Here is a 60,948-nt window from a genome sequence, read left to right on the forward strand (position 1 = left end):
TTCCAAGGCCATCAGATATATAAGCATTGACGTATGTACTGCTAAATGTATGTGATGCAAAAGTAAAAAGAAACTGGGTTTAACAGTTGTGAAAGATGTGACTCCTCGCTGTGCATTTTCACTTTAAAAAGGTTAGTTGCCTCTTTAAAAACTTGACCCAGAAACGTAACTTGCAGGTTAAGCACAAACACGCACATTTATTTACAGAGAACAAAAAAATGAAACAAAACAAAACAAAAACCTAACTCCTACTTGGAGTGCTTACTACACACTTTATCTCTTTCCAAACCTCACTAACACGCTGGACAGCTACACTGTTTACCAGCACAAAACACACTTTTACTTATACAAACATAAACACAGTACCACACTACGGTCTTCCCTTCCAGGCTTTTCACTCTGTAGCCCTGTGTACCGGGTTTCCCCTGCTTTTGTACAGGGCTTGAACTAAAAACCCCGGTCCCTTGGCCTTCTGGGAAACATAGTCCTCTAGCTCCCCAGGACTATGTTCTGTCATTTCTCTCTTACACATCCTGCCCCTTGTGTGCAACACATCCGGCCATCTCCCCTCCACCCTCAAAGGACCACCCGCCCTAATTTCTTTGGTCTTCGACCTTTTCCATGGGCGGGCTTCCGGTGCTGGTGCAGGCACAGGCAGCTCCGGTTCTGGCTCAGATACCTCTGGTTGTGGTGCAGGCGACTCCTCCCACCTGCGGTAGGCCTCCTAAGGCCGGCGAATGGCTTCACCCTCCTCGCCATCGCTCTATCCACCGCTCTCCGGGACTCTTCCAACTTCCTATCCAGCTTGTTTTTTTCTCAGTCAGTTGGGGCACTCGCTTCCGCTGCCACCATACGTGAAAGATGTGACTCCTCGCTGTCCAATTTCACTTTTAAAAGGCTCATTGCCCCTTTAAGAAATGGACCCAGAAATGTAACTTGCAGGTTACGTGCAAACACACACATTTATTTCAAGAGATCAAACAGAATTCAGAAAGCAAATCAATGTATGTATTAGATTACCAAATAGAGTTTTATAGACTGTGGCAAGAGAATCACTTCCTGCGTTACAGGTAATAAAATTACTATGTGCACTATAGAGCTTGTGTATAGCTCAATTTGTATTTATGTACATGTAACACAGGAAGCAGTGTGGTAGGAAAAAATCCTGCAAATGTTTCATAGTGAAATAAATGAAACAAAAAAAAACAGCAGCAGAACAACAATAGGCCTATTAATGTCACTGATTATAACAACAACTTCCTAAACCAATATTCTGCAGTATTACAAGACCAGCATGGAGAAAATGATTGTGAATGACTATTGGTCCTGGACAAATAAACCTTATCTCCCCATGATTTCAGAATCCCAAGTCTCAATATGGGTCATGCATTACACATTTTTTTTTTTTTTTTTTTTGTATGTACACAACACCTACCCTTTTCCCTATCAGATACAGTTTATGTAGCGCACCACCAACTACAAATGGAGAATACACCTCCCAGAGCTTAGCCCACTTGAGCTAGAATGACCCATGAATACAGTAACCCTGCAGTAACACACTTGAATCAGCAGAGCCACTGTTAGCCAATGTATCCCTTCTATACCATAATGGTAACAGCAGACAATATAATCCAACCAAATCAAAGCCACAATGAAAACCACATTGTTTCTGTAAACTAAACAGCATGTTACTGTAACTTTCTGTAGCTGGAGGGCTTGTCATTCCCAGGATCTACTGAAGCAAAAGGAAAATAAATGGATCCCCTACTTTCAAAACTGTATTTTTCACACTAATACCTTTATCGCTAATTAATAAACCTTGTATTTTTTAACATGGGTTTTAAAGCTACAGTATATGATGTTTGAATGCATAATGGGATGTGTTTTATATCCTACTAACTAGGAAGGTATATCCTACTAACTAGGAAGGTGGGGCTCCCCCCCCCCCCCAGCTTATCCAGGTCTGGAGTTCAATTCTTCTTTACTAGCTCCTCCCTTTATGCATTGGTTTGAGGAAGCTGCATCTGCCAAGGGACTTTCCTCACAATGCTCCACCTTGTTTTCCTTTTCTTCCACTTCTGCAATTTTGTTTAAAGATTGCCCTGGCATGCACACCTGGCCTTACAAACATTTTTTAGCAGGGTATCTTTTTTCCTAAATTTAAAATTGGCATTTTAAAAGCAGTAACAATTTCCAAAGGATTGTTTAAACAATAAAATAGGTATATTTGATTGTAAATATTTCCAAAACCCAAGTTTTTTTTCTTCTTAAATTGTTAATTTGTAGATACTCCCTTGACGGCACCTCCAAAAATATAGCGTGGCTGATGTTTCTTGACCAATTACAGCCCAAGTTATAGTTTAGTGAATTATCTTAAATGTATCATAGCAGCTGTACACAGTCTACAGTCACATACAATTAGTTTGTGTTAGTATCATATTTTATGTAAATCAATCATATTATGCCACCACAGTTGGAAATGTATTTTCTTCTGTGACCCTTCTATATAAGAAAATTATGTTTTAATGTAAAAGCTGTCTCATGAGTCCAGAGTCCCTCTCTGGAGTACTTTTACTTTTACTTTAGTCTGTAATTCCTATTTTTTGCAATTCAATACTGAAGATTCCAGCAGCTCTTGGGGAGCTGTTGACCATCTAACAGTTGGGAATTAGTAAAATATGTATTGGCCTCTTACTGGACACTCAGCAGGGATATACAATCCCAACCAAGGGTTATAGCAAATAGATTAATTTAGGAGTGTAGACCACAAAAAACGCTGACTTTACAGTAAAGGGAATTTTAATAGATGTTTAACCAGTATTTCTGGTCTACACCAGTGCTGGTCATTGCTGGAATTTCCCTGTGGGATGGTCTGCGGTAAGTAATATCTTAGTTACTAGTGAGGAATAGTTTAAATTATGAGACAAAAAAATATGCTGTACTTTAAATATGCAAACAAAGGCAATGAGCTTTTATTACTATCGCATGTTTTCTTAGTAGCTGATTTAATCTCATTTAATGTTAGAAATATATTTTATGATCAGGTGAAGACTGGTAGGTTAGTGGTACTAGTGTAGTGTTATTTTGCAGTACGTGTTAAAAACGTGGTAGGCCGTATATTGCGCTTGCCCGGGTATGCAAATGATATTACCTCCGATAACAAGGAAACCCGTCTGAACGAGTTTGGCCCTTAAAGTTTTTTTAAATATCATTTTTTTCACAGTTTAGCAAATTTATGTGACTTTAACTGATGAGCAACAAATTGGGTTATCTAAAATTTGAAAAATATACAATTTTGTGAGTGAACTACAGTTTGTCTTGTTCATAGTGATTTGTGTAGTCGTCAGCCACAGCACTTACAAATCAATGTGCCCTTAATTTTAAAAGGTGTCAATATAACTTTTTAAAATGATTATCATAAGAGGTGTGTATTGTAAGTGCAATAGGCTTTAAAGGTAAGGGGTTATACTAAGATCATAACAATAACTCTGAGCAATATTTTTGTTTATTTGTTTCTGCCGATTGCTTACTGTGTTAGATACTTAAGAAATGCCTTGCATGCCATTTTTCTTCACTGTTCCCATCGCCTTGCAAGGATGGTATCAATAAAGGTGTTTATTTTGACCTTTTATCTATTCGTGGCATGCTGTTTTTATTCCGGTGAGGAGTCTCCCTAAGCCTAAGCATGTAGTAGCGTAGCCCCCAGCAATTCTCCAAGTGGAGTCCGCACAGGTTATTTTTTGTTTGTTTTCTTATCATAGGGATACAGCACTGTATACTGTAGTTGTGCAAACATTTTAATATTCTGCTTAATTTCCTTTTTTGTTACGCATCATTGCATGCATAAAAATTAGTACTATACTCTTAAATACAATTACAATAATTTTCACAACTGACACCATCTTTGGCTTTATGGTGTTTATTATGAATGTGTAATGGAAATATCATATAGGTGTTTTTGTAGTGTTTTGGTATTTTGGACTGCAGTGAATCATTGAGTGGTCAGCATGACTAGGCTTCATAAAGTGAGGAATCCTGAAAAAGTCAAGAAGAAGAGTAATTTGATTTTGTGTCAAATTTCAATGACTCCCTCAGTCATATTTTTGACATCCTCTCATGTGAGGGGAGTCAGGAAATATACCTACTAGACTCATCTGATGAAAAATAAATTGAACTTCGTTGTACTAAATGACCCTCTTGTACCATTACAGGGGTCAACTGTACATATTAACTTTGCTCACATCTACATGGTAACATTCCTATATAGTGTGAATAGGTATACTACAAACACTATTTGCTCTTCAAACTTTATTGTACAGCTATTGCCAACATAACATATGTTGAGTACTTGGTATACAGTACACACAGGTAGCATGCACATACACCTCATTTAATACAATTACAGACAGTCCTGTCAATTCTCCTGTATTGTGGACCCTTCTCCCATACAGATTTTCTCCCAATTGCACTGTTAAATATGTCAGCAAACCTTTAATGTCACCTTTAATGTGATTACTGCAATGTATGTCTGTACTTAGCATGGTTTAGGACCCAGGGGAGTCCTGTGACAGGAATGCATTCAGTGCACGAGGCAAATTCACATACTTAGCCACACACCTGCACTCACCACCCCCACCCCCACCCCTACAGCTCTACAAGAGAAACAGTAAACAACGTATCAAGGATTACAGAGTCCCGTCGTCCCCCCCGTCTGTCCCCCGTCTCCCGTCCCTCGTCCCCCGCCCCTCTCGATTTTGTATTTTCAGAAGTTGACAGGTATGCAATTATTATATAGTCTATCCAGCTGGGCAAATGAAGCAACACCATCACATGTAAAAATATGAAAATAATGTAGATTCCACAGGCTTAAATTTGAATATTTTTAATACAATGTTAAGGTCTGTAGCAACAAATGGTTCTGAAATAAAGCAAGCATATATCAGTAGCCTAAATACTTAACCACTTTCTTGCTTCATATTGTACTGTAGGATATCCGCTATCAGTGAGTATATTTTGAAGAAAAAAAAATGTCTAAAGACATTTAAACCCTTAAAGGTAACCATTTAAAAAATACTGCAGCTGTAGTAACCAAACAGCTTCCTGTATGAATGACACCAGAGTAGCTCTCTGGAGTACTTCTCAGTAGTTTACTCTACTCTGTAAAAATTACAAATCAATCCATTTAAAAATGATGCATTTTATAACTAGAATTCTATCATTTTTCTGCTGTTATGATCATTATTTTCTAAACTACACTTGCTATTTTCAGAAAACAAGAAGTTCGACCCATTCTGCACAATTTTATAATTGGTTAGTTAAATCTAAACTATCATTGAATGGGCTGAATTGGTACATTATTATTATTATTATTATTATTATTATTATTATTATTATTATTATTATTATTATTATTTTACGGTAAAAACAGTTTATTTCCATACTCCGGAAATTATCCTTATGGTGAAGACCAATTCTTCTTACGCAAATATGTACGTAAATTATTAAAAAAAAAAAAAAAAAAAAAAAAAAAAAAAAAACCTAAAAAACCTACGTGTCTCCATCTTCGTTGATTGAAGTTAAGATCTCTATTTCTTGTTGGGTAAGTCCTTCAGTTTCTGGCCTTTTTGAGTATTTTTCTTCTGTAATTTTGCAACTTTGTAAAAATTCCGACAGGTTTTCTGATGAAATGGATGAAGACCCATAGGAAGAATCCAGCCTGTCCTCTGCAACACTGTCAAGTTTATCGCCATCATCGGCCTCCTTTGGTGATTCTTTTTTAATATTACGGTGATATTCTTGGTTTATCGATCTGAAGGAATCTGAAACTGAATCAAATCCTGAATCGCAGATCTCTTCAGAAGGATCGTCTGCCTCTTTTTTTCTGTCTCCCCTATTATCCATGGTTGTGTAATTTAACTTTAAAGTCCAACGTTATTTCCCTCACAGGGCTGTGCTTCAGCTGAGATTAGATCCTTGTAAATTTGACCACAAGTCAGATCTAAACTGTCCGTTCTTTTTTGTAGCACAACGAATGAAGTGTGTCGTTTCATGCCACCGAAGACTTCTCTATTTTCAGTGCTTTATAAAATAAGAAAGAGCAACATGAAAATAAAATAAATACAGACTTTTAAAGTTAATCTTTAGCGTTTACATACGAAAGGGAAAAAGCGAAAGTTACTACAAAATGTTTCTGCAAAACTTCGTCTAGTACTACAGTAGCCGTGCGTGTGTTAAAGTTCTAGCCAAGCCGAACCAGTCAGATCTGATGAGACCCTGAATGTACTCTCTTCAAGGGGAATACCCTGTGTTAAAATAGCATACGTCCGCTAATGAATTATGGGTTGGGTGCGACGTTTTTGTTCAATCACAACTTGTTTCACTCGGGGAATCCCCAAAGGGAGTGGTTATGGGTTTTTTCTTTCTTTCAAAAACCGGTAAGTAAAGGGTAACTTTTTGCTTCAAGTTTCCGTGGTTCCGATGGTTTGTTGAGTTATCTTTGCTCAGGCAAGTACGGTACTTGTTTATAAGCCTTAAATTAGTTACTGGAGTAGGTGAAACATGCATACACAAACTATCAACAAACTTCCTGAAACCCGTCACCTGGCAAACATGTTTTTTAAAAAAAGAAATGTAATTAATTTGACTACTACGTTATTCCATTGTTTACCTTTCAGTTCACTTTGTTTGCATTACAACTAATGGAATACCAAATGATGTATTTAAGATTTGCATATTTCGCTGAGCAAACGTGTAAATACAATGGGAATGCAACGATGGTTGTGTAAATAGCACAATAAATACGGTACTAGAGAAAGAAGGGCTCCGGCGCAGGACCTAATTGGGCCACGACCTTTATATAATACTATATAAGCAAGTTTAATTACCAGTCCTTCCAGGATTCCGCAGAAATACAGGCATGTTAATTTGCTGTCGTTTATTTTGGTACCCAGCACTGCAGCACTCGTTATAACAGCATCCGCCTAAACTAGGATGAATCGTGCACGCAGAATGTAAGCAAAAAAACTGCTGCACAGTACCACCAAAACTTCCATGAAGACAGTAAGCGGTTTTTTGATATTCAGAGACCACTAGGCTGGTGTAACTGAACAAAAGGCTAATTTTGCTCAACCTTTGCACACTTTTTTGTTTTCTGAATAGATGCATAAAACTCAACTCAATTCTAATAAGATTATGTTTTGTAAATGTTTCAGCAAACAATGCTAAGTGCACACACTCACAGTGTAGGTCAATTTTAGTTCATGGTGCCACCTGGTGGTCATGCGTTTCAGTTTTGCTCATGCTGCTAAGTGGAACAGCAAGTTTGTCAAGCTCAGGGGCCTGTTTCCATATACACATACAAATGCGTATCTGGCAGATACGATATCGTCAGCTGCAACTACGAAAAAAAGTTGCGTTTCCATATACCAACACACACACCACTCTCATCTTGTTTTCTCGCGTTTCTTGCGTATGCTAAACAAATTGTTGTTAGTAGTAGTTATGCTACTGCGTGTCTGTAATTGGGGGTGGAGTGGGGAGGGGACTACCTACATGTGGAGATAAAGAAAAAAGGCTCATGTATAGTATTTTGGTAATGTGTGTGCAAAATAAATTACTCAAAAAAACAAAACAACAAAACAAAACTTATTGTGCAGGCTGCTTTAATTATCACAAGCCTTTACACATTAATAATAGTATATTCTCACTATCTTACTCATTCATTTTCACGTACATGAGCGAGGTAAGCGAGGCTACCTTTCGTATTTCAATTCGAAAGCTAATTCGATTCGTATGGAATATAGAGACGCGTGATAAGTGTTCATACTTGGAGGTGATAACGTGTCGTGGGACCTTTCGTATTCGGGATGTAGAAACAAGCCCAGGTCTTTGATGTGACATGGGTGTGGGTGGTCTCAGTTAGCCCCTAGTGGTCTTTAGTCTACATCACAAAACCACCTCACAATTCAGCACAATGCTCTCTGCTTGAGAGACTGGTGATCTATTCAGTGAGGTCACAAATATTTTAAGAAATCACACAAAGTTGCAAATTAAAAATGAATGTAGAAAAAGCAGTCATGTTTCACCGCTATAATATAAACAAAGAGAGAGAGAGAGAGAGAGAGAGAGAGAGAGAGAGAGAGAGCGCACAACCATTGAGTTAAATAGAGGATGCTGGTGCATTTCCACTTACCAGGACCAGGTGTGTTTAACTTGTTAGTTACAAGACATCATTAAAGCTAATACATACAATAAAACATCGGCATTGATAGTATTTATTAACACTTTATTGTTGCTTAATAGATTATGTAAAAATGTGGTTTATAGCAATTACAGAACACGTAATAAACCGTAATAACTAATTCAGAAAACCTAAAAGCAAGGAGTCAATTTTTACATTATTCCTACTTTTGGTGAGGTCACAGTTGACTGTTGGTCACAAATCCTTTTGGACCTTACAACCACGCAATAATAATAAAAAAAAAAACGTGGGTCAAAATAATATTAAATTAACAAAGGTAAACTATATTGATGTGAATGAATGAATAAAGAAAAAATATACTGACCACAAGAGGGCAGTAAAACAAGAATATACTATATCGTACATTTATTTTCCTAGCTCGGGCTGAGTAACACTATGCTAGTCTACCATTTTGTTATGATTGGGATAAAGGCACAACTGTCATTTTTATTTATTTATTTATTTATTTTGGAAAAAAAAAAACTTCTAGGTCAACACTTTGTTATTGCAGAACACAATATATTGAATATATTTGATTTAAACTCCCACTGGATTATTAATATGTAGTATATGAGTGTAACACATGTACATACTGGTGAATATTGAACTGTCACTATGGAAACAGAAACACCAGGTGGACATGTAGGTAAAATAAAATAAACAACTGTCAAGGAAGCTTCTGTTTTGAATGCATGCTTTTGTGCATGTCTGACACCTTTGCTTCGCCTCTCAAAAGTCCAAGGCAGATGGCATTTAGAGTACTATGGGATCAAGTATGGTAGGTGCAGCAGCACATTTACTAACCTAAAACCTCATTAGTCCGATGTGTCAGACATGTCAGATGTCCTTAGCTTTCAAGTGAAATGAATTTGGTGGTCGCAAATAAGCCGGTTGTCACAGTCAACATCTAAAAAGCACCACACAATTCGACACAATAGGCAGTCTCTGCATGAGGGAGACCTGGAAGGCAGGGAATGTTCAGGTCAGGACTAAGGTGTGCTTGCAGAGCTATAAGGGAAAACAGCAACCAGCTGCCCCTCACTTTCCTTGAGCACTAAATCTACACCAATATAATTTTTTTTAAAAAGAGAGGAAAAAAGAATACTTCTTTCTCTGTGTAAATATACAATAATGAAGTATCCACTTATATTTAAACACAGACATTTCTGGAGAATTTAGAATGCATTTGCTATGTAAACATAGTAATCTTTTTTTTTTTTTTTTTTTGACAAAGGCAAATGCTAATTATTATAGTTTCAGGGACACTTATTGTATCCATGGGGTAGTTTTCCATGTTCAGGTGACTTTTCTAGGTAGGAGGTTATCTTAGGATAACTTTCACTTTGGGGAGAAACCACCAATCCAGTTAAACACAAAAAGATAAATCAAATATTGTTAGTACTGTATGCTTGATTCCAACTGGTTAATTCATGTTGTTTATTCATTCATTTAATTTTTAAGAGTTTACTGGGAGTCATTCAAATTGGAAGCAGTGGATGCATTACATGCATAATAATTTCCATTACATGAGAGTAGATGTTAAAACTTCATGCTGATTTGAACTCAGCTCTCGCCAAGATAAGCGCCAACTAAGACGTAGCTTTATAGTAAACTAATGTGATCCATCTTCATCTCCATCCATTTGCATTGCTTTCCATCTGATGATGTAGATATCCTTCTGTCTGGTGTTGATGGCTGAAGTGTAATGCTGGCTCCAGGGATCAGCTTATTTTGCCTCCCCAGTGCATGAGCACACACAAAGGCTGCGATGCTGGCTCTGGGGATCAACCACAGTGCGGTCTCTCCAGCACATCAGCATGACAACCGTCTGGATTGAGCTAAGTAGGGTACATCTCTGGGGTCTTCAAGTGGGCACCTTCCGTCCTCTGTGTTTTGTCGACTAGCTCATGACACCTCAAGAGGGCTCGACAGTGATTCTGGCATCCTAGCATCAACACCCCCCCCCCCCCCCCCCCACACTCAAGTCAGCCCAGCTTACTCACCCAGCACATCAGTATTGCTTTCTTTCTATTGTGCTTGAGATCCCCAGCCAGAACCTTTCCATCTCAACCACAGCCATTTGCTGCTCCTTTCTGCTGCTATAGATAAGTAGCAATGACAATAAATGACCCTTTGTTTCAATACAGTCCCAATATGTGTTGTATTAATTGTATTATCATAAGTAAAATTAAAACATTTATTTTATAATAAAATCCTAAAATCTTAGAAATTCACACATGTTTTTGCAACAATGCAGGGCTAGTTCATAGTAGCATTGTTATTATGCACAACATCAAACATATAAACATAACTCCTCTTTAATTGCCAAACTATTACAACCAGTAGAACGGAACTGTGAATCCATGTCATGGTACTAATATCTGACTGCCCCAAATTTTGCTTTTTAAGATAATTTTGTCTTTTGGTGTACATTAATATATGAAAAGTCCAGTATCCTTGATGCAGTAGCCTGTCACCAGGATCTTTCAACAACATTTTTGAATGTTAATAAAAAGATAAATAAACCATTCTTGGGGGTAACTACCAGCAGCATTACTATGGTAAGGGTGGTGGGGTATTATCATCATCACTATCTTTCAGATAGATCCTACTTTGTCCAAAATACTATTATACAGCAGTTTAAATAGTGGTAATGCTATATATTTGGTGTAAAACATAATAAAACATGCCCTTGATATTACTTAACATAAAGTACTGCAATACTTGTGTAGTAGTGTATTCTTAAGCATACGTGTTACCCATATTAATATTATTTTTTAAAATTGCCAACAGACGACGGTGTATTTTCTATTATGCTTTTACAATCTCTTAAAAAATATTCATTTTTTGGCGGTAGTTTGCAGTAAGCGCCGCGCTAATTTAAATGATCATTGCCGTTGCAGGCAGCAAAGGAGGAAATTACAGCTACACAAGGTCACGTCTCTCCCCAGTAGGGAGTTTTTCCTTGTGTGCAGCCAGACTCTGTCCCTTCAAAGCACCTGGATTGCATTCCCAAGGAGTGCTCGGTTTCCCTCTATACACCACTGGATTTAACGGGTAGTGTTCACGAATGGTATTCGAACGGTTTTCTTTTTGTTTGTTTGTTTGTTTTAACGGCATGCATTAGGGAGTGCATTTTTTCTAACAGAGCGAGTAGCAGCATTTTAACGACGTGTAAGCCATGCCTTTTTTCGTATTTTCAAGAGAAATAAACGAATTGGCTGACGCTTTTATTTGATGCCCAACATCTCTGTATGGTGTAAAAAGGATATTATTTAAAACAACTGCATTTGCTTCCCACAAAAGTGTGGGACGGAATTATTCATTAAAATTACCCTTTTTGCAATACGGATAGAATAAAAAGGATTCCCACGTCAGCTGTGGTGGAGGTGTGGATTGTTTTGCGCCGATCCTAGATGTATTTTGTCAGAGTGTTTCCTGGATGATGTATGTTATGCTTGCAGTCGTTTTTTTGGCATGCTCTGATTTTGGACTCTTTGTTACAAAGGTGATCCATACCATATCCTCATTACTATCGACAGCACCATGTCCCCTCAAGCTTCTGCTGCGGAGACGATCAGTGAAAGCAGCACTACCAATGTACCCGAGGAAGAGGAGGTTGAGAATGACAGGGAAGAGGTGAGGGGAATATTTAACTGCACTACTTGTTTATGCAAATTCACACCTTTTATTTGTCCTTCTTTTCCTATGCCCTCTGTCTTTACAATGTATTTATACACAGCTGTATGCCTCGATTGTGTTTCTGTTTTTCATATCACAAACCAGTTGGTTAACTAGCTGGTGTTACCTGATAATCTGGTATTTTCAAAAATAAACACAGATAAATGAATACATAAGAAACTGTTTATTGGCTTGGATTCCAATAACACTGTAGAATATATGTTAAAGAGCTTATTTCTAATCGTCCTAGTTTCATCATTTTTAATGAACAATTTTTGACAAACAGCGGCGGTTCACATGGCATTGGTATGTTCTTTTATTTTCAGTTTTTTTTTTTCATGCCTTTTCTGCACGTTTATCCCCATAATTGAATAGTAGTACGATTAGGCTACTCTAGGAATACAACCTGTAATAAACATTTACTCTAACCAGTGAAAAATATCCCCTAGTTATTTAATGCACCTGCTTATTGCATAATATTCAAACCCTGCATTGTTATCTAGAATTTGTACCTAATAAAAAGGAAAGAAAATAGTAATTGGATACCTAAACAAAGGATAGATATTATATCTTTTATATATATATATATATATCTAATATATATATATATTAAATATATATATACACACTAGTTTTGCATACCATTTTTGGATACGTGTATTTGAAGTGAATGATATTTTTAAAGGGTCGAAACATATTTTGTATAGATAGTTGCATTGCTATTTTTTAGACAGGGAGATAAAACAGAACGCATACATTAATTATAAGGCTGTCTGTCACCAGAGCCTGAGTCTTTGGCACAGAACAAGCACATTGTGTTTGCTCATGCAGTGCTGTTCCTCAAGCACCAAATGTCATACTTTAAAATCCTGAAAGGGATGGTAATAAATACAACTGAATCTGTTTATATGATTGCTGATTTGAGGTCCATTATTCAAAATAACCTTATCATTGTCAGATTCAGTAAAAAATGGGCTAGGTTTCCATGCAACTTAGAAAGTCGATAATAAGCGCGTTAAGTAACTGAGCCGCTCAGAGTGAGGACACTCAGAAAGCACACTGAGCTGAATTTTTAGATCTAACGCTCTGCTACTCGAGAGCGCTGAGCGACTTTTAAAATGGCGACTAATAATTATTTGCTTTTTGGTATTTTAAATTTTATGGTATTTATTTCTAAACTCAGAAATGTTAACCATACACGATGACAGAAAATATTTTACCAGCAGCCCTTACCGGGTGTGCTGGACAAGCAACAAGCAGTCCTGCTGTAGAAATACTTGTGAACAAGACTGCCCGGTTACATAGAATTTGAATTTAAATCTCATTTCCGTATGCAGAGGGACACATTTTCAGGCTAAAGAAAAAAAGTGTGTTTATCGGTATTTTTTCTGTAATTTATGTAGAAGCTGTGGAACCTGTTGCTATTGGCTAGTGGAATTCAGTGAGGCGTTTCTCCGACCTTTCCTTTGGATGCTTATGTTAAACCCAGCCTAGATGTGCTGCGCTCTGCTGGCAGCTTAAATCCTGCATTGTTACCTCCCTACAGACTTTAAGCGCAGCTTAAATTCAATACACACAATACAGAGAGACGGCGTTAAAACACATTTTACAGGTAAAAATGTAATCCCATTTCCCGCAAATTCAGCATCAAGCACACACGGCTCCACTTTTAAATCTCTCTTGACCCGCCATCACATTCTTATACGACTTTTATTTTTTATTATTATTTATTTTTAAATGAGCAATCGGAGCAGATTTTTTTTTTACCCCACAACTCAAAGAATGCATAAAAAAACTTCGTATTTTTCATGTGTGTGTGTGTGTGTGTGTGTGTGTGTGTGTGTGTATATATATGTATATATATATACTATATATATATATATATATATATATATATATATATATATATATATATATATATATACAATGCCTATAGAAAGTCTACACCCCCTTGAACTTTTTCAAACAGTGCCTCAGATTTTCATGCATTATAAATGTCACACCCCCTTGAACTTTTTTCACATTTTTTTATTGAGAAAATAATTATATATATTAAAAATACAAAACTGAAAGATCATAATTGGATAAGTCTCCACCCCCCCCCCCCCCGTCCCACCCCCCCCCCCCCTCCTTGGTGAAAGCACCTTTGGCATCAATTACAGGTATGAGTCTGCGGGGATAGGTCTCTACCAACTTTGCACACCTAGATTTGGCAATATTTGAGCATTCTGCTCTACAAAACTGTTCGAGCTCTGTCAAGTTCCTTGGGGAGCATTGATGGACAGCAATCTTCAAGTGATGCCACAAATTTTCGATTGGATTTAGGTCGGGGCTCTGACTGGACCACTCAAGGACATTTACCTTTTTGTTCCTTAGCCACTCCAATGTAGCTTTGGCTGTGTGCTTTGGGTCATTGTCATGGTGAAAAGTGAACTTCCGTCCCAGTTTCAACTTTCTTGCAGAGGGCAGCAGGTTTTCCTCAAGGACTTCTCTGTACTTTGCTCCATTCATTTTCCCTTCTATCCTGACAAGTGCCCCAGTCCCTGCTGATGAGAAACATCCCCATAACATGATGCTGCCACCACCTTGCTTCACAGTAGAGATGGTGTTCTTTGGGTGATGTGCTGTGTTGGGTTTGCGCCAAACATAATGCTTTGCATTTAGGCCAAAAAGTTCCATTTTAGTTTCGTCAGACCACAAAACTTTTTGCCACATGGCTACAGAATCTCCTGAGTTTTTTTTTGCATACTTCAAACAGAATTCAAGGTGGGCTTTCTTGAGTAATGGCTTCCTTCTTGCCCCCCTACCATACAGGCCAGATTTGTGGAGTGCTTGGGATATTGTTGTCACATGTACACTTTGACCAGTCTTGGCCATAACAGCCTGTAGCTCTTGCAAAGTTGCCATTGGCCTCTTGGTAGCCTCTCTGATCAGTCTCCTTCTCGGCATCGGGAGGAACCCTGATCTAGGCAGGGTCTTGGTGGTGCCATACAACTTCCACTTCTTAATAATCATCTTGACCGTGCTCCAAGGGATATTCAAGGTCTTTGATATTTTTTTTATACCCATCCCCTGATCTGTGCCGTTCAACAGCTTTATCCCGGAGTTCTTTTGAAAGCGCCTTGGTGCTCATGGTTGAGTCTTTGCTTTGAAATGCACTACCTAGCAGAGGGAACCTAAAGGAACTGCTGAATTTATTCTGAAAGCAAGTGAATCACTACAGTTTTGCACAGGTGGAGGCCACTTAACTTGGTGTGTGATTTTGAAGGCGATTGGTTACACCTGAGCTAATTTAGGATTGCTATTACAAGGGGGGTGGACACTTATCCAACCAAGCTATTTCAGTTTTTATTTTTAATTCATTTTCTACAAATTTCTAGAATGTTTTTTCACTTGGAAGTTGTGGGGTAGGATGTGTAGATAAATGAAAACAAAAACATATTTTAATGCATTTTAATTCCAGGCTATAGGGCAACAAAAGGTGAAAATTTGAAACGGGGTGTGTACTGTGTGTATGTGTGTGTGTGTGTGTGTATATATATATATATATATATATATATATATATATATATATATATATATATATATATATATATATATATATATATATACAGTGCCTTGAAAAAGTATTTGCCCCCTGTCTGATTTTCTGCATTTTTGCACATTTTTCACATTGAATTTGGTCAGATCTTTTTATGGGTTGTAGTAGTATATAGAGGGAGTCTGAGAGAAAAAATGATACCAAAGTTTGGTGCTTCTTTCATTTGTTTGGTATGCAAGGTAAAGCAAACATGCCTTCAGATGTGAAAAAGTTATTGCCCCCCTAGATAACTCAATTAAATTAAATATATTTAGAGTCGGCTGTTTGAATACTTTGGTTAACAATCAAGCCTGATTTGGGCAAGCCATGCCTAATATGAATCTGACTAACTTTGGCCCTTACCATCAGAGTGAAGTTGTCAGCACACAGGTTCTAGAGGCACATCATGTCACGATCAAAATAAATTCCTGAAGACCTCTGGAAAAAAAGTTGTTGATGCCTATCAGTCTGGAAAGGGTTACAAAGCCATTTCTAAGGCCCTGGGGCTCCACCAAACCACAGTCAGAGCCATATTGTCCAAAAAGAGAAAGTTTGGGACAGTAGTGAATCTTCCCAGGAGTGGCCATCCTGCCAAAATCTCCCCAAGAGCAAGGCATAAAATCGTCCAGGAAGTCACAAAGAACCCTAGAACAACATCCAGGGATCTGCAGGCCTCTCACCGGCTAAGGTCAGTGTTCATGACTCCATCATCAGAAAGACACTGGGCAAAAAAGGGATTCATGGCAGAGTAGCAAGGCGGAAACCACTGCTTACTAAGAAGAACATGAATGCTTGTCTCAAGTTTGCCAAAAAGCACCTGGATGATCCTGAAGATTTCTGGAACAATTGTCTATGGACAGATGAGTCAAAAGTGGACCTTTTTGGCCAATATGGGCCCCGTTATGTCTATTGAAAACTAAACATTTCATTCCACAGTAAACCTCATACCAACGGTCAAGCATGGTGGTGGTAGTGTCGTGATTTGAGAATGCTTTGCTGCATCAGGACTGGTACGACTTGCCATCATTGAAGGAACCATGAATTCTGCTGTGTATCAGAGAATTCTACAGGAGAATGTCAGGGGTTACAGTCTGGTAGGCAGGTATGTGTGTGTGTGTGTGTGTGTGTGTGTGTGTGTGTGTATATATATATATATATATATATATATATATATATATATATATATATAATATATATATATATATATATATATAGTAGCGTCGGGTCAAACACGACCCAGGAGTGGGACCATATGCAAATGAGGTACTAGGAATGCGGCCACGATGATTGAGTGTCTGGCCTATATAAACGCAGACAGTGTGCTGCGAGAGAGAGAAAGATCCATTGAGAATAAAAGCGGTAAAATCCATTTAAAAGAGTAAAAGAAAATAAACGGCACTTGTCAGCGCCAAATCTACTTCCTTGTAGCGTCTTCATTTCGCCGCTGAGAACTCACTACACGCTGTCATTACACTGGTGTCAGAAACTTACAGCGGGATATGGAGACCTTGGATTCAAACACCCTGCAACTGGAAAGTGAGAGGGAGCGTCCGCCATGGCCGAACGCAGTAAGACCCCACCATCCACGACGACCGCCTTATCACCGACCCCAGGCCCGTCGTTGCCGCAGAAGGAACACACTCCCCTCAGGCCAAAACCCAAGCTTCCCCACTTATCCGGACAGGCATCGCTGGAAGCTTTCTTAGCTCAAGTTGAACTCGCAGCCGCTGAGCATAACTTGAGCTTAGCTATCAAGGGGTCGTACATGACTCAGTCCCTCGAAGGACCGGCCTTAGAGATGCTGCTGGACCTAGAGCCAGAAGAACAAGCTGATTATCAAGTCCTTTTGAGGGCTTTGAAGCGGCAGTTTGGAGAGACTGCATCTTACCTTCTGCTCTAAGAACAGCTGCAGAAATGCAGACGGAAAACCAGAGAACGAAGATCGTCCTAGAACAAAGCTGCCAAGGACTGGACCCAGACCAACAAGACCAGCGCCAGCAGCTACTGTCCGAGCTCCCCCACTGCTTCTCTACACGACCAGGTATGACCGGACGCACCCATCTCGTACAACATTCCATCGAGACAGGGAACACTCACCCCATCCATCAGCCCCCACGCTGCCCACCTCTGGCCCGACAAAGCATAGTTAGTCAGATGCTAGAAATTTTAAATATTTTTACTCAGGTGCTGCAAGAGACAACAATACAGATCTGGGGTCTCAGGCACGGAACTTAGAGCTTGGATAGCCGCTTTCCAAGCTTGTGTACTGTGCAGCCAATGCAGAGAGCAGCCAGTGTAATTGCTTAGTGCCAGTTCAACCAATTGGCACTAAGCAATACTGTGCAAGGACATGCGTTTATGTGTGCAACCTATCAGTGATTGTATCAGCACCGAGCTCTGCTAGAGACAGTGGGTGCGTTCATGGAGATCAATCTGCGCAGATTCTGTGCAGAATCTAACCAGTTTAGCCAATGATATTCTAAGGATAATCACCATGAACGCACCCATTGACTAAATTGGTCAGATTCTGCACAGAATCTGCGCAAAATGATTTTCGTAAACGCACCAAGTGTTTACTGTACTTGATGCTTTTGCTAACTGTGATGTCGGATGGCAAACTTTAAGTAATTCTGTAACTTATAGAATACCACATTTAAAAAATTGCATATGTGCATAAACTCTACGTCAGACTACGCAGCATAAACTCCTGGTGAGGTTTTGTGCAAACAGCTGTACCCTACAAGAAAATAGTTTGCACACTAATTTGAAGAAAGTATAATAATGCATGTTTTTATTTATTCTACACCTCATTAGTGCAGTGGTTTCATTTGCATGGTAGTTTCTACACTGTCATTTATAAATTCTGTGACGTGAATAGAAAATGCATTTTAATTGAAGCTGCGTATTTGTCCCAGTGCTAAACAAAACAATTGTGTTGCATGGTCGGTTTTGTCAAGATCGTAATATTGCTACTGCATCATAACAAAAATACAGCAAATAAGGATTATAACTTTCTACCACAGAATACCTTCTTACATTCACGTTAGAGAAGTGGCTTATGAGCAGTAAGTGCACAAGTTTCTTATTATGTATATTATTTAAGTTAAAGTTGCCAATTGTCCTGGGAAAATATAAATCAAATTCTGTTTTTATGTAGCATGCGCCAAACTACCGTATTACTGTATTACTGAGGGTTAAATATTAATCAATTAAGCTGATTGAAATGTTTCATATGCAATATTAAGCCGTGTACATTTTGAACCAAACTATTAAGTGCTGGTTGGATTAAAAACTTGGACTATTGTACATCACCACGGACCAAAGATGAGAGTTCCTGCCTTAAGCAATGACCTAACACACCACCTGGAAAGTCTCGCTGTTTGGCCTTGACTCTCACTCTTTGGGGCTGTAAATCTCACTCATGCATGACGTCTCTCAACTCAGCTCGCCTTTCTCTAGTGTAAAAGCAACTCAAGCTACCCAAGCCGTACCAGGTTCGGCTCAGGTGTGCAGGTGGAAAAGAGGTATAAGTTTAGTTTGTTGCCTATTACTCGGTCACTTCAACAGGTAGCGTTCCAGTTTCAAAGTAATTTAAAAGCACAGGCTTTGCACTTTCCACTGATGTTAGACATGCCCGTATGCATACTTTCTACCACCCCCTCATTCAGTGCTCCAGTGCTGTGGTGCGCAGCAAATCAGTAGGTGTGTTCAAGTGCCTGTAACTCGAAAATGGACTTATCCATTTTGCATAGCATAAACAACACATTATACCAAACGATGGCTAGAAGTAAAGGAAAAAACTAAGTGTTCATGTACACATTTTCATTCATTCATTTACTCAAGTTGTTAGTTATATGTTGTTTTATTGAAGGGGTCCACACACACACACACACACACACACACACACACACACACACACACACACACACACAGTGCCTTGCAAAAGTATTCAGAACCCTGACCAATTCTCTCATATTACTGAATTGCAAATGGTACATTGAAATTTTGTTCTGTTCGATATTTAATTTTAAAACACTTAAACTCAAAATCAATTATTGTAAGGTAACATTGGTTTTATGTTGGGAAATATTTTTAAGAAAAATAAAAAACTGAAATATCTTACTTGCATAAGTATTCAACCCCCACACATTAATATTTGGTAGTGCCACCTTTCGCTGCAATAACAGCTTTAAGTCTTTTGGGTAAATATGTACCAGCTTTGCACACAGTGTCGGAGTGATTTTGGCCCATTCTTCTTGGCAGATTTGCTCCAGGTTGTTCAGGTTGGTTGGACAACGCTTGTGGACTGCAATTTTCAAATAGTGTCACAGATTCTCAGTGGGATTGAGATCAGGACTTTGACTGGGCCACTGTAGGACATTCACCTTTTTGTTCTTGAGCCACTCCAGTGTTGCTTTGGCCTTGTGCTTGGGATCATTGTCCTGCTGAAAGGTGAATTTCCTCCCAAGCTTCAGTTTTTTAGTGGACTGAATATGATATATAGGATATATATATATGAGAAACAAAATTGTTTATCTAATAAAAAGTCAAAGGATTTAAAAAAGTTTAAAAAAGAAATGCACATTTTTCAAGGCAAGAAAATAAAGCTATAACAAGTAGGGTTGTTCTCTAAACATTCCAGTGCTTAAACTGTTTGACAAATACATTCACTGTAATGCTTGTTCGATTAATAACGTAGATTGTAATATTATTTAATCATTTTGTTGCGCTCTAATTCCTTGTCAGTGTAGGGCTTTTACTACAAATGCATTACTTAGAATTGAAAGCTTCTTCCACTGTGGTCTGGAATGAATAAAATAAGGTAATTCACTGCACACCATAGTTTCAGTGGAGGATGTGTAGCTCATGGCATAACTAGTGTAGGACATCTTTTAAGGTACTAAAGACGGTATTACTTTGCTTGCCTATTGAAACAGAACCTCTGAATAAACAAGTAAATCAGAAATGTTGGTGTGGTGATAGGCTATTAGACTTGAACTACCATTCTTATAGATGGCGATACTCACAATATTTTGCACATTTTGAAACAGTATTATATAACATTCATATTTTATATTTGCATAAGAAAAAGCAGTCTTTAATAAATAAACATCAAACATACACACTTATAATGTATCATACTTTTTTTTTTTTTTTGGTCAGGCAAAAGGTAAAATTGAGTTACTTTTTCTTAATCTTACTATAGTATGTCAGCAAGCATGCTGTGATACCTACATACACAGTGGACTTACATCTCTTAAATATGCCTAAATGTGTATATATTTCTGTGGCAAAATGGTTGGTAAGGGGAACAGGTGTAGCGGTGATGCGGTGCAGGAGTGATGAACAGACAACGGTAATTCAGTGAACAAGTGTTTATTTGTGCTGTTTCCAGGACTGGCGACCGTCAAATAATAAATCCCCGGCAGTACACAACAATGTGTAAAGCGCGGGGATAGTGAAGAACACAGTACAGTCTCAAACAGAAACAAAGGCACGGTCACCAGTCCTGAGTGATATTCAAATGCGCAGGTGCTCTGTGCAGTGGTGCTCCGGATAGTGCTTTACGTGGTGACAGCTCCGGAGGTGTGCGTTAACTGTCTAGTGGTGCGAAAAAAGACAGAAAATTATAAACAAAGACAACACATAACACGTATTTCACTCTGAGAGCTCCTCTCTCAGTCCTTCTCTCCTCACGTTACCCAAACGATGAAAAAAATCAGCGTTACCCTGGCCCCTATATGTAATCCCACATGATATTGGTAAATGGTTGCAGCTACCTTATTACTTGCAGCTGTCTCTCATTTACCTTTCAAATCAATGCGGTCTTACAGCAGAGTCTCGCTTCTTTCCAGGCTGACCCACTTCCCTGACCCGGAAACGAACTGTCAGGCCAGCCCTTCCAGATACTTCTCCTCTCGTTCTTTAGCGCCCTCACAGGTTGGGAGGAAGATTCATCACCAGAACTCATATTTCTGTCACAATTTCTCAATTAAATAAAAAGAATATGCAAAATGTTTTTTTAGCCTTTGGGAATTATTGGTGAGGCCATGCCTGACTTGCCTTGGTTGACAAGCCGCCTCTGTACTTCACTGCTTCATTTTCACTTGCTTTCCTGTTCAAAGACCCTGTTTTTATCCAGCTATCCACTGCTGATACCTCCCACTAGCGGGTTGAATCAAGTGGGGTAGCTTCTAACGTGCATGGAGTTGCATGCTACAAGTCGACGCACATTTAACCACACTTATACAATATGTGCAAAATGTAATACAGTGACAGGGGATATGTTCTGCCGAATATGATTTGTGCTGTGAAACTGGGGACTTGCTGGTGTGAGGAGGCAATTTTTATTTATTTTTAAATTTTCTCGTGGACCCCCTGCGATGGCCTTGCAGACCCCTAGGGACCACTGGAGTACAATAACTGCTTCCACAGAAATGTGTCATGTTTGGATCGAAAGGCCATAGCAATGCAAATGTTTTCCATTATATTTTATTTCAATTAGAGCATATCATAATGGTCAGGGCTAGGCTGTGGGAAAGATTGGAAGTGATTGCCTACCTCAAAATCAGCAACCCACAGGCAGGAAAACCATAGTGGTCTGTCTCAAGGGAGGCATTTTTGTTTGAATTAAGCTGTCTAAGTTGTATAGATTTTATAAAAATAACAAGTGCTTACTTTATGCCATCAGTGAGGGAGGTGGGACCAACATACCATGTGCTACAATACATTGACTTCATTACTTGCTATTATCTAGCCATGAGGTACAGTCCACTAGCTGGAACTACATAATTCAGCTATTAACAAAAATAATCCCCAGGCCTTTTCCTTTATCAAGGTAAGTAAAAAAAAAAAAGAAAAGAAAAGACATTAAACAGCACAATTCCTCTTTGAAACTGTTACAAGTGCTTAAATTGCTTTAAAATGTAAATATATAATTGCAGTAATAAAGGGAGAGATTCTAGAGAAGCTTTGTGGTTTAACTTTGACTTCTACATGTACAGTAGCTGTATTCCATCCTGTGAACTGAATGACGTGAGGACCATTCAGTGATCCCGAGGAGTAATTAATATCAGAATAATGGCAAGTCCAAGACTATCCTAATACATAGAACTTTGATAATGAAAACGAATGTTGATGTTTGTTTATGTAATAAACATTACATTTCTATGGAATGGCCCACTAGTCGGGCACCATATGAACTTCCCCTCACAGCTCCATGAGTGCAACTCATTCCAATCCAAAATATCCCCTGACATTCAGTCCTGGGTTTCCGTGAAACAAGACATTGGTCTTCTCCTGAAAGCACTTCATTTTTCTGTTAATATTACAAAACGCGTAACAAATAACAAAACATTTGTAAGGTTAATGAAAAGTGCAGATAGCTCTTGCAAAGGCCTCGATGAATCTGACCCACTGTGTGGTTTTGTTGTGTTTACTGATGTACCGAGGCCTTTTCTGTGACCCCCAAACACAGTTCAACTGTGACCTAAGGCAGTCAAACCCAGGCCAGTAGAGGGCAAGGGCAAGAAGTAACCAAACTACCCCACCCTTGTACAGATAAAAAATACCACATATGACAGGTTAATGGTTACAGTCTCTTAAAGATACCTTGAAATCTATTAATACGACTACATTTTTAGTTTTTGTTTTATTTAACAGATTTTGTATTTCCATTTAAAAAAATACCCTAGTAGATGCCCATAAAAAGCAATACATTCAAACATCTAAATAAAAAGTAGTTGAATGTAATCTCCATGGTTTATGAAAATCTTTTTCGGCCACATACAGATTTACAGTAATATACAGTGGTGATTTATTCATAGTGCTCTCCTTTTTTAAAACTATATTTGATTTAGATGAACTATCAGACAGGGCAGCCTTCAGTGAACAAATATAACACGTCTGCAGATGTCTGTTTCCACTGATGTAAAGTACCTATGGGAAATGAAAATATTCAAACTCATGCATAAAGAACAAAGGAACAGTAAAACATTCAAATTTGCTTTTTGCACGCTTGGCTTCAGTGCAAGCTTTTTACATCACTTACTATTGTAACACATATTTTTTCCTTAAGGATTAAAATAACGCAAAACACAAGTTGCATTATATATGAGTAAAGTTGGTACACAGTCAACACATTTAAAAGTTTAAAGTCCCTATACAACACATCAACATACTTCATTTATTGTACCTTTATGCTTAAAGGAGTACAAACCAGGGTTTTAAAATCAGTTTTCTTAACTCAGATTAGGTCAAACAATATCTTCCCTTTTTAATTTGGAATTTGGAGATATTTAAAAAACAAGCATCTGCACTTTGGCACCTGATCACTTCAAGTGTTGTAGTAAAAGCTCTTAAAATAGAAGTTTACCAGCAAAATAAAAGAGGACTAATAATCATTTCAATCATTCTAAAGGATATGGAAATGCCTTTTAGATGCCTGTAAGATTCAATATTTTTGTTTATATTTATTTTTACTTTAGTGTAACATGCCCCATAACACTTGACCGTGGCAGAATAAGAAGCCAAGGTTTAGGGCAATTTTACAGTAATCCATGTTTTAGATTTTTAAGAAGGTTGCTACCTCATTAATAATTGAACAAATAATAAGATCTAATTTCTGATGTTGTAGAGTGCTCAGAAGCGTAAACTACAGAACATTTTTTATAGAAAAAATATGATTGGGGGACACTGCAGCTTTATATTTTTGCTATAGTTGATGTATGGACCAATTGCGTATACATGTGAAATCTATTGCTGTGCATCTTCTAATGCCATGTTGTTGTTTCTTTTTTCTTTTAAATTGTTTCCATGGATGGCCATATAGCAGCGACCACTGAAGCAGTCCCTTAGCAAATCACTATGCAGGGAAACCCACTGGAAGTGCCTGCTGCTTTCCCTTCTCATGTATGGATGCATGGGAGCCATGACCTGGTGTCACGTGACCACAGTCACCAGACTGAGCTTCGGCACTGCCTACAATGAGGACACCATGATATACCATGACAGCCCCTGTTCTAATGGCTATGTCTACATCCCCCTGGCCTTCCTGGTCATGCTTTATGTTGTGTATCTGGTGGAATGTTGGCACTGCTATACCAGAAATGAGTTGCAGTACAAAGTAGATGTGGAAAGCATCTCCGAACGGATACAGAGGATGCAGCAAGCCACGCCATGCATCTGGTGGAAGGCCATCAGCTACCATTATGTGCGAAGGACGAGGCAAGTCACGAGATACAGAAATGGAGATGCCTACACCACAACCCAGGTTTATCACGAAAGGGTCAACACCCATGTTGCTGAAGCTGAGTTTGACTATGCCAACTGTGGGGTAAAAGACATTTCCAAGGATCTAATGGGTTTGGAGAGCTTTGCTGTCACCAAACTGAGGTTCACCAAGTGCTTTAGCTTTGCTAATGTTGAGTCAGAAAACTCATACCTGACCCAGCGTGCTAGGTTCTTCACCGAAAACGAAGGCTTAGACGACTACATGGAGGCAAGGGAAGGAATGCATCTTAAGAATGTAGACTTTAAAGAATACATGATTGCCTTTTCCGATCCTGACCACCTCCCTTGGTATATCTCCCACTATGTCTTCTGGATTACAGCCCTTTTGACTCTGTCTTGGCCTCTTCGGGTGCTGACAGAGTATCACACTGCTTATGTCCACTACCACGTGGAAAAACTTTTTGGCTTCGACTATGTTCCTGTGACCCCATCTGAGGAGCGACCCTACTGCAGGAGGATACCTCGGGTCAACACCATTGACAGCACAGAGCTCGAGTGGCACATTAGGTCCAACCAACAGCTGGTCCCCAGCTACTCCGAGGCTGTCTTAATGGACCTTTCCCAGCTCTCCAGCTGCAACACTTACACTGTGTGCGACTATGGTAATTACAGACAGAACTGCGATAGGTGCCACAGAACCATCAGCAGCTCTTCCATCTTCTCCAGGAGTGCGCTAAGCATATGCAATGGCAGTCCTAGGATCCCCTTCAGCGCCAGCAGGTTCTCACTGGGACGCCTCTATGGGTCAAGGCGCAGCTGTCTGTGGAGGAGCCAGAGTGGGAGTCTTAATGAACAGAATTGCTCCAACGAGAATACACGCTGCTTGTCCGGGCAGATCACAAATGAAGAGGATCCTCCACCCTATCAGGATGCCGTTTACTTCCCTGTTTTAATAGTTCACAGGAACGAAGGCTGCCTCAACCATGATCACAGGTCCCTGCACAGGAATGGCTCCTGTGTCGAGACGTCCTTATGACTAAATATGAGAACTTAAAACCGAGGTAGATTTGGTGAACAATTGTATACTGTTTACACATTTTGAACTAAAGAAACACTTTAGGTTTATGGAGTTACTAAAGTTGTGTTAAAATACCTGTGTAAAAATTAAGTTTTAGTGCCCCACACAGTTAAAAAGGGTTTATATATTTAAGGTGGTTGCCTTATAAGCCCGTGTTTGAAAATATCGGCAGAAATATAGGTGTACCTGTAAATTGTTCAAAATATTACACACAAATACCATTTCTTTGTATTCAGAAAGGAATAAAATGTATGTGCCTGGAGCTGAAACTAAGATGTTTGGGGAATGTAAATAGACTGGGAATAAGATATGAAGTGCACAGAAGGTTAAACTATGAAAGAATTTAGTAAACAGTCACCAGGGATCATAACTTTTTATAAAATGTAATATGATCGTGGGACACTGTTGCTTTTTTTTCTTATACATAGATGAACATGTCATGTCAAGTCTATTACTGTTTATCTACTAGTGCTATACTGTTATTATTGTTTTTTTTTTTTTTTTTTTTTTTTTTTTTTTATCAAATTGTGTCAGTGGATTTCCAAATCAGCAAGCAGTCTTTTAGGAAATCGCTTTGCAGAGAATCCCACTAAAAATGCCTCCTGCTTTCCCTGCGAATGTATGAGTGCATGGGGGCCAGGGCCTAGTGCCACATGACCACAGTCTCTAGACTGACCTTGACTGTGCCTGCAATGAGAACGCCAAAATATACCATGACCGCCCCTGCTCCAATATCTGTGAACTGGCTTTTCTGGTTATGCTTTTCAAAATGTACCTGATGGAATGTTGGCAACTCTATACCAGAAATTAGTTGCAGTACAAAAAGGATGTTAAGAGTTTGATACAAAGAATGCAGCAAGCCGTTCATCTGGTGGAAGGCAATTGACTATCATGTGCAAAGGACTGGGCACATAATACCAAAATGAAGATGGCTACACCACCCCCAGGTCAACACCTACGTGGCTGAAGCCAAGTTTGTGGGTTGTAGGGCATTTCCAAGGACCTCATGGTACTACAGAGCTTTGCTGTCACCAAGGTGAGGTTCACCAAGCACTTTAGCTTTGCTACCATGGAGTCAGCTTAACATCATGGACACCACGGCACATCAGGTCTAATTTACAGCTGGTCCCAAGTCTTAATGAGCCTATCCCAGCTCTCCAGCTGCAATGCTTACACAGTGTGCAACTACAGTAGGTTTGAGAGGTGCTACAGTATCTTCCCCATGAGCGCACCAAGCATTTGCAATGGCAGTGCTATGATCGCCTTTAGTACCAGCAGATTCTCACAGGGGCCTTAAACAGTCTTAAACAAGTAGAACTGCCCCAATGAGAACATCTGCTGTTTGTCTGGTCAGATCACAGATGAAATAGATCCTCCATCCTATCAGGACACCTTTTACTTCTATCGTTTACAGAAACAAAGGCTGTCACAATGATGATCACAGGTCCCTGCACAGGAATGCCCCCTGCATCAAGACAATTGTATGACTAGATATGATATCTTAAACTCACTTGATATCATATATATATTATATATATATATCTAATATATATAATATTATATATATCTAATATTGGAAGGAATTTCCCAAGGTTTTTTCCGAAGGTCATTTGCACCGGTTGCAAATCCCACAAATCCCACAAATCTAGGGATTTAAAATATGAAGAATGCTGCAAGCTAATTGTCTTTCAATGTTGATTAGCAGAAAAATGAAGAATCATATATGTCCATGGAATTATAATGCCGCTTTTTAACAAAGCTCCCTGTGCCTTGGTAAGTGAAAACTTATTGACTTCTCAAGAACACACTGATCCAGGGACCTGTTAGTATAAATTGGGGATGGATTAGGGCTCTGGATCCATACCAGATCATTCATTAGCCTCAGCAACCTGAAGAAGTACACCCCCCATTTATTGCTTTCTATTGAGATTTGTTAGGGACAACATATCTAATTAGAAAAGTAGTACATACATCTAAGAAAATGCCATTCTTGTATATGTAGTCAAGGGATATGTCAAGGGATAAGTATTGAGCTATAATACCGTACTTAAGGAATTAAAAGCAATAACCTTGAAAAACCACAAGCTGAGAAAGCATATTTGAATTACCGAGATAATCATGAGGATGTTATGTTTTTAATAAAAATAAGTCATTACTTTTCAAATATTATTTTAAGAGATTTAACTATTATTATTTAACTAATTGATTTGCTGTTCATCTTTTTGTTTCCCAGACTTTACTATTACTGTAATACAATGTTCACACAACTCTACAAGCACTTGTGCTTAAGGTAATTGGCCCTACTTGAGCCTTACACTTACATACTAAAGAATACACAGGATATGATGTGAGGTCAGAGGGGGTTCTATTATCTGTAACACAGGAAATTAATTTGTTGCATGGCAGGATACACCGGTTTACAGAATGCAAGTGAAAATGTATGAAGGGCTTTTGTGAAAATGTTGTTAAAGCCTTGATATCTGCATATTTTAAAGTTAATATTTATAGATGTGGAAGACTAACAAAACAAAGCTTACCTTCGTTTTGCTTAATACTAATTTCTTTGAATAATTTATTTAGGCATGACAATTATTTTAGTATGACAATTATTTTGAGCTTCTCTCCTCGGAAATTGTAAACAAAATATCCCCATCAAATATTGCTGCATAGTGTTTCTTACTTTGACATAATGTTTTCCTGACCCCAAGCAGAGCCTTGGTGGCAAATTGACCTCTTAGCGATCAGTTGGGCATGCACAAAACACAGGTACCATAGAGATTATTGACATCCCTTCTGCAGCACTTGTGTCTAAAATAGCCAATATTTAAATTCTAAATCTTTATAGTATATGAATGTATTTGAACTTAAAATTGTTTAGGATGTGCAAATAATTAATTTGACTATGAGACCTGCCAGAACTTCGTGAATAAATCTTAATGTTAAGCAAATTGTCGGTATAATAATTAGAAGATGATGTAATTTTGCACTGTACTTAGTCTCTAGCCTACAACACATGTGACAAATCAGATATTTTTTTTGGTTAATATATAGAAAAATAAGTTAATTTATGAATACAAAAATATAGGAACTATATCTAATTACTATTTGCTTAAGTCTACCTTAATACCAGAATGACTGACTGGACAAATTAACTGAATATTATGAATATGTAAAGGAATGTAAAGTTAAAATCTGAATTTTACTGCAAACCATATATACAGTTGTAGTCAAAAGTTTACATACCCCAATGGAAATTTATCGAAAAGAAATAATTATAGGAAAAATCTTTTGTAGCAAAAGTTTTGCTTTTGTGGATGAGGAAAAAAGCTAATTCAGAAGTATTGATACCATGACAAGGAAAATTAAATTAATATCTACTTGAACCAATAATAACCTTTAGCAACAATAACTTCTTTTAAACGATTAGGATATTTGTGAATGAGCTTTTGGCATGATTCTTTGGTGATTTTTGACCATTCTTCAACACAACATTGTTCCAGTTCATTTAAATTCTGATGACTTCTCTTGTGCAGAGCCTTCTCAACTCATGCCAAAGATTATCAATCGAATTTTGATCGGGACTTTGACTAGGCCATTCCAGGATCTTGATTATATTCTTCTTTAACCATTCTGAAGTAGATTTTGATGTGTGCTTTGGATCATTGTCATGTTGGAACGTCCATTTACGCTTTAAACCAAGTTTTGTAGCGGAGGGTTTAAGATGATTGGCCAGTCTCTTTTGGTATGCTATGGAATCCATTTTACAATGTATTGCAACGAAATTTCCTGTACCATTAAAGGAAAAACAGCCCCATAGAAGGATATTACCACCTCCATGTAGGGATGAAATTATTTTTCGATAGTACGATATATCATGATAACGAATATTTGTGATAATCGTATCGTTAACTTTTTTTCATTATTCAATAATTGGAGCAAACGATAGTCACAGACTCACTAAACATGGCTGGAAGCAGAACAGATGCTTTTCTCTTCAAATATGGGTAAAATCATTGTGTATTAGGGGGCTGCCACGATTAAATCAAAAAATCTATTTTTCGATCGATTCCGTGCCTCATTATATACACGGATATAAATACTGGATAATTGATTCAATAATTACATTTTTGTAACACACATAGTTAACAACATTATTTAAGTTTATCAACAAAACGGCACAGAACGCCCTGCCCTGCCCTGCCCCCTGCTATTTACTGCATTTCTGCCTCAGACAAGCAGTGGGCGTGCTCTTCTTTTCCTGCTCGTGTTAACTAGTATCTGATTTACCAGAGAATCAGATTTGAAAATTCTTTGTTAGTACGCCCCTCTGTGTATTCACTGTACAAAAAAAAAAAACGCCTGGCAAAATAAATTGTGCACATTGAAAAAAAAAAAAACTTACTGTATATCGTTTGCGCTGCTTTGGAGTTTCAAAATGAACTGGTATATAATTAATACTTAACATTATTCACTAACGTTTAAGTTTTTATAAACTCATGTCTACTTTATATAGCTTACATTCCAAAGTATTGCAATCTGTTTGGAATAAATATTGCAGTAACACTCCTGTAATAATGTTAAACTTGCTAGGCTTGTTTTTCTCTTGACGCTACCAAGGCGTAATTAACCCTCGCATTCAATTGTCGTGCACAAGCTTTTACTTAACTGCAATGATATTAAATAATAACATCATGGGGACAGGAATGCATCGAAAATGTATAGTGCAATCATCAATATTTACTAGATTGATTATACTTTGTATGTCCAATTAATCGATTGCTATTTTAAGGCTTAACTGAAAGCCCTAGTGTGTACTTTCACTACAAAATATATAGCGAGGAAATGCAGTAGGTTAGTAGTAGTAAGATAGGATGTACATTGAATCCGCAGAATGTGGCAAAAGAACAACAACGAAAGCCGGAACAACTTCAAACAGGCCCTTCTATGCTTAAAAAAAACATCAGCAGCCAACAAGCAAGGTCACTTTAATAACATACTTTTTTTTTTCCAGTGTGGGCGCCCTCCCTATTGTCCTCCGTTCCATCCTCAATTGTTAGTATATTATTTCAATATGTTCATTAAAATGTACAGGTTATAACTTATAACTTATAGGCTATTATGCCATCAGAAAAACAGGCTACCTCGGGTAAAGTTGATAACGGTATTGAAATGTGTTTTCTTAAATTATAAGTGAAATAACGACAAAGGAATAAAAAAGGAATATGCATAAAGCACATAATGCCCATACTCCTCCATACTTACAGGTTGTATAATACTACATCATTTGTTTATTTTGCAGACTATTTCAAAATAAATTGAGAATAGTTAGCAATATGTGTGTAAAGCAAGAACTTTAAATGGACAAATGTACAAAAGAAATACAGATGCTTCATATTTTGTAATTATGTACTGTTTCTAAGTACATTTAAATAAATGTGTAAATAAAGCAGATGGTAATAGAAGGATAATTTAATTAAGATTATTTTTCTTCCACCTGTGTGCTAGTAACTTTTTTCATTCTTGCTAGAATCTTGCTCTTTTTTAAAGTCTGTTGTTGTAGACCATATCCCGGAGAGAAAGAGACATAACTTATTATTTTTTTTCTTTGTATTCATAAAAAAAGTAATTGAAAAACAACAGCTGCTATTGTGATAATATTTGTGTCGTGAAAGAGTGGGCTCTCAACTATTCGTATCGTGGAAATTCACTATCGTTTCATCCCTGCCTCCATGCTTGACGGTAGTTATGGTGTTCTTTTTTTTGTACGCCTCACCAGACTTTCTCCAAAAGTAGTTGCTATCAGCGTGACGAAATAGCTCGATTTTTGTTTCATAAATCCATAAAACCTTTGACAAGAACTCAAATCCATCATTCAAATGCCGTTTTGCAAACTTTAAGTTATTGTCTTTGTGACGTTTTCCTAAGAGTGTCTTTTTCCTTAGCCTGCAGCCATTGAGACCTTCACCATGCGTTACTCGACCTGTGGTTGAAATGGAAACCCCAGTCACACTTGCAGCCAATGCACTTTGAATATCTTTGGCAGTCAATCACAGATTGTTATTAACCTTCCTCATAATTCTTCTACTTGTTCTTGGTGAAAGAACCTTCCAGACGAGTGAGCGTTGTGACAGTGCCATGAGTCTTCAGCTTCTTGGTAATAGAAACTATAGTTGAAATTGGGATACAAATGCTTGGAAATCTACTTGTATCCTTCTCCAGGTTTATGATAATAAATCATTTTCTGCCTAAGGTCTTTATTAGCTCTTTATTGGAAACACCAATGTAAAGTCACTTATTAGGGCGTTGGGCCACCATGTGCTGCCAGTACGGCCTGTATGCGTCGTGGCATAGAGTCTGCCAGCCTCTGGAATTCTGCAGGAGGGATGCAGCACCATTGTTCCACGAGAAAATCAACTCACGCCTGGTTGATGGAGGTGGAAAACGCTGTCTCAGGCGTCATTCCAGAATATCCCATAAATGCTCAATTAGGTTCAGATCTGGTGACTGAGAAGGCCATAACATATGGATAACATCAGTGTCATGCTCATCAAACCACTGGGCGACCACTCATGCTCTGTGGATGGGGGCATTGTCATCCTGGAAAACACCCCCCCACCCCAGAAGGTGGCGATTAGCATTGACCTTGCCTTCTGAGGGAATGAGTGCATGACATATGGATAACATCAGTGTCATGCTCATCAAACCATTGGGCGACCACACATGCTCTGTGGATGGGGGCATTGTCATCCTGGAAGACACAGCTCTTGTTGAACTGTCTTGGTCACTGAGGCTCCTGCCAAATGCACCCCACCCCCCCCCCCCCCGCCCGAGCTCTTTTACCGTTTTTGATGCAACCAGGCCTGTGCCTCCGGCAGGAAAGAAATGCTGCAACATGGGGTGAAGATGATCACTCAGTACCATTAAGTAGCGATTAGCATTGACCTTGCCTGTGAATCTGTTGGGAAATTTTTCGCAATTTTGATTTAGGTCGGAGCTCTGACTGGGCCATTCAAGGACATTTACCTTTTTGTTCCTTAGCCACTCCAGTGTAGCTTTGGCTGCGTGCTTTGGGTCGGTATTGTGCTGAAAGGTGAACTTCCATCCCAGTTTCAGCTTTCTTGCAGAGGGCAGCAGGTTTTCCTCAAGGACTTCTCTGTACTTTGCTCCATTGATTTTCCCTTCTATCCTGACACGTACCTCAGTCCCTGCCAATGAGAAACATCCCCACAACATGATGCAGCCACCACCGTGCTTCACAGTAGGGATGGTGTTCTTTGGGTGATGTGCTGCGTTGGGTTTGCGCCAAACATAACGCTTTGCATTTAGGCCAAAGAGCTCCAGTTTAGTTTTGTCAGACCACTAAACTTTTTGCCACATGGCTACAGACTAGAGTATTTTTTTGCATACTTCAAACAGAATTCAAGGTGGGCTTTCTTGAGTAATGCCTTCCTTCTTGCCACCCTACCATACAGGCCAGATTGGTGAAGTGCTTGGAATATTGTTGTCACATGTACACTTTGACCAGTCTTGGCCATAAAAGCCTGTAGCTCTTGCAGAGTTGCCATTGGCCTCTTGGTAGCCTCTCTGATGAGTCTCCTTCCTTGGTCATCCAGTTTGGAGGGACGGCCTGATCTAGGCAGGGTCTTGGTGGTGCCATACACCTTCCACTTCTTAATAATCGTCTTGACTGTACTACAAGGGATATTCAAGGCCTTTGATATTTTTTTTACCCATCCCCTGATCTGTGCCTTTCAACAACTTTGTCCCGGAGTTCTTTTGAAAGCGACTTGGTGCTCATGGTTGAGTCTTTGCTTTAAAATGCATTACCCAGCAGAGGGAACCTACAGGAACTGTTGAATTTATCCTGAAATCATGTGAATCGCTACAATTTAACACAGGTGGAGGCCACTAACTTGGTATGTGATTTTGAAGGCTATTGGTTACACCTGAGAAGAGGAATGGGAAGGAGACAGCAGCTGCGGAAACAGCAGGCACAGGAGGAGATCACCTGGGAAGGCCTCCTCCACAGTAGAAGCAAGAACTACTGTTTCTGTATCTGTGGGGAGTGGGGGCATTTCCCAGTTAATTAACCCCTTCCTGAAAAGTGGTCTTACAGCTGCTAGAGAGGGGACATGGACCTGAAGTGGGAGAAGTCGGTGTGTCTACAGCCCAAGAGGGAGGAGCCTGAACAACCTGCGCCCAAGTGAGAGGAGCCCAAACATCCTGTGCTCGAGTGGGAGGAGCCTGAACGTCCTGCACCTGAGTGGTAGGAGCCCGTGTGTCCACAGCCCACGAGGGGGGAGACGGGGCATCCATAGCCCAAGAGGGGGGAGACGGAGGGTCCACAGCCCAAGAAGGGGAAGGCCGAACGTCCACAGCCCAGGTACCGCCAGCAGAGGGAGAATGCCTGCTGGTTCTGCCGTGGAAGGACTGCTTGTCACTCCCACCTCCACCAGCAGAGGGAGAATACCTGCTGGTTCCCCACTGCCGCCAGAAGGGGAGGAGCCCCTGCTGCCTTTGCCACCAGAAGGGGAGGAGCCCCTGCTGCCTTTGCCACCAGAAGGGGAGGAGCCCCTGCCATCTCCATTGCCAGAAGGGGAGGAGCCCCTGCCACTTCGCCTCCAGAAAGGGAGGAGCCCCTGTCAGTTTCGCCAGGAGCAGAGCAGTAGGAGCTGTCTCTGTCTCCACCACCACTAGGAACAGAGCAGCATGAGCTGCTTCTGTCTCCAACCCCGCAAGAGAGAGAGAGCAGGAGCTGCCTCTCCCTTCAGCATTGGAGGGACCAGGGCAGGATGCTTCCGGACCTCAGCAGCCACTGCATAGGTTGCTGAGGGAGCACGGGAGAAAAACGCCTGGCCGCAGCGGCAGCGAAGAGGGCCAACCCCCGCACCACAGCTAGGCGTGGCTCTCCTCTCGCCATCGCCTCCCAAGGGTCCGCTGCTGCCCTGCCTCGCACCTCCCAAGGATGCCTGCCTCGCACCGCCCAGGGATGCCACGTCTGCATCTCCTGGGGTTGCCTGTTGCTCCACATCACCTGGGGCTGCCTGTTGCTCCACATTGCCTGGGGCTGCCTGTTGTTCCGCATCACCTGGGGCTCTCCATGTTCGGTGTGTGGGGTGTTCGAGAGGCGGAACGAGAGAGAGGAGAGATTAATTTAAAACAGCACTATATAGGAACAGAGAAGGCGATCGTCCAGCCTGACCTATATTTGTATTTTGGTTCGTGATTTGTTTTTGTTAATCTTTTTGTTTTGCTCTGTCAGCAGTGTTTTCTGTTTAAACATTTTATTTATTTTTGTTCTTTAATAAACGGCGCGCTGCGCGTCTTTGAACTGCTGTTACCTGACCTGTGTGTGCTTCCTTCTTCTGCTCTGACGTCACCGCAACGCCATTTCCTGCCACAGTAGTATTTAAATAATGTCTGTTTTTGACACGGGTGCTGCAGAAGGCATTTACTTGAATGAAGGGATGTTTATATGTCTCCTCTATACTCTCTAGGGGGTCAGGAAAACATTATGCCAGAGAAGAAACATTCCACAGCCATGTTCAATGGGGATATTTTGTTTACAATTTCTGAGGAGATGCTTAAAATAATTTTCATGCTAAAAGTAATAGGAATGTTACATAAAACCAAGGTAAGCTCTGTTTTGTTAAACTTCCACACCTATACATATTCACTTTAAGAAGGTTGAGTGGCGCTGTACTTCCATCTATAAATAGAAAACATACTTTTCATTCCTAGTATCAAGGCTTTCACTATTGTTTGAGCCACAGAAAATAATTTATATCTGTTGTTAATTCCATGTTAAAATTAAATAAGATGTGTGAATCTCTAGGGTGACGGCACAAAATCACGTTTCGATTTGGCAATCCTTTGAATCAATTTCGACAATGGATAGATCATTTAATCAACATTTGTTGGGTAGTACAAATTATGCCTTGTTGCTGTTGCCACATATTAACAATCTGTAGAACATTCTGTCCTTGATTTATCAAAAATTACACACATTTAAACATAAGGGGCTCATCTTTTTAGATGTTCATGAGCAAAACTAAAAATTCAGTTGAGTCACCCTAACTACATGTTATCCTCAGTTTGTGAAGTACAGCGAAAACACAGCAATAAAACAGTCTGGAGCTGTAAAACTGCAATTGAAATACAAAAAGCATAACTTCTGCATATACAGTACAGTCTAAACAGCCGAGATATGTTACTTGTGTAATACTTGCCTTACATAGCTGTCTTTTACAGATTTAATGTACATTCTTAACAACTATTCAAAAAACTTTAAAAACTCTTGTGCAGTAATTATTGTACATACCATCCTCTGGTACCATTTGGCCATCTGAAGCTGAATTTAATGTGCTTTCATTTTGGATTTAAAAAAAAAAATGAGATGATGCCTAATCTATTTGACCAAACCAAAACTTTCTGGGATTATAGAGGTTGGTTTCCCCCAGTAGTCGAAATGTTTGTCAAAGGTACCCTTCTAGTAATAACAACCTGGGTGCCAAGAGTGTGCTAATTGAAAACAAGCCAATGGCTTTTATTCATAAGCAACAGACTGGGATCTTAAATATTAAAGTGAAGCGATTAAAAGTAAATTTGTCACAATTCAGTAAAAGAAGAAATGTACTAATAACCATAAAGTGAGGGCTTTATTGAGACATTTTTTCCAAAAGGTCTTCAAATTAAATCAATAATCTGCTGACTATCAGATACCATTTCCTTTACTTTTGAGATACAGAAAATGTGTTTTCTACAAACACATTCATCTATGCAAGACCCAAAACCAACATCTGGGGAGCCTAATCAAGCCAAGTGACAGGACTGCTTTATTTGCAACAAGTACAAAAACTTCCAGCATTAACTTCTTTAGACTTTCTAAAGGAATGTATGTTTGTGAACTTCCTTCCAGCAGCATGGGAGCTTTGTGGAACATTCACTGTGAAACTGGTTGGATGTACTGAAGTTCATCTTTGCAAGCTGGATTTGTAATATTAGACTTAATTGTTTTCCAAGAACATATATAAATCAAATCAAGCATTATTCACATTGAGTGTATTATGGATTAATTTTCCTGTTACCAATTAATCAATTTTGACTGGAACTAAATGTTTCTAATCTGAGTTGAATTTGTTTTTTTTAGGTACTCAATGCTGGTTTTAAAAGTCTTTGTAACATATAGACATTTTAGTTGTTTTGTTTAAAGGAGTGAATAACCAAGGCTTTAACATTCATTTGTTCACCTCTGAGCTTTACCTCTGAGATTTACCATGAAGACTGGTACTTTCTTACCCCCAAAAAATGTGTGAAGAGCCCTGCATTCCAAGTGCCAAAGTATTGTTATTAACAACAGTCAAGGTCAGATCTTTTGTTGATTGTCAGTAAAGCTGTACAGTATACAGCTGGTGTGACTGCAGTATTTTGCATCAGATTCACATTTTGCAAGCATTTATGTTGTTGATAAATTGATGTTTAATAAATTAAAATGCCTCCTAATTACAGAGGGCAAGTGATTTATGAAAACAATAAATACAGTGACACCTACTTTCCCAATATGGGGAATTTTAAAATATGTTGTTATGTGACAAATACTCCAGCAAAGTGAGTACCTAAATAAACCCAAATCCATTGGTTTGTAAGGGTGGTAGATGTTTAACTGCACACTAATATTTTTAATATAACACTTTTATTTATTTATTTTATACAACACCTGTAATCATTGGCTCACTAGCCAAGTGTTAAGCACATCATTTCAATGGACCAACATGGGCTAATATAAAACAATATGGTATACCTGAGGACGGGTAAGTACAAGAAGCCCAGTTCAATAACAGCTAAGAATGTGTTCTGTAACTTTAAGATGAGATTGGTTTATCTTAGTTACAAACCTCTATTTTTTATTAAATGTTTAAGATATGCATAGTAGTATGACATTCTTTAATTTGATAAATCATTTTAATGTAGTTCATATTTCTAAAGGCCATGGAACACAACTTTGAAACAACCTGGCAACTTTCAAAGCAATGTGTTGACCATTGTCTATATGGTCATGACCATATGTCTGACCATTCAAGCAACAAACTATAACTATTCTTGATTTAAACAATGACTGTAGATACCTTATGTTTCATGACTTTAAAAAAAAACAGTGTATTTGACGGAATATGGCCCAATATGTATTTGTGAGGTTTCGATGGTCACATATTCAGGCAATTCTAAAACCTCATTATCTACGTTAACTTCAGAAATACTGCATTATACTAAACCCAGCTGGTCTGAAAGCAGTATCATTACTCACATACTGTATTTATAGTAAATAATCCATAAGTCGCTTCAGATAATTTGTTAGCCAGCCACTTGCATTTAGTTGTTTGTGCTGCACATCATTTTGAAAAAATACTAAAAAAAAAAAAAAAAGTAGCTTCAAATCATATGTTCTTCTTTATTTAAGGTTTAATTAATTCTTCGTGGTACTTTTTGCAAGTACAGTTGTATTTATAGGAGATTTCACTGTAGGTTTAGGAGTTCCTCTCTTCAGTTCTTGCTGCTTGTCATAAGCCTATGTAATATAGGTGTGATCAGCCACAGTGCCTATATTAGTAAGCACCAGCACTATCTAGTGCACAGCAGTTTATTGCCAGGAATACTGAAGGAACTTTGTAAAGTGACTGATCTGCAGATGGCACTGGCTGTTCTGGGGGGAAAAAACAAAACAAAAACAAAACACACTTCAGCTGATCTTGCCTAGGTTACATATATCTATGGCAGGCAACTGGAACTAAAGATCACTGAAATCTACCAATTTTCTTTTAAACTACAATTTAAAAACACATTATTTGATTCTGATTATTTGCTAAAAAAAAAAAAAAAAAAAAATGCAAACAAAGTTAAGGAGGACAGTAGAAGTAGAAGAAAACAAGAAAATGAAACTTGAAGCTACTTACTCTTTAACCAACAATATAATAAACAGACTGTTACTAACACTAGATGTTTTGCTGAAGGTTTATTATCATTTAAATATAAGCTGTATGTCTTTTATAATTTTGTGTGGTTTTTCTTTTTATAATAACATTGTACATCGTTTGTAGTAGGAGAAACCTTTTACTGTAAATAGTGCAAATACATGATATTAAAAAGCTTCAACTATAAATGTGTTCTCTTCTCATATTGTATCAATATGTCCCACACACATTAAAGGTGGTATAAAACTTGATTCAAACAAAAATGGTCATTAGTTGAAAATGAGACTTAAACATGTACCATCATGTTAATTTGTTTAAGGAAATGTTGAAAATAAGAGGGGAAAAAAGCAAAAAACATTGAAGATATTGATGTAGCAGTTGATTACATTTTGAACAGTAAAAAAAAAAAAAAAAAGTGCCAACCATTATACTATAAATAACAAAAACTATGCCCCCCATCACTATCCTGCTCATTGCTGTGTCATTTGAATAGTGTGTTTTTCAAATTTAAGTTACAAAGTCAGCATTTGAGTTTTGGGATGAAAAAAAAGTTCTTGCTTTTGCTTCTTAATGTTTGTCTTCTTAAAATAGGGTTCACTTGAACAACAATTACAAGAAAAATTTTCTTATGTCTCCCAGACATAAGAAAATATAACTTAAATTAAAGGAGATTATAACTAGTAAAAAACAAATTGTTCAATTGAAAAGTACACAAGCACATCCAAATAAGATCAAATTATCCAAAACTATAATGACTAAAAAGCAAAAGTTTAATTTACTCATCTTGAAGAAAAGCATTGCATGTCCTAAAAGCTCTCCTTCATTGTTGCTTAAATCCATCAGCAAATTATTGCCTCACACCACACTAAAAATTAAAATATTCAGATTAGAGAGACATATCCTAATTTCAACTCAAAACACATCACATAAAAGTCTACAAGAAAGTCTGGCTATTTTGCCACAGCATCCCGGCCATGCTGGTCTGCACCCTTTAAATAGTTGACCCAGATACAAGAACTGTCTTTTTAATGCTTTTATTCACACAGATAATTAAACAAAATACAACAAAACGCAGGAACAAAACAAAACAAAAGCCTAACTCCTTCTAAGGAGTGCTAACTAAACTTTTAAATACAACCTAAACTATAAGCCACTTACCAATTACCAAAACGCTTGTACACAAAGTACACATATTATAAAAAGTACCTTTCTATATGCCAACATAGGTCCAACCACACAGGTTTCACAGTCTTAGCCTTCACACAGACAGCCATAAACACATTTTAAATCCGCCTTTATACCACATATCCTTCCACCTTGTGCGCGACACACCAAGACCACCTCTTTCTTCCCCCTACTCTGCCACACTATGCAAGAGCCATGTTTTTATGTCAAATTAATTATATTGTACAGAACTATTGTAAAAGTGCTTTGTCACTTCCCAAATGCTCTTCAATGGTAGTAGAAGCATCACAGATATTGGCACAACAGTATAAATCAATACATATTGGTAATCTCTTGCAGTACTATGGTACCATATGAACCAGTGTGTTGCTGTCTCTGGACCACAGTGCAATGGTCATGCTAAGGTTTCTTTAGAGCAATACACTGGTCTTGTTATGGAATTCCATTGGTATTTTGTCATGTATTTTTTTCTGTAAGCAGTGGTGCAGCCAGAACAATTGTTTGGTGATAAATTTGGGTCCCACGGATGTTTGGGTTGGATATTGCATCCACATTTTTATCCCAAAAACTGGATTGTGGAATGGTGGCTGATAAAAATGATACTGAACAACATTCAATGTGACAGTGCCAAAACTTACATGAACCCCTGTGTTTTGTTTTTTTGGCGTTTTTTGTTCCTGCTGAAGACATCTTATTTTTGGGTAATGTATTTACAAAGCATAATAGATTTTTTGCATTAATATTCAACACATTAAACAATCAATTACCTCTTTACAGTACTTTCTGATATCTGACAGTAAATGTACTGTAATATGTAAAACCACTTTAAACTGCCTAAGGTATTGACAGAAGTTTAGTTGTATACTACTAATAAAAGCTCTCTGTGAGAGGCTATAGTCTGTATGTATATTAACAATATCACATTTTTCGTGTTGCATATGTACAATTACAAAAACGGCAAACCAAATCTGTGTATCAAAGTTTTAAATGGCAAATTAACCAATAATAACATTACTGTAACATTACAGAAAAAACAAAACAAACAAGACATGAAATTCTATCTAAAACTGCTAGAGAGTGAGGGTACTGTGATTATTAGCATTTAGGCTTTTGGGGGCTGTTAACATGAAATTCAGATGATACTACGATGCTATCTCTTTAAACTAGGTAAGTTTAATAACATTAAAGGGCATTAAATCAAGCATGCACTCAGCCTAAAACAAAGAACGTTCACCTAACTTCGACATTTTTTTTTTAAAATAAATATATGACACATAGTTTCTTTAATATATTAAACAGCTATAATGCGTTTATCAGAAGAAATCTCAGTAGATTTACTGACACCTTGAAAGTGTAATCTGCAGCAAAAAATGACTAAGTATTCTATATAGTTTCATGGAAAATCAGGATACCTTAAATTTCAGGGAATGTTTCATTTATTAAATTAATCTTCATCATAAATACTGAACTCAGAATGTGTTATTTCTTCACACCGGATTCAGTGATCGGTTTCTTTCTGGCTTTTTCCCGGTTGTTTTGGAGGATTTGGCTGATGCTGTATTCACTCTCCTGCCCAATCTCAGTCAGACGCACATCAAACTCCACAACAGTCGTGTTGTAAGACATGCCTTCTTGAATCTGTTTACCACCGTCCTTGAAGACAATAATTCATAAAATTAAAAATACTCAGAAATTACCAAAAAACACAGCCTAGTTACTGTGTTTGTACTACAGTATCTAAGTAACACTGTTGCTAAGATGCTTCATTTAAAAACAGTAGTGGTTTGCAATTAAAACTGTCTAATGCAATTGCCTTTATTACAGTAACACACAAACAAATCAATCAACAGCAAACAAGCTTGATCAATTTACAGATTTAAAATGTATAAGCTGGGTTTTTTTCTCCTTTATTTTTTGGTGAACATCCTAGCATCAGCATTTTTCAATAGCTCAATAAAACAAAACCTTTTTCTCTTACACTTTGCTATAGTTTAATTTCATCTTAACATGATAAAATGGTTTTACAAATATCTACTGTATGTACATATTTGTATAGTACTGTCTATATTTCTTTCTCTGGGGACATTGTGATGTGCAAGAGCCTATTATTCAGGATGTTCACAGATGACAATGACAAAAATAGTATCTTGGGCATTGTATTTGTGTGTGAATACAATGGGGTATAAGAATGTCAGCAAATAACATATAACAATGTGAAATAGCCTTCTGTTGTGTTAGAAGTTTGTCTTGGGATGTTTTTTGTGTACCTTTCATGTTAATTCTCTGATATCTCCTGCCTTTCACCCATCACCATCAGTGTGTTGCATGGTCTAAAGGAGACAAGATTCTTGCTGGGATAAATGGTGGTGAAATCCTCTAAGGAAGATTCTCCTTTCCATTACCAAGACCATTTATAGCCAGGTCTCTGTAACTTGGCCAGGAAAACTGTACAGTACCTTTTGATTTTCCAGATCTTTGTATCTCTCCTGTCTTTATATACATTGTTAGTCAACAGTAATCTTTAAAAAGCATAAAAACACAGAAAGCATATGTGCTGTGTTACTCTTTGTCACTTCATATATTTTTTAAATAAGAATGCACAAACCAATGTAAAATCGTATTAGATTTTGTTTTATATAAGAACCTGTTTTATTTGAAATATTAAAGAAAAAGTAGGTGTTTGCTTGACAGGTGCATCTGTATACAAGACTGCACAAATTACACATGCTTCATAACGATTAGTCTGTGAACCAATCTGGAGAACAGGCTTCACAGCAGATTTCCACTCCCATGGTCAGACATCCCTACAGACTTGTTATGTTGAATCAGCGCTATCCTGCCTACCCATGCAGGCCGCACTCTACTCTTAGTGTTATGGCAGATGTTTATTTTGTTTTTCAAAAAGGGCTACTTACCAGTCCCAGTCTGTTGCAGGAGAGATTGATATTCCTCAGTGTTTTATTCTGAACAAGAACCTGAGATAGAACAGTAGCTGTGGGTTCTGTCAGCTCATTACTTCCCAGATGAATATTTGTAAGAGTAGCATTCTTTAGAAGAGCATGAGCAATGGCCTGACCTCCTTCATCTCCTATCTGGTTCAGCCTGAGGTTCAAAGATGTTAATGTTGTATTTTTGGTAAGAGCATAGGCAATGGCCTGGGCACCATGAGCCCTGATCTTGTTATCATAGACGGTGACACTCTTCATTTTTCTTTCATTAATCAGTTTTCCGATAGCTCTTGCGCCTCTGTCCCCAATCAGGTTATGGGAGAGGTCAAGCACTGTCAAGAATGGATGATCCAACAAACTGCTGATAAGTAACCTCACTTTTTCGTCATCAACTTTACTTTGATGTATCCGGAAAACCTGTCAAAATAAGATTTAGTATGTTAATTAATATTCTGCTGTTTCTTGTGAAGTCAATATAAGAGAAGACTAAGGCTAGGTGGAGCCTGGGTACAGCAAGCTTATTGGGTATGACAGCTGGACCGCAGTGTAAAATAACATGATGCTGGCCTTGCATGCATGCCATGCCTGTAGGTTCAGGAGCTCAGATAGGGTATGGAGCACTGTGACAGAAAGACAATGATTCTTGGTGGTAAATCTCCCTCCCAACCTGTGAGGGCACTAAGTAACAGGAACAGATTACCCTGGACTATTTGGCCTGATACTTCGTTCCGAAGGTTAAAAGGAAGTCGGTCATTTAAAAAGGGGCGGAACTTTGGTATACTAACTTATTGACCAGGAAGGGAAATGATATTGCAGCCGCGAATTGAAGGAGTGGCTGCAATCGTTTACCATGAGTGATGGTATAAATAGGGGTCGAAGCAAAGTAATCTGTTCCTTCGTTTTGGTTTATGAAAAGTGACCCGGAAGTACCTGTGTTTTGTGTATCCGTATTGTGAGTGTTTGTTTGTTCTGTCTATTTGTTGCTTGACAGCTAACATGTTCCGGAGCTGTCGCCAGAGGCCATCACAAACCCGGAACAGCACTGCACTTGTATCACAAATAACTGTATTTGCACCACTAGCACTAATTCATGCACTAACAGACTTGTGTGTGTTTTGTGTTTTGTGTGGGTGTATAATAAAAACAGGATTATTGTGGAGCAAACCTGGGGATTACAAATTAAGTAATACATACTGCTGTATTACTTAACAACATCATTAATGTTTACTGTTTGTTTTGCTGTCAAGCACTGGACACAAAAATATAATTAAACAAACTTTGCACCTGGATTATAATTGTCTGTCTGTTAATTGATCACCTGCACTTGCACACTATCAACCACTTTGCCACAAGCACTTAATTAAACCGTTTAATAATAAGCCATTGTCTTGAGAACAATTTTTAACTGAATGCTAGTTCTTCTCTGAAAAGTGATCATTAGCTGCTGAGAATGGACCATTGTTTGGCTAAGTAAACAGGCTATGTCAGAAAGTAAAATATGGATTAAACCAAGGGTTTATATATTATCTCTAAAACACTGTGCATAAATATTTCATTTTTATTTAACAGCTCAAAGGTTAGTATAGCATAGTTTCAAAATCATTATCCACATGTACGCATGTGCGATTTGAATTAAGCAGATTTCCACTCTGATAGGATGGGTAAAGCAGGTACCTTGCGATTCTGCCTATGAAGAGCATTTTGTGCTGCTCATGAACTTTACAGTTTTCAACTCATTGTATAATTGAAGACTAATTACAGAAGGACAATCTTTCTGCATTTTATAGAAGTATAAATACTCTGATAAACATACATAATAATCACAATACTTTGACTGTTTTTGTTTTATTTATTGGGCGCGGCTGCATTTTATTAACAGTAATAGCGGCTGCTTGAATTATTTTCAGTGTTTGATAAAGTACATCCAGATTATCATGTGTATCGTTTCGAGTTAAAAATTGATATTTCTGACTTGCAAATGAAAAATAAAGAAATAAAACACAAAAGAGTCTATAGAAAGTGCAAAGACATAGAAAGTTATACTGAATCCCTTTGGATCATTTATAAGTTGGCTTTAATAAAATGTTTATCAGTTATTGTTAGTTATTATCGTTTTATCTTGAGGTTAATGTTTTTGATATTGTAAACATTTTAAATGGCAGACAATTATGCTGAGATAGGAAGTAAATGGTAACATGATAAACATTTACAGTGCAGACTATTTTGGATTATTTATAACTTTGCTGAATAGAAAGCAAATATGTGTGTTTCCTAGGAGATTTCCAAATGCTGTCTTTTGATTCTGTGCATCCAAAGACCTGTAATTAAACAATTTAAGAATAAGACTTAGAGTTTGGTATTCTGCTCTGTACCAGTAGTTTGTCAGTCCCAAACCATTGTGACATTGACATATTTAAATAAACAGGCCTATGTTTAATGTTCTCTTAAGTAGTTAATGCATTGTTCTACAAAGACAGGCTGAAAGAACTAAGCCTAGAACTAAGACGAATTAGTGAGTAGATGATGGAAGTCTTTACATTCTTTAAAAAGGAGTTGACACAGTTAACTCAAATCAATACTTTAAGCATAGTACAGAAACCAGGACCAGAGGACAAAGTTGGAGATTAAGTGGAAACAGACAGGACAGAGGGACGGTGACACTTCTTCACACAGAGTCGTGAGGATATGTAATGGGTTACCTAGTCATGTTGCTGAGGCAGAATCACTTGGATCCTTTAAGACCCAACTTGAGAAAATTTTAAGATCAATCAGTAACTAGGACCCGGACAAGCTTACTGTAGATGGGCTGAATGGCCTCCCCTCGTTCTCAAATGTTCTCATGTTCAAATGAAATGTTTAGAGAAGACCCCCTAGATTCTTGTTAACCATCATTTGGTGCCGCCAACTACCTACTGTTCTGCACAGCGTTTCTGCTAGGAAAAACTGCTGCCCGTCACAGTGACTTGTCACAAAATGTTTTACCAGTCATAGCTCAAAACATCATCATTCATGTGACACCTGTTCATTCTTAAAGCGATACACATAAATAAGCTCATGTGAAAAAGTAAAATAAAAAAATAAATAAAACTCATTCCTTTCACTTAGCAGCCTTATTCATTTTAATTAAGCTGAAAATGAAGGTTATAACAATGTGTTTTCAAAAGTTGTGGAAATATTTTTTAACAATCATATTTCGTTTTATAATTTCAAATTCAAATAATTCTTAGCATAACTGAAAACTACAGGTATAATATCAGCGTGAATTAAAACATTTTATACTGAAAAGACAGCAGAGTATGCAAACTTACATAAAACCAGACTGACATATTTAGACTAAAGAGAACATGTAAAAAACAATACAAAAATAAACTGCACTTTATGCTTTCATTTCAACAAACACATGAGGTACAGTCAATCAGACTCATCATGGTTGAAAACAAAATACACAAATCCTCTCCTCCAGGAGGAATGGTAGGAGCAGGCGTGGATTGAATCGGCCTGTCAGTGATTTGCTTTGTTAACAAGCATGTGCTCAGGCAGGAACTGCCAATTTACTCACTCATTCAATTGCCTGTGCTTTTAAAGGGCTCTTGTTAGTGACAGTCAAGTTCTAGCTGCCTGTCACAGACCTTTTGCTGCCAGTCAAACTGACAGGCAGCTTCAGTCTCTGTGGTCAACTACTTTTGAAACCGTCTAACAGGTAATTACGAGTTAATGGAAATGCTGCCTGTGTTTTTTTTTCATAGCCAAATCCTGTATTTCAGGTTCTCAAATAAGCTCATACTATACAAGTTTAGTTACAAATCTTTAAAAGTTTTCATAAATTACCTTTAATGTTTTGCAAGACTTTAAAGCCTTGGCCAGGGACTGACAGTCCCGATAGGTGAATTCAAAGAGGTTCCATTCAAAATTCATCCCACATCCAGTGACCCCATAAACCAAGTGCAGCTCCTCCAGATGAGTTAGTTTGTCCAAGAGAGTGCAAAAGTCAAAATGGTCAATTGAGGGACCTTCATGGCCAAGATCACTTGCGGTGTCTGAAGCATTATCATCCTCATTCATTTGTTGTTCTTTTACTGGAGGTAGCAGCTGAGATATGTTCAGTTTTTTCACATAGTTCTTGCAGAGAGGAACAACATCCAGGACTGTTTTGATGTCAGTCACGTCAGGGATGAAGAGCTCAATGATTTTCTCCAAGTGACGTTCAAAGAACATTCTCTTCCAGCTATTCTCATAACAGGCCACATCACAGACTCCCCAGCGCTCTGTGCAGCACCTATTCCAGTATCCTTCATCACTGATCAGGTTGGCTGTAACTTTTAGTGGGAGTTTGGTGGATAATTTTTCAAGCACTTTAGCTCTGTGACTGGGATGAAGTTCATTCAGAATTGGGTTGTCTATATATGAAAAGACAAAACAAAGAAACTTAACAGAAACCACTTTGATCTGTGTTTATTTTACTTTAACACAGAGATGTCCAAATCATGGGATGTGATAGTAACAGTACAATTCCCTAACACCCAACCATTTTGTACATGGAAGATAACCCTGTATTTAAATGTGTAATACAAGAGTACTGAATCCATTAGTCAATTCTACTTTAATTGTAATTAATTAATAGGTTGTTGGCATAGTATTTTATATATAAACTTACTTAATTAAAGAATAAATTATTTATATTTTACTATCGTGGTACAATACATGCCGAATTACACTGTGTTCTATTGCACTGCTGTACATCAATCAGTTCAAAATGAAGGTAGAAAGAAAGATATTATTATGTGCAAATTACTTAGTTTTTTTAATTTTTAATTTTTAATTTTATTTTATAAACATTAGTTATATACCAAAATATTAGGAGAATAAATCAAAGCTCTGCCTTCATACCCCACAAATTTACAGGTCATATAATCTCATTATGGCAGACACATTAACAGATATCAAAGTCTGTCACCAGCATAGTTAGCATAGAATGTTCCTATAACCCTACATAGAAATTTAAAAATGGTCTCTGAAGTATGGAGCTGTGGCATGGTGATGGCATACTTGTAAAATTACAAGCACAAAAAGTTTCATTTTTCTTGTACGATACCCATGATCAAACTTTGTCTACAGAATCATTGCAGTTGTGAAGCCAAAAAGTCACATGGCAACAATATGTCTGCCATCTTAGGTCACAGGTTAAATTGAAGGGTGCCATTAGATTTTGTTTAAGTTACTGGGCTCCTGCTTACTTTTAATACCAAGCAATTTTGCAGCTGGCTCTAATTTGAGTGATTTCTTCATCTAAAAGAAGATAACATGATGCAGAAAGGTTAGATTTAAACCAGGACCTAGTAATAGAGATGGTGTCATCATAATTTAAATTTACCAGGCCTGAAACAACTGTACTTTTTCTACTTTCTTAGGTCTTTTCAATTTACCTAAATTGCAGTGGATCAAAATACTCTCAGTTGCACTGTTAGATGTTTGATTTTCATATCCTGCATACCCAGTGTCAAATGTTAGATTGTCATGGAATAACCCAGGACAGGTGTGGCAGGGAAACACTATCATAACAAACGAGTTAGCTTAGTCAGGTCAAATAAACTGGCATTTAAACAAAGTTTGTGATCTTTCAACTACAGGGGTGTATATTTATATATATAATATATATATATATATATATATATATATATATATATAATATATATATATATATATTATATATATATATATATATATATATATATATATATATATATATATTATACTATATTAGATATATATATATATATTATAATATATAATATATATATATAAGGTTACCTAGTACCTTATTTATCAAACTTAGCTATCCAGATTCAATTTGGGTAATCCTATAGAAAGTCTACCCCCCCTTTAGATATCGGACCTGTAATTTGGAATATAAAAAAAATTGCCCCTCCTCAAATTCACATACTAGATCTGTAGCAAGGTCACACAAGATCAAGAAAAGTTTAGAATATGGACCTTTACTTTACGTAAGATTTTTTTTTTTTCATTTATCTTCCTACCCCACAACTTCCAAGTGAAAAAAATATTCTAGAAATTTGTAGAAAATTAATTAAAAATAAAAACTTAAATCGCTTGGTTGAATAATTGTCCATCCTCCTAGTAATAGCAATCCTAAATTTGTTCAGGTGTAACCAATCACCTTCAAAATCACACACCAAGTTAAGTGACTTCCACCTGTGTTAAATTGTAGTGACTCATGTGATTTCAGGATAAATTCAGCAATTCCTGTAGGTTCCCTCTGCTGGGTAGTGCACTTCAAAGCAAAGACTCAACCATGAGCACCATGCACTCCAGGATAAAGTTGTTGAAAGGCACAGATCAGGGGATGACGATTATTAAAAAGTGGAAGGTGTAGGGCAACACCAAGACCCTGCCTAGATCAGGCCATCCATCCAAACTGGATGACCGAGCAAGAAGGAGACTGATCAGAGAGGCCACCAAGTGGCCAATGGCAACTTTGCAAAGGCTGTACAGGCTTTTATGGACAAGACTGGTCAAGTGTGCATGTCACAACAATAGCCAAAGCATGCCACAAATCTGGCCTGCATGGCAGGGTGGCAAGAAGGAAGCTATTACTCAAGAAAGCCCACTTTGAATTTCGTTTGAAGTATTTTTCGCAAACCCAACACAGCGTATCACCCAAAGAACACCATCCCTATTGTGAAGCAGGGTAGTGGCAGCACCATGTTATGGGGATGTTTCTCATCGGCAGGGATTGGGGTACTTGTCAGAATAGGAGGGACAATGAATGGAGCAAAGTACAGAGAAGACCTTGAGGAAAACCTGCTGTCCTCTGCAAGAAAGCTGAAAGTGGGATGGAAGTTCACCTTTCAGCATGACGATGACCCAAAAAACACAGCCAAAGCTACACTGGAGTGGCCAAGGAACAAAAAGGTAAATGTCATTGAGTGGCCTAGTCAGAGCCCCAACCTAAATCCAGTCGAAATTTTGTGGCATGACTTAAAGATTGCTGTGCATCAACGCTCCCAAAGGACTTGAGCTTGAACAGTTTTGTACAGAAGAACAGTCAAATATTGCCAAATCTAGGTGTGCAAAGTTGGTAGAGACCTATCCCAACAGACTCACAGCTGTAATTGCTGCCAAAGATGCTTCCACCAAGTATTAACTCAGGGGGGTGGAGACTTAAACAATTATGATCTTTCAGTTTAGTATTTTTAACAATTAATTTTTTTCTCAATAAAATTTTTTTTCTCCTTAACAGTGTGGAGAATGGTATGTAGTTAAGTGGAAAAAAACCTCATTTAAATGCATCAAACTCTGAGGCGCTGACACAACAAAATGTGAAAAAAGTTCAAGGGGGTGTAGATTTTCTATAGGTACTAATAATATATATATATTAGCTCAAAGAGCCAGCTGCCCAACCTTTCGATATCTTGTACATACAGTGGCTTGCGAAAGTATTGACCCCCCTTGGCATTTTTCCTATTTTGTTGCCTTACAACCTGGAATTAAAATGGATTTTTATTTGGATTTCATGTAATGGACATAAACAAAATAGTCCAAATTGGTGAAGTGAAATGAAAAAAATAACTTGTTTAAAAAAATTCTAAAAAATAAATAACGGAAAAGTGGTGCGTGCATATGTATTCACCCCCTTTGCTGTAAGCCTCTAAATAAGATCTGGTGCAACCAATTACCTTCAGAAGTCACATAATTAGTTAAATAAAGTCCACCTGTGTGCAATCTAAGTGTCACATGATCTGTCACATGATCTCAGTATATATACACCTGTTCTGAAAGGCCCCAAAGTCTGCAACACCACTAAGCAAGGGGCACTACCAAGCAAGCGGCACCATGAAGACCAAGGAGCTCTCTAAACAGGTCAGGGACAAAGTTGTGGAGAAGTACAGATCAGGGTTGGGTTATAAAAAAATATCCGAAACTTTGAACATCCCACGGAGCACCATTAAAGCCATTATTAAAAAATGGAAAGAATATGGCACCACAACAAACCTGGCAAGAGAGGGCCGCCCACCAAAACTCACGGACCAGGCAAGGAAGGCATTAATCAGAGAGGCAACAAAGAGACCAAAGATAACCCTGAAGGAGCTGCAAAGCTCCACAGCGGAGATTGGAGTATCTGTCCATAGGACCACTTTAAGCAGTACACTCCACAGAGCTGGGCTTTACGGAAGAGTGGCCAGAAAAAAGCCATTGCTTAAAGAAAAAAATAAGCAAACACGTTTGGTGTTCGCCAAAAGGCAGGTGGGAGACTCCCCAAACATATGAAAGAAGGTACTCTGGTCAGATGAGACTAAAATTGAGCTTTTTGGCCATCAAGGAAAACGCTGTGTCTGGTGCAAACCCAACACCTCTCATCACCCTGAGAACACCATCCCCACAGTGAAGCATGGTGGTGGCAGCATCCTGCTGTGGGGATGTTTTTCATCGGCAGGGACTGGGAAACTGGTCAGAATTGAAGGAATGATGGATGGCACTAAATACAGGGAAATTCTTGAGGGAAACCTGTTTCAGTCTTCCAGAGATTTGAGACTGGGACGGAGGTTCACCTTCCAGCAGGACAATGACCCTAAGCATGCTGCTAAAGCAACACTCGAGTGGTTTAAGGGGAAACATTTAAATGTCTTGGAATGGCCTAGTCAAAACCCAGACCTCAATCCAATTGAGAATCTGTGGTATGACTTAAAGATTGCTGTACACCAGCGGAACCCATCCAACTTGAAAAAGCTGGAGCAGTTTTGCCTTGAAGAATGGGCAAAAATCCCAGTGGCTAGATGTGCCAAGCTTATAGATACATACCCCAAGAGACTTGCAGCTGTAATTGCTGCAAAAGGTGGCTCTACAAAGTATTGACTTTGGGGGGTGAATACTTATGCACGCTCAAGTTTTCTGTTTTTTTGTCTTATTTCTTGTTTGTTTCACAATAAAAAATATTTTCTTCAAAGTGGTAGGCATGTTGTATAAATGAAATGATACAAACCCCCAAAAAATCCATTTTAATTCCAGGTTGTAAGGCAACAAAATAGGAAAAATGCCAAGGGGGGTCAATACTTTCGCAAGCCACTGTATCTTTCTCAAGGGAGCCTGTGTTTGAATCAAAACATAGGGTGTTTGATGGCATGACAACTACTTGTTATTGTTTATATTCAAATCCATGATTTATTCTTACATGATGTAATGGTGTTTTATATATTGTGACATCACTTTTACTTATATCTTTAAATCTATATTAATTCTAATTAACATTATTTTATATAAACTTATATTTATATTATCATGTAATGCTGGCTCTGAGGATCAGCATGCATAAGTTTTGATTTAATTTTGTTTATTTAATTCTTTTTAACTTTTATATATTTATTGGAATTAATTAGTTCATTATTTTATGTTGAGTCCCACTGGCATAATTGTGTTCAGTCTATTTATCCATTTACTTTCTTTTATTCTTCTATATGTCGCATTGTCTAATTTTAGCTGTTCTAATACTACAAACTTTACATCATTTATGTCATGTCCTTGACTGGTGAAGTGCTGTACTATTGGTTCATTCATTTTTTTATTTCTAATTAATGAAAGGTGGTTCTGAATTCTTTTATATAAAGTTGTTCCAGTCTCTCCAACATATTTTATTTCATCACATTTTTCACAGGCTATTCCATAAACAACATTGCTATTTTTACAGTAGGTATTAGTTTTTAGTGGATATGTGGTGTTCTCATGTTTAATTATATTTCTACTTTTGTCCATGTATTTACAAACTTGACATGTACTAGTGCAAGTATTTGTAGAACCTATTCTGTCAATTATTATTTTATGTTTACTGTGAACTAGAATATCACCTAAATTAGCTTCTCTTTTGAATGCTACAACTGGGGCCTTAATAAACACTTTTTTCAGTTTTTCTGAATTATGTAGAATACGCAAGTGTTTCCAAACTATCTTAGAAATATTGGGCAAAAGTTTAGAGTATGTCATTACTAATGGGGCTCTCTTGACCTTTTTATCTCTATTTTTATAATCTAAGATCATCTATTTTTAGTTTATCCACTTTCTTAACTCTGTCTCTATAATTCTTTCTTTGTATCCTCTTTTTTTAAGATTTGTTTTTAATACATGTCTTTGTTTTACATATATATACACAAAGTTGTAGTCAAATAACATACCCCAATGGAAATTTATAATTCCTAGAAAATTTTTGAAAACAAGCAAAGTTTTACTTATGTCGATGAGGAAAAAAGTTACAAGAAACATTTGAAAAACTCAAAAAATGCTAATCAAGAGCAAAATTTTAGGAAAAATGGTTTGTACATTCTAAAAGTATAAAAGAGTTAGGCATAGAATGATTGCTGTCACTACCAAGTCAATGTGGGAAAAAGTAAAGAGCTATCTGAAGACCTTAGGTAGAACATTATTTATTGCCATAAAGCTGGAGAAGGATACAATACGATTTCCAAGTATCCCAATTTCAATTATTGTTTCTATTATCAGACTCATGGTACTGTCACAAAGCTACCTCGATCTGGAAGAAAGAAGGTTCTTTCACCAAGAACAAGTAGAATAATTGTGAGAAAGGTTAATAACAATCAGAGATTGACTGCCAAAGATATTTAAAATGAATTGGCTTCAAGTGGGACTTGGGTTTCCATTTCAACCATAGGTCGAGTATTGCATGGTGAAGGTCTCAATAATCGTAGGTCAAAGAGAAAAGCCACTTTTAGGAAAACGTCACAAGTATAATCGCTTAAAATTTGCAAAGGCATTTGAATGATGGATATGAGTTTTCTGGACAAAGGTTTTGTGGAATGATGAAACAAAAACAAATTGAGCTATTTGGTCACACTGATAGTCGTTACGTTTGAAGAAAGTATGGTGAGCAGTACAAAGAAAAGAACACCATACCTACTGTCAAGCACGGAGGTGGTAATATCCTTCTATGGGGCTGTTTTTCCTCTAATGCCACAGGAAATTTAGTTCCAATACATGGTAAAATGGATTCCATAGCATACCAAAAGAGATTGGCCAATCATCCAAAAGCGATCCAAAGAGCACAACAAAATCTACTTCAGAATGGTTAACGAAGAATAAAATCAAGGTTTTGGAATGGCTTAGTCAAAGTCCTGATCTAAATTCTTTGGAATCTTTGGTATGAGTTGAAGAAAGCTGTGTACAAGAGAAGTCCTCGGAATTTGAATGAACTAGAACAATTTTGTATTGAAGAATGGTAAAAAAAAACAAAAAAAACACTGAAGAATCATGCCAAAAGCTCATTCACAAATATCCTAATCATTTAGAGGTTATTATTGCTAAAGGTGCCTCAACTCGCTATTAATTTCATTTTCCTTGTCAGGGTATGAATACTTTTGAATTAGCATTTTTGAAATATTGCAAAAAAATTGCTGAAATAAATAATTGTAGACATCTATTTCTTGTAACTTTTTTCCCTCATCTACAAAAGCAAAACTTTTGCTGCAAAAGATTTTTCCTAAAATTGTTTGAGAAATTTCTAGAAATTATAAATGTCCATTGGGGTATGAAAACTTTTGCCTACAACTGTACAAACAAATGTTAATAAACTAACTGACAAACTAAATTAATAAAACACTCCTTGTGGCGGAGTGTCCCATCCCTTTATGTTTATTAGTGTTTTATGTTGTATATAGTGTTAATGTTGGTGTTTATGTATATATGTAAATGTATATTTGTATTTAGGCACGAGGATTGCACAGCACTTCACGTGCAGGTAAAATAATATGTGAGCACGGGGAATTGCACTTTTATTAATTCACGTGCAGTTGTACCAAGACTCCAACTGAATGATTGATTAGCAATCGAGTCTCGGTACAGCTGCATAAAAGCTGCATGTTTTCACTCACTCGGGGTTGTGTGTTCGTGAGTGGAGAATGAGAGAGGAGAGTAAAATAACAATTGCTACAGTGTGCTGGAAGTGCCAGCACAGTACTTGTTTGTTGGGTTCGTCCACATTTGTTTTGTCTGTCTGTTTGTTTGGCCAACACGCCCTTTGTTTTGTGTGTTTTGTTTAAATCTTTTTGTTTGTTATTATTATTTAATAAAACTCTGGACGCCGTAGCGTCACAGGTTCACCACCATTCCTCATTGTTTGGAGTCTGTATTTCTGGTCTGACGTCACCCCTGCAAAGCCATCCTTTTCACACCCCTACATACAGTAAAAATGCAACAGTGGCTCTAACAGTAAATGAATACGACAATTAACATGTCACATGTCAAAAAAAAAAAGAAAGCAGTAGTTCTAGATTTCTCTAGTGATGACAAATCAGTTTTGCAAAGATTGAATAAAACATTTGAGTTTGATGATGATGAGTTAACAGGTTACAAAACAATACTATATCAGTTTTTATTCGCTACAGGTGTAGTCTTATTTTGCGGTATGTGTTAAAACATGGTACACTGTGTACTGTGCTTGCCCGGGAATGCGCAAATGATTTTAGATCAGAAAACAAGATAACAGCCATCTGAACGTAGTCGATATACTTTTTTTTCTATTAATTTTCCAATTTTCACCCAATTTTGGAATGTTCAATTATTATTCAACCACGTTCACCGCTGCAACCTCCGAACTAACTCGGGAGAGACAAGGACAAGCACCCACACCCTCCAAAATGAGTGCTGTCAGCCGTCCGCTTTTTTCGCTCTGGAAGCCCGCCATGCACCCATATCAGAACTTACAGCGTCAGAGGACCATGCAGTTCTGAATTGCGTACACACCGGCCTGCAGGTGCCCGGCAAGCCACAGGGGTCACCGGTGTGCGGTGAGCCAAGGACTCCCCAGTCAACCTAACCCCTACCCATCCAGGCAGCGCTTGGCCAATTGTGCGCCGTTCCCTGGGAACTCCCGGCCACGGTCGGCAGTGGCATAGCTTGCACTCGAACCAGCAATCTCCAAGCTATAGGGTGCACCCTGCATTCTGGACGGAGCGCCTTTACTGGATGCATAACTTGGGAGCCCCTACATGGAGACAATGTATTGAGTTTGGCCCTTAAAGTTTTTTTTTTTTTTTTCACAATTCAGCAAATGTATGTGACTAACCTATGAGCAACACATTGGGTTATATAAAATTGATTTAATGGGTGAACTACAGTTTGTCTTGTTCGTGATTTGTGCAGTTGTCAATCACAGCACTTATGAAACAATGTGCCCTTAATTAAAGCCCTGTTTGTATGGCTGGAGATCTAATTTTAAAATGTGTTAATATAACTTTTTAAATTATTATCATAAGAGGTGTGTATTTTAAGTCAATAAGATTTAATGGGGCTATATTAAGATCACAACAAGACAGCCCTATGTTAGCTAGTTAATAAATGCTTCTCACACCCTTTTTCTTGACTACCCATCACCCCTGCATGTCTTGGATGGTATCAACAAACGCGTTTCTTTTTATTGTTAATTTATTTTACTTATTCTACTGAAAAATAACTGCATTTTACATATGCATTGTGCTCTGAGCGTACTGAACCGAACGTTGTTTAAAGAACAGTCAAATCCAGGGGGGAAAAAAACCTAAACATCTGCCAAAAATGTGACTATTTTTGTATTTACTTTTAATTTAAAAAAATGGTAATTACCTTTTATCTATTCGTGTTTTTATTCGAAAGAGGAGACTCCCTTAGCCTATTTCTTTCAAACACACGTAGAGGCATAGTTCCCAGCAATTCTCCAAGTGGAGTCCACATGTTTTTTTTTTGGTTTGTTTCTTTGTTTTATCAAAGGAGTGTAGTACAGTATACTGTAGTTGTGCAAACACTTTAATATTCTGTATATTTTTCCTTTTTTGTTACATATTTCATGCATCAATATTGACACTATGCTCTTGAGTTTGAGGATGACCAAGCTGCTGTAAAAATGCATTGTTTAAGAAGTTTGAAAGGGGGTTTGATAGCCATGAAACTAATTAAGCTTTGTTTAGAGAGGTAAGTGCTTAATTTTGTGTTTTTTGTTTGTTTATTTTGTAAAATGTATCTTTTTTACTTTAGCAACTACTTTATCCCTTGTTTATGCACTACAAAATATACCCAACTAGACTTCCCTGATGAAAAACTAATGGCACTTCGTCACACTGAATGACACTTGGTCTTTGAATGACAGTCTTATACCATTAAAGCCAGGGTCAACTGTACATTAATGTTGTTTAAATTTACATGGTAACATTCCTATACAGAGTGAATAGGTATACTAGAAACACTATTTGATCTCTAAACTTTATTATCTAGCTATAGTCAACAAACATATCCAATGCTGAGTCATTGGTATACAGTACACACAGGCAGCATACATCTACACCTCATTTAATACAATTATTATATATTTGAGTCATGTGTTTAAATAAGGGAACATAATTAAATGAAAACTTTTGAAAATAATGTAGATTCCACATGCTTAAAACTGCATATTCTTTTAAGGCAATGTTAAAAAGTAAACAGAGGGTCTGAAAAATACAGTGTTACATGCCCCCCCCCCACCCCCCCCTCCCCCCCCCGTTGCTACAACTGTTTAAAAAAAGTTTCATTTCTCTTTTCATTGTTAAAATCCTGACAACTTTTCACACTAATACATTTAAAGTCTATTTCAAAGCTTGTTTCAAACTATCCGCTCTAGTGCACTGATAGTGTAAGGATTATTGCCCACACTGTCAAACAGGTAACACAGCAATAACGATCCATGATGTGGCATGGAACAGAAAAGCCAATGCACAGTGTATATATTGAAAAATGCAATAAATAAATAAACAAAGAAATATATAAATAAAAAAACTGGTACATAAACTGGTACATGCATTAAGTACTTGAAATACAAATGTACCACTTTTTGACAGTGTGCCATTTTCTGGCCTTACACAGGTCACGTTTTGGTATGCATACCATATTCTGATGATGTACCACTTTCTGGTCCAACACCGGTGCCAAAAATGTGTTATTTTAAGTTCCTTTTTTTTTTTTTTTTTTTTAAGACAGCACTTACAAACGGAACATTCTGTTTCACCACAAGGTTGTTACTAAGCTAAAGTGTTCTCTTAAGAGGCTTTCCTATTAGCAGAGACTACTGTATAACTAAGAATAACAGATAAAGTGCAAAACATTTAGAACTTACTTTCAAAGTTCTTAACAATATGTTGGAGACAGAGGTCTCTTAAAAGAGGGATAATGGCGAGGGACCATTCAGGATCCTCAGCAATGATCCTTCTCATCTTTCTTGGATCCGATGCAGGATTCAACCTCATTACTGGTTCAGATATTTGTGGTAGTCTGCCAGGAGTAAACACTCTTTTGTCTGGGTTCCCAATAACATCTGGCATCTTGACAAGTTGGGTTCCTGTGCAATAAAGTTTTCTTAAATAAACATAATATAAATATTGTACTTCAATAGTTCAGTAGCTTGCTATATATATATATATAGTATAGTATATATATATATATATATATATATATTGTATATATATGGCACGTGTGTGTACACACACACGGCGTGTGTGTGTGTGTGTGTGTGTGTGTGTGTGTGTGTGTGTGTGTGTGTGTGTGTGTGTGTGTTAACCCTTCAAGGGGTTAATAACTAAATCTTTCCATGTTCGGCTTGGGAATGACCCCATCGCGATGCAGAAAATTCACTTTCCACGAAGCCGATCTGAAGACGATTCGATATCAGAAGATCCGACCATGCCTTCATGTCAAAGTGAGTCTACTTTGAATTACCGATCTGTTTAAATTATTCTCGAGGTAGCTCCAAATGCGTAAAACGAGGCTACTTTGGAAAAATACAGTAAATACATTGGTTGCCGGCTTAATTAAATGATAAAACAATCTGATGTATTTATTTATATTGTATGCAACTGAAGACGACCCTGTAGAAAGAGAAATGAAAGCTACTTTAAGAAAGGAACGCACTGTGTTGACCATAAAAAAAAACAAAAAAACCTATACAATTCTACCCATAGACCATTTTTATTTAGTTTTCACTCCTTCACGTAAAGCGACACTAGTTGAACTTACTCCCTCTTAATAAGTCTGATTCCAGAGGTAGTTGGGACACAAGCGTCCTCCCCCTAATCTGCGTGTCATTAGTTACCTCACTGAGATATAGCCTATATGATGTAAACACAGTAAAATGAAAAACTACCGTACATTGTTGTGATATACACTGCTGTAAATTACCGGCAACATTTGTTTTTTGTATATCTACCATGAGTAAACCTTACAACATATATCAAACACAAGAAGAAAACTACCGTAATCCAGAGAAATTGTCATATAGGGTTTGAAATACGAAACGTTTTTGTAAATCTAAAACAAGTTGTTATGCATTTCTTCTTGTTCAATACTGTCTTAAAATATTGCGTTTACCTAATAAACCTATCTAAGAAATACCATGGTTAACACCGTACCTTTCTCGATTTCCTGTATGTACTGTTGAATGTTTTAGTTGGCTGCATAAGTGTTTCTATGGTAACAAACATTGGCATCAGCGTTTCCAGAACCAGCTGCTGATTGGTTCGTACGAAGCGAATGGTGACCGTCCGTGGTACTTATTGACTGAGATAAAGTGTTCCTGTGCTGTGATGGTAGTTTTTTTGCTCCTGTGTAGCACATAAACAAACCGTTTTTCACCCTGGTGTTTAGTCTGTAAACAACTGTATTGGATTCGTAAGCTTCTTATGCAGTATGAAATGCTGTATTTTATTGTAAAGTAATTAAAGCTACAGTAATAGCCAACAATTATGACAATTGTAGAGCAGGAAAGTCCAGTCCCAAGGGTAGTTTACCTGTTAACAACATTTCCTGTCCTCAAAAATGTTTTGTTAATTTTTTTTTAAAGGCAACATTCTCTGTACACATTCAATTTTGTAAAAATATAAATCTATACAGCAGGCATTGTATGTACAGTACATTAGTAAAATCAAGTTAATACCTAGAGCACTTTCTTTTTTTTTTTTTTTTTTTTTTTTTTTTTATCAATTTCTCTAAAAAGAAAAAACAATTCACGACAAACAAGACAAAATGAGAAGTCCAATATATTGCATATGATAAATATTTGCATACTGTTTTCTTAATGGTTGGAAAATATGATAAATTAAATACAATTTTAAAAAAAAAGATGAAAAAGACCAAAAACAGCATAACGTACCAGATTCGAACTGTCACTTCTGTGCTTTCTAAGTAGACGTTGTTTAGAAGTTGTTTCGGCATGCGCGAGCAAGCGCAGTGCGCTGCCTACCACTTTTTCCCGTGTACCTGAAAAATAAGACTACACCTGGTAACAAAATAAATCATGCTGCTGCATTGTACACATTACTGTACAAATGCGAAAATAACAAAATATTATTTTAAATTGAAACTAACTGATTAGTGGATATTTTGGCTTGGCTTTTTTTTTTTTTTTTTTTTTTACAGTAGCCTTCTACTTAACCAATACTACTAGTATTAGACATTTTACTTTGACTGTGGTGCCATGTTCAGGGCCCTGGTCCAGTCCCGGGTTAATTTAGAGCACTGCAATGCAGTCCGCTGGTGACATGATAGCCTTTGTCGTTGTTGCTCTGTACCACCCATTTTGGATCGAGTCCTCTTACGGAGCCCCGGAGTCGACGTGTGAAAAAAACAACAACCGTGCATTAACTCGTTCCCACTAATTACTATCTTATTCCCACAAATTAACTACACAATTCCCACAAATTACTATATTGTTCCCATGAATTATTATCTCTTTCCCACGAATTGCTAACTCGTCGGCACAAATTAACTAACTCGTTCTCACAATTTAGTCATTGGTGCACCCATGTTGTCTGGGTTTGCATAGTGGTTCCATAAATTAGCACATAATCCAAAACAAGGCTTCCAGGAGGATGTGAGAGATCGCTCCCCATGCTAAGAAATGGAAAGTAAGTAACACAGAAAGACACGAAAACAAATTTGTAATCTATGGTTATGTTGTACTACATGTGTTGTGATAACAGTAGTCGTAGTCGTTCTATCTGCAGCGGTTTGAGTGGGGG

General features: G+C 37.7%; 3 protein-coding genes and 1 pseudogene across 4 annotated transcripts in view; 2 read left to right on the forward strand and 2 right to left on the reverse strand.

The window, feature by feature from the left end:
* The window catches only part of LOC121317113 (NF-kappa-B inhibitor epsilon-like), a 23,171-nt gene extending 16,853 nt beyond the window's left edge, over nucleotides 1–6,318 (reverse strand). Inside the window, exon 1 of the mRNA XM_041252725.1 lies at nucleotides 5,552–6,318. Within this exon, the coding sequence (XP_041108659.1) occupies nucleotides 5,552–5,901 (350 nt within the window). The 5' untranslated portion in view covers nucleotides 5,902–6,318. The remainder of the gene's footprint in view (nucleotides 1–5,551) is intronic.
* A 4,668-nt stretch (nucleotides 6,319–10,986) lies between these two features.
* Nucleotides 10,987–26,192, forward strand: LOC121316543 (transmembrane protein 151B-like). 2 transcript variants are annotated; one of them, XM_041251576.1, is made up of 2 exons: nucleotides 10,987–11,878; nucleotides 24,331–26,192. In XM_041251576.1, the coding sequence occupies exons 1-2, from the start codon at nucleotides 11,786–11,788 to the stop codon at nucleotides 25,765–25,767; spliced, it is 1,530 nt and encodes a 509-aa protein (XP_041107510.1). In that variant the 5' UTR covers nucleotides 10,987–11,785; the 3' UTR covers nucleotides 25,768–26,192. The 2 variants fall into 2 exon arrangements, 1 of the variants encoding a protein (XP_041107510.1); XR_005950410.1 differs by lacking the exon at nucleotides 24,331–26,192 and adding an exon at nucleotides 21,356–21,392 and having other exon boundaries at nucleotides 11,795–11,878.
* Nucleotides 26,084–27,278, forward strand: LOC121317667 (annotated as a pseudogene).
* Nucleotides 27,279–39,213: 11,935 nt separating this feature from the next.
* On the reverse strand, nucleotides 39,214–59,383 carry tcte1 (t-complex-associated-testis-expressed 1). Its single transcript, XM_041252726.1, has 5 exons — nucleotides 59,341–59,383; nucleotides 58,053–58,274; nucleotides 46,739–47,307; nucleotides 42,878–43,327; nucleotides 39,214–41,615 (listed from the first exon to the last, which is right to left on the reverse strand). Exons 2-5 carry the CDS (start codon nucleotides 58,255–58,257, stop codon nucleotides 41,442–41,444), a joined length of 1,398 nt encoding a protein of 465 aa, XP_041108660.1. The 5' UTR covers nucleotides 58,258–58,274; nucleotides 59,341–59,383; the 3' UTR covers nucleotides 39,214–41,441.
* Between the last annotated feature and the right edge of the window lie 1,565 nt (nucleotides 59,384–60,948).

The sequence above is a fragment of the Polyodon spathula genome, chromosome 6, assembly GCF_017654505.1.
Source record: "Polyodon spathula isolate WHYD16114869_AA chromosome 6, ASM1765450v1, whole genome shotgun sequence".
NCBI lineage: Eukaryota > Metazoa > Chordata > Actinopteri > Acipenseriformes > Polyodontidae > Polyodon > Polyodon spathula.

What these genes read in the sequence shown, in the direction of transcription:
- tcte1 (XM_041252726.1), bottom strand. Translation starts at nt 58,257, where the DNA reads ATGCCAGATGTTATTGGGAACCCAGACAAAAGAGTGTTTACTCCTGGC. An exon ending in AGTCTTGCAAAACATTAAAG is followed by an intron (nt 43,328 to 46,738) that starts GTAATTTATGAA and finishes TTATTTTGACAG; the next exon opens with GTTTTCCGGATACATCAAAG. An exon ending in CCTGCAACAGACTGGGACTG is followed by an intron (nt 41,616 to 42,877) that starts GTAAGTAGCCCT and finishes ATTGTCTTCAAG; the next exon opens with GACGGTGGTAAACAGATTCA.
- LOC121316543 (XM_041251576.1), top strand. Translation starts at nt 11,786, where the DNA reads ATGTCCCCTCAAGCTTCTGCTGCGGAGACGATCAGTGAAAGCAGCACT. An exon ending in TTGAGAATGACAGGGAAGAG is followed by an intron (nt 11,879 to 24,330) that starts GTGAGGGGAATA and finishes ATGGCCATATAG; the next exon opens with CAGCGACCACTGAAGCAGTC.